Source organism: Macadamia integrifolia, unplaced genomic scaffold (assembly GCF_013358625.1).
Source record: "Macadamia integrifolia cultivar HAES 741 unplaced genomic scaffold, SCU_Mint_v3 scaffold2083, whole genome shotgun sequence".
Lineage (NCBI taxonomy): Eukaryota > Viridiplantae > Streptophyta > Magnoliopsida > Proteales > Proteaceae > Macadamia > Macadamia integrifolia.
Window position 1 is genome coordinate 77,138 of NW_024868501.1, and position 62,500 is coordinate 139,637.

The 62,500-nt window shown below is 37.3% G+C and overlaps 4 protein-coding genes and 1 pseudogene across 4 annotated transcripts; 3 read left to right on the forward strand and 2 right to left on the reverse strand.

The window, feature by feature from the left end:
* Positions 1 to 3,958: 3,958 nt before the first annotated feature.
* On the forward strand, positions 3,959 to 5,449 carry LOC122065658 (annotated as a pseudogene).
* Positions 5,450 to 7,483: 2,034 nt separating this feature from the next.
* LOC122065662 (exopolygalacturonase-like) lies at positions 7,484 to 10,955 on the reverse strand. The gene is made up of 5 exons (XM_042629486.1): positions 10,538 to 10,955; positions 9,431 to 9,745; positions 9,012 to 9,301; positions 8,010 to 8,238; positions 7,484 to 7,906 (listed from the first exon to the last, which is right to left on the reverse strand). Exons 1-5 carry the CDS (start codon positions 10,712 to 10,714, stop codon positions 7,673 to 7,675), a joined length of 1,245 nt encoding a protein of 414 aa, XP_042485420.1. The 5' UTR covers positions 10,715 to 10,955; the 3' UTR covers positions 7,484 to 7,672.
* Positions 10,956 to 26,550: 15,595 nt separating this feature from the next.
* On the forward strand, positions 26,551 to 36,035 carry LOC122065659 (sucrose synthase 2-like). Its single transcript, XM_042629483.1, has 15 exons — positions 26,551 to 26,990; positions 27,080 to 27,212; positions 27,302 to 27,453; positions 27,554 to 27,746; positions 28,018 to 28,136; positions 28,297 to 28,513; positions 28,750 to 28,845; positions 28,965 to 29,138; positions 30,383 to 30,499; positions 30,600 to 30,766; positions 32,835 to 33,059; positions 34,548 to 34,869; positions 34,986 to 35,230; positions 35,349 to 35,487; positions 35,761 to 36,035. Exons 1-15 carry the CDS (start codon positions 26,893 to 26,895, stop codon positions 35,791 to 35,793), a joined length of 2,430 nt encoding a protein of 809 aa, XP_042485417.1. The 5' UTR covers positions 26,551 to 26,892; the 3' UTR covers positions 35,794 to 36,035.
* A 1,386-nt stretch (positions 36,036 to 37,421) lies between these two features.
* Positions 37,422 to 40,218, reverse strand: LOC122065660 (endoglucanase 17). The gene is given in 8 exon segments (XM_042629484.1): positions 37,422 to 38,144; positions 38,311 to 38,474; positions 38,564 to 38,675; positions 38,785 to 38,946; positions 39,058 to 39,150; positions 39,240 to 39,440; positions 39,518 to 39,724; positions 39,844 to 40,218. Coding segments are annotated over 8 exon segments (1,533 nt in total). The 5' UTR covers positions 40,105 to 40,218; the 3' UTR covers positions 37,422 to 37,811.
* An 11,097-nt stretch (positions 40,219 to 51,315) lies between these two features.
* On the forward strand, positions 51,316 to 54,417 carry LOC122065661 (putative pectinesterase/pectinesterase inhibitor 22). Its single transcript, XM_042629485.1, has 2 exons — positions 51,316 to 52,336; positions 53,613 to 54,417. The coding sequence occupies exons 1-2, from the start codon at positions 51,391 to 51,393 to the stop codon at positions 54,281 to 54,283; spliced, it is 1,617 nt and encodes a 538-aa protein (XP_042485419.1). The 5' UTR covers positions 51,316 to 51,390; the 3' UTR covers positions 54,284 to 54,417.
* Positions 54,418 to 62,500: the final 8,083 nt, after the last annotated feature.

Consider the following 62,500-nt stretch of genomic DNA (forward strand, 5'->3'; position numbering starts at 1 on the left):
GGGGGGGGGGGCCGTGGGGGTGGGGTGGCTTTGATTTCATGGTGATAATACAATTAAACTCAACAACAGTGGACTAAACCCCATCGTCCGTGACGACGTCGTTGTTCAATAATATTAAAAAAGGCCCGTTTAACATTAAACATGTCCGTGGCCCGGTTAAAGCCCGACAAAAACCCGATAGACTCGATTTTAATAACCTGATTATAATCCGAGACCGACCGACCGAATATAAAGTGTACCATGACCTCACTAACTAAGCTCGATTAGTTAAATGGGCGGACACGGTGCAACCTTTAAAAGTTTTCAAGCCCGATTAAGCCCGACCGAAATCGGACCGACCCGACCGATTGACACCCCTAATGATGGTGACATATATAGACGCAAGTGAAAGGATGGAGTTTTCTTACACCCTTGGTGAAGCGAGAATCACCACATCTAAAGATATTAAGGTATCGTTTGATAACGTTTCTACTGTTTCTGTGTTTAGAAATAACATAAACGACTTTTCATATTTTCAAAAATAAAAACGGTTTTTTTTTGTGTTTGATGAATCTGTTTCTCGAAATGTTTTTTGTAGACATAATGCCACTAAAAAACCTAATAGTATCATCGAAAGCCCAAAAGGGAGAGAGGGTTCGATTGCCTCTTTTAAGTTTAATTAGTTGAGAGATTTATTGGGCATAGCATTCTTTTTTTTTTCTTCTCAAATTTAATTAGTTGAGAGATTTATTGGGCATAGCATTCTTTTTTTTTTCTTCTCAAATTCTTTTCTAGAAACGAAGTCGTTTCTAGAATTATAATTAGGCATAAATTTTGATTTATGTTTCTAGAAACGGGTGAAATGGAATAACTTTATCAAACGCTTTTTAGGTTGTTTTTCCGTTTTTAGGAACAAGAAAACGCAGAAACAAAAGAAACGAAACATTGTCAAACAGTGCCTAAAATTGTTGTGATGCAGAATGACCACTTCTTTTTTTTCCCCTCTTTTTTGGTATCCTCTAATCGTTTCATGGAAAATGTTTTACAAGAATTGTCTTACTCCGTATATGAATAATGAATATAATTTTTTTGGGAAAAGTGTTTCATGTCCAGGATTATAGGCTGCACCGACAACAAAATACTCAACCATTATCCTTGAAAATGTATCATTCTTAAGGGGCAAATAGATCGTTTTAAAAGGACGGAGAGATAGACACAGAAGTCTAAGAGAGTATGTGATATGATATATTCTTGGACAGAAAACATTTTTTTTCATTGAAATGTAATAAAAAAAAGTAAAAATATATTTTCAACCCATGTATTCTATCCCTCTAACTGGATTGGGGAAAGTTATTTTGAATTCATAAAGTAAGAGCTGATAATTAATGATGAATCAAGAGTCTAATCATAACACCACTTCCAAAGGTTCCACTATGATTGCCACATGGTAAAATATTTAAAACTTGATCCAATCAGGCGCTCTCCCATGTTTTCTTTCCTTTCCAGCACTCCTTGCTTTCTTTCCTACTCTGAAGTATTCGGATTGATCAAAACGAAACGATTCAACCTGAGCCAAACTGAGCCCTTATCATTTTGTTTTAAGTGAGCTTCTATGGAATCGATAGAAACCGAATGCACTGGCCAAAATCGAAAACCGACTGAACCCAATAAAAATCCAAATCCAGACCGATAGTAATTTAACCCTCCAATGTTCAAATTGGGTTGGATGTGGGGTTCCATTAAACGCAGAAATGTGGGGAGTTGTTTTCAAACCAACTTATTTTTTTTTGGTAACTACATAAATAAGAGTTTAGCCCAGTTAACAATTGATTAAATTGTATAAACAGTGATCAGCATTGATCATCTAGATAAATAGGGTTGAAATCGTCTGTAATTCCGATCTCGTACAATTTCGTGAAATACAACCTTCAGGGGGTGACACGTGTATTGATACCAATATAATGGTCAAGATCTGGTACAACTAATAAAACCTTAAATCAGTGAAGTTTTTAAATCAGATTTAGACCATTGCATTGGTATCAATACACGTGTCACCCCTTGAAGGTGGTATTTCATAGAATTGTACGAGATCGAAATTGTAGACGATTTTTTTCCGGATAAATAAGAGCTTAGGTCCAATTTGAAGCGAGGCTGGTTCTTCCCGAAATGGGCTACTCGGTCTACTCCTGCGGCCCTGCCTAGGAAATAAGTAGGATTTGTTTTCCAATTTTATATCTGTTTATTTTGAAAATGAGGGGTATTTTTGTCAATTCGTGTATAAAAGAAAGAGCAAAAGAGGGTTCCCAATTCCCCATCCCTCCACTACAGCGATCCGTGTGAAACCCTCACCGTTAAATATGGACGCTCCGATTGTAAGTCATTTTGGCGATTCCCACTAATTGATGTTTCGTTTCTCCCCATATGCATTCTCCTTTTTCTCTCGATGTCATTCCAAAACATTCCTTTTTTAAGTCCCTTCAGAATCCACTCATCTTTCCTATCTGAGTCTCTTTATCACTCTCTGTTATGTTTGTTGTTATGTCAAATGTAATTTGGTGGCGAGAAATCTTGCTCATAGGATCTACGCGGTAGGTGGATGACGTGGCATTAAGTAGAATTTGGTCTCATGACCTAGTGGTGTCAATTCGTGGTCCGACCCGACTAAATCGATCGGGATCAACCGTTTATAGACCGGCCTGGCCCGGACCGTTTATTAAACGTGTCGGGCTTGAGCTCTGCTCGTTTATAAATGGTCGGTCTCAGTTTTGTTACTTGGACCGTCGGGCGCTCGATCGAGACCGACCGAATAATGTCCAACCGAGACCGCCTATTGTGCATCGATTTGGCCCGAACCTTTCATGATTGTAGAATACCTATTTTACCCCCCAAATTAAAGAATAAAAACTAAAAATTAAAAGACATGTTCACATTTTAAATAATGATTATATTTGGTATCATTTATTGATTTATTGTCATTTTTTTGAGCTTGCATGAGTGGGCTAGAATATAAGAGCACATTTTAAAGAGGGTCCGTTTAAAAACCGGTTAAAGCCCGTTTAACATTAAATATGTCCATAGTCCGGTTAAGGCCCGACTAAAGCCCGATTAAGGTAGCCCGATTATAGCCCGAGACCGACCGACCGACCGACCGACTTAATATAAAGTGTACCATGCCCTCAATAACTAAGCCCGATTAGTTAAATGGGCGGACACAGTGTAACCTTTGAAAGTCTTCAAGCCGATTAAGCCTGACCGAAACCGAACCAGCCCAACCGATTGACACCCCTATCATGACCTATGGATTTCGGGGCAAAACCGCCTCCCTTTCAAACCATATTCTCTCCTCTTCGTTTCTGTTTAGCGAGAGAGACCAGAGAGTTGTGAAACCCTCTTCACCATCTCCCTCTTCTTTCTTCCTCCTCTCTCTGTCTCAGTTCAACGGCATTCGAAGCCGAAGTCATCGTCATATGGTATTCACAACTATATTCTTTTCTTCTCTTCCACCTTCTCCCATATTAAGCGATTGAACTGTAAATCTTTGTCAAGATTGCCTCATCCAATGACATTGGAATCAAGAATACGATTGATGAATTGGGTAAATCATCCTCCCTCTTCCCAATAAAACCCACAACAACCACGCCGCTTTCTGAAGACAAAATTAGAAGAGTGATTGAAAAGCAACAATGGTAGGAATTCAATGTTTCAAGTTTGCTATGCCCCTTAGAGTCCATACATAGGGATATCAGCTAAATTGAGGAGTCACTAGGAATGTTTCAACTAAATCCCACTTCAAGCTACTCAAATGTTGGTCTTGGCCTGGGTCTGATTTTCTTAGGAGATATATCTATTATATTATCAACCAGCTATAATATCCTGGTTTTGATCAAACAAGAAAGCAAACCATGAGATCTTAACTTTCTTCTACTGCTTGTTTGTTAGATCTTCTTGTCTATATATTTATTCGAGTTCTTTGTAATTGATGTTGCAGACACAATTGGCATGGAAAGCAAGGCTCCGCAAATGGGGTTATGAACCACTCATTTGTAGTGTAGAGTCCAAACATGGCTTGGATTCTCTTGAATTCATATTGAGAGATCAAACAACTGTCATTGTGGATCCAAGTGGTGTTGGCAAATCCAGCCTGATCAATGCTTTGAGAAGCAATCAACGAGTTTCTTATGTTGCAGAAGCAGATAACTAGTTTGAACATGTGGGTTGTCTATATTTTATGTGGTCTCATCATCTCGTAGTTGTCATGAATTACAAAATTCTTCTCATTCTTTGATCACTGATCTTATCAGCTTGAACGTAGCAAGTGGTTTGAAGATCAGCGAGTTGGTACAGTGTCAACAAGAAGTGGCAGGGGGAAGCATACCACTCGCCATGGGAAAAAAATCGTCTGCAATTCCGATCTCGTATAATTCCGTGAAATACCACCTTCAGGGGGTGACACGTGTATTGATACCAATGCAATGGTCCAGATCTGGTATAACTAATAAAACCTTAAATCAGTGAAGAGTCATTTAAATCAGATATGGACCATTGCATTGGTATCAATACACATGTCACCTCCTGAAGGTGGTATTTCACGGAATTGTACAAGATCGGAATTGCAGACGATTTCAACCCCTCGCCATGTTTCTCTACTTCCTTTATCTGGAAAAGGATATCTAGAAGATACTCTAGGGTTTAATCAGCCTAGTCTGATGAAAGTAACAAAGAAATCTCTTGCACAAGTATTCCCAGAGGTTTATGTTGTTAAAATGATAGGCTACATGTAGTTCATGAGTTCATGGTCAAACAAATCCTGATCTTTCTCTGGCTCCATATATTGATGCCCCTTAATTTTATATCTCCAGATCATCAGGTTGTATGGTGAAGGGAGACTGGGAAAGATATCCATATTATCTTCAACTGCTCCATGAGATCAAAATCAGGGAGGAATTCCAGTTGAGGACATTAGGTACAAAAAGGGAAGGTGATGTGAGGTAACTTCATTGTAACGTCAAAACTTCCATATTTGCTTTCTTTTTGCTTGGAAAATTGTCCATTGTGTCTACTAAAAAACTAAAAGAAAGATTGTCCATTGCATTGATTCACGCAAACATCATTTATTATTAGAAAATTAGAATATTCGAAATTGTATCCACACCCACCAAAGAATTTTCAGGTACAAGGTGGGCAAGATGTGCATCCAACAAGCAGAGCCTAGGCTGGAGATGAAGAAGCACCGGAGACAATCTCGGAAACGGATGAACCAGTCAATACTAGAAGAATTGGATGATCTGGATGATGTGGATGAGGACAACTTGGAGAAAGTTGAAGATGGTAATGTTGTAAGAGCCATGGGGCATGAGAACAAGTAGGAAGCCACCTGCAGCATCTCTCATACACTGTATATAGTGGTTTTCAAGGATGCTACTCCCCCTTCCTTTTTTTCGGGGGGTTTAAAACGTAATCCTTGAGTACGGAAAAATATTTAACTTCTCTCCTGTTGATAGATTGGTAATGTCATGTGTGGTAAGACATAAGCTGTCCAGGATTTTATAGTGAATCCCTTTTCATGGCAAATTGTCATTTTTTGAGGCTGTATATTATTAGGGTTGGTTGGGTGACTTGGTTCAGTTTCTCCTTGATATCACATTAAAGAGTACTGTGTTCTCAAAATTTTGGCATGGTTTCATCAGTTGAGAAATGAAATTCAGTAAACAATGAAAATTGTTTAAGGAATTTCTTCCCGAATCAAGAGCTTTAAGTTGCTGCTGCTGCTGCAGAACTGTAAATGTTCTTCTATGGCCAATGCTCTTGAATTCAGAATCTGGAGGAACAGAAGGGGCCATTAGGGACAAGAGGGGGGGGGTAGCAGTGAAGATGTATGGCCTTGCACCTATCAAATGCCTCATGAATCCATAGCTAAGATCAGCAGGTGATTCAAGAGGCCTCTGGCCTGTTCACCATCCTGGAAACTCTCAAGGAAGAGGTCTAGGATAGAACTAGGACCTGCATATGCTTGGTTAAGGGTGGTCAGGATTACAGTCCTATCTTTCATGGTAGTTCTCTTTAACACATTGGTCAGCTCTATATGTTTTCTATTCTGTAGATCAGTCTTATGAGATGAATTCAGCTGGAGATATGCATGCAGATTCGTTACTTTGGACTGATGAGGGTGAGGAAACCGTTGTTTTTGGATAAACTGGATATGTTAGTTCGGCTTCGGCCCTGTACTAATACATTCATTCCTGAGTTTGACTCATCAAAACATGTCTACATCATTCATGATAATTATTAAGAAAATCTTCCTGGAAATTGTTGTGATGTAGAATCACCCCTTCCCTTTTTTTTCTTTCCTTAAATCGCCATGGAACGGGAGTGCCATTAAACATAGTCTTATATTTTTGATTCTATACAATTTGAGTTTAACAATGACACAAAATTTCAAGTCCTATCGCATAGTCACATCACCAAGAGACGAGATTTTTATACTCCACATGTGAAAGATTTCCAAGTGAAATCATTTTCTAATTAAAGCACAGAGTTAGTAGAAATCTTTAATCCGTTAAGGAAAAAGTTTATATTATTATGACGCAAATGTGCATATTCGTGTGCAGCCTATCTCACATACCCCTTGTGGACTCACATTCTCTCTCCTAATTAAACATACTATTGAACTGGCGTCGTAGTGATCTCCCCCCCCCCCCCTTTTTTCTTAACATAATCAGTGACTAAATGAGTATTTTGTATTGAAAAAAAAAAATCGTTTGTTCATACGTGGTTGCATAAAATTTCCCCCCACCCTGTATGAAATAAAAGTCTTATTTATGTGGATGTCTCAAAGCAAACTCTCATTGGCTCCAAATTGGTGCAGGAGCCATGCGATGAGACAATGATCTCTTGCCTGGCCATTTTTTAAATGGCATAACCTATAGCACATGTAAATTCGAGGATTATAGCCCAGAAGAAATTTGAAGTCTTTTTTCCCCCATTATGATTAGATTATTGAAAGAGATGATCTTTCATCTAATACTTTTTTTTTTTTCTTTAGTAGAGAGCCAAAAATTTATTCATCATTACATGTGCAAACTCATGGTAATAATAGAACAAATCTCCAGAATCCATGGATCTTTTAATTTATTTAACATCTACTTCATTATTTAATTTTTTGGATAATGTTCTCTATTTGGGAGCATAGTACATGCCAGTTTCCTCCTTGTGTTTATCTCTCTTCTCCTTCTATGAAGTGCCATATCTTTCTTCCATTGTTGGAAGAGAGAGATAGACTTAGAGAGTGCTAACAAGGTTTTTGAAAATCGGTGTAAGACTATAACTCTATAACTCCGAGCATTAAAAAAAAGAAAAAATTACAGGTTATAAACGGACAAACATTCAATTAGATCATTCATCCTTGCCCTAATCTTTCCATGGATTCATTAGGATGTGTCCTGATGTCCATTAGTAGATATACTAGATCTTTATAGAGATTATACTTAATATCATAGCAAGATAATTTCCAAAGTGCCAAATGTGGCTCTTTTTCTCTTTCCGAAGTAAAAAATTACTTCTTGCGTACTTCAGGCATATATATTTGATCATTCATCCCTCTACATTGAAGAAGAAGAAGAAGAAGAAGAAGAAGTTCCCCATTAAATCCCCAAATCCTAACAGTGGTAGTGCCCTTAGAACTAGAAGCTAATATCTATCGACAAGGAGGTGGGTTCTGGATGCCGGAGAACCCTAATTTTGCATTTGCACATGAAGACGTAGCAGGTAGATTGCTTGAAGTTGGGCCTTTGTACTTGAGATTGATGTTGTGCAACTCAACATTCTGGCACGGAAACTGTTGACTACAGGCGATGTTCACTGCAACTTTTGTTGCCGAGGTGCCTCTGATATCCCTGAAATGCACATCACTCACCTGCACGCGAGAAGGCTTCTCCACCAAAAAAACATAATGGATAGATGATTAGAACATATATACTCACTCTATCGGCCATGGAAATTCAAAAGAAGATATTAAAGAGTTGTTTAGTTACCGGCTTATTTGAGCATTTACTCCCAGAGCAATATTGTTGATCGATGATGATGGGATTCTTAACATTGTTCATGATAAGGTCCTGGAAAATGAATCCTGTTGCGTGGCTTGGAGGAGATCCAGGCCAAGTTTTGATCCTAACACCATTCTGTGTGTTTGTTAATGTGCAGTTTGTCACTGTGACTTTATTCACATCCTTTTCATCTGGATACTTCCCAAGGCTACCAACACTGCCACAATGTTAATAGTGCATTAGTTTTAGCCCACACCATCCAATTCTAGGACCTTAGATGACTTAGTATACTAGGTGAGCCTTACTACCCAATAGCTCAAATATTTTGGGTTGGGTACTTCAATATGGTATCAAAGCAGGAATTTTGAGTGTTTAATCCTTGAGAAGTGTAACGGGGTTTTTAAGATACATTCTCATCCCGGTGCCACATGATGATGTTTCTGTGTGAGTGTGAATGACGTACTCACATGCAAGGCGGTGTGTGTATAGGCTTACAAGTGTAAGAGATGTGGTATCAAAGCATGAGACTCTATGTTTTCACTCCCAATGGTGGAAGCTATGTGTGGAGAAAACACCCAATGAGTGCACCTTACTGGTTCCATCAATAGGGGACATAGAGGTCATTTCAAGGGGAGGAGAGAGAAAGAGAGAGGCACACCTATACTAACCCAAAAAAGAGACAATACATGAAGGGGAATGTTGGGGAATAATTCCACCTTAACTCTAAAATCTCGAATGACTTCATATATTAGTTGAGCCTCTTCACAAGGACTTGATTATGGAATTATGTCCAGATCCTAATGATGAAATCTACCCTGTTTCCAGATTTTGGAAGGGGATTGGTCGAGTATCTAAATGGTTGGATCTGATTCTTGAATTCATGCATTTTCATCTAATATCTTAAGCTTTTGGATTGGAAACTTCAATGTAATTGTCCATAATACAATACCATTCAGAATGTAGGGTTAGAGATTAGAAAAAAGAAAATACCTAATTCCATGTCCTGGCCCGCATGAGAGTCCATCAATGGTGATATTGGTTGCACCTTGACCGATGGAGATGCAGTCATCCCCTGTTCCAATCATGCTTTTGGATATTGTAACAGAGTTGGACTCACTAATGTGAATCCCATCTGTGTTTGGGCTATCTCCAGGGGCAATGATAGAGAGTCTGCGTGCCCCAATGTTCTGGCAAAAGCTCATTAAAATGTGGAAAGCTTTGCTATTAAGTGAATGGATACGCCTAATCCTTGCATTGCTTACATGATTGAACTTAATGTTCTGCCAAAAAAAAAAAAAGGTTCTTAGGTAACTAAAACAATATGAACAAGAAAAAAGGAATTTCAAAAAATTCAAAAAAAAATTTTGAGTCCAAATTATTTGCAACGAGCAAGTAAAAATTTCTCTTACCGCAGGCATGAGTTGACAGTCACTGTTATGTGAACAATCATTAAATTTCCAAACGGCGGCACCTTGGCCATCGAAAGTTCCACCGCCAGTAAGAATTAGGCCATTTATGTGATCAAACGAGAACCATTCAGGAGTTTCAAAGTCACTAACATCAGTATCAGCTTTAACGGTTCCTGCCACTTGAACAGTAATTGGAGGTGGCCCAGCGCATGGCCCTTGAAAAATTGTTTGACTAGTCAAAAATGTACCCATAGGGATAACAAGCCTAGCTTTCCCTCTCCAATGGCATGCTGCGTTCCATGCCTTCATGAATGCCTGCAACCACTATCAAATATTAAGTTTCTATCTCTCTCTCTCCATTGAAAGGGTAGATTTCAGCCCAAAAGATTATGCTATTAGGTACATGGACTCAAAAGAAACGAAAATTCAAACAAATAATAATAATAAATAAATAAAATAAAATAAAAATGGTTGTTGCCAGATTACTGGCAAGTAGCTACAACCCTTAATTGGTAGTAACCAAGGAAATTAAATTGTAGGATAGGTTTAAAAATACCCACTTAGGGTGAAATTTTTCATGGGTAGCTCCTGAGTTGCCTAGGCAAGTTTCATTTCCTTCTTCCTACACTCCTCTATGATGAATTCCCCTCTCCATTCACTTTCAAATAGGAATAAATAGTTCTACTATGATTGGATGCAAAGAAAATATTTTTTTTTTCTAATTTGAAAAAAACATAGACACATAAATCAACAGTCATTACAATTTTTGTCTTAATATATATATTTTTTTCTTTTCTTTTATCCACTTCCAAACAGAGCTAATGCTTTGTTGTCATCATACAAAATAAAAAACCAACCATGTTCAGTGGAAAAATTCGGTCTTTGTTGAACCTTCAACATTGAATCAGAGCCTATGTAGGTTGTTTTGTTATCCTTCCAAAGTTGTCTGTCTACATATTAGATTAGGTAAGCTGAAACCCTTGATGCATCCATATGCTTGATAGATTCTCTTTATCTAATGCTTTAAGGTTTTGGATTAAACCTTTCAAAAAAAAAAAACCAAAAAATTTGTACAAAACCTAATATAAAGATGAGACTGAGACTTACCTCAGTGCAGTCGAACTTCCCACCAGGCTTAGCACCAAAGTTTAGCACATTAAAAACCTTAACATCACTAGGGACTGGATGGCCGCGGCCGCGGGCGGCAATAGCCGTCCCAACAGGTGCACCATCGGCTACAAATGAGAGCAAAGCCACCAAACAAGAGAGAAGAACAACTGCCATTATCGCAGAAAACAAACAAGAATATAGATACAGATACTCTTCTCTCTTATCTTCTTCTTTTATGTGTTTCTAAATTAATTGGAAAAAACTAAGGGGCCAAGCCCATGCTTGGCTTTGATACGCGGGGAAGGTGGGGAAACTGGGAAGAGTGGGGTTGTCATGTTTCATTCTTTATAACTTGTTTTGAGGTTTTTCAAAAAACCGTCTCCGTTTTCCACTCTTCCTCTAAATAAATCGATTCATAGTTGCTGCAACTAATCCATATATAATTAGTATTACAAAAACTGTTTTCTTGTTTTTGTTGTTTGGTTTATAGGTTGAGAGATCTCTATCTTCACTAGATTTAGCGCTGGTTAGGTGGTTCTCCGCTAAATTTACCGGTGGTAGAGATTCTCCGGCGTAACTAGAAAGAAGAAATAACTTCCAACCTTCCCTATTTCCGCTCCCAAGACTCATAACTACCAACCGGCTTTCTGCACCCACAATACGGATTTTCTTGCGCGCTAAATGCTACTGTTCATACTTCTTTAAACCGAAAAAAGGGCGTAGAGATAGATACGACAAATTGGTTCCCTTTCTCAATTTCTATAACGCCCGTGGGAGGGGTTTGACCTTTTAGATTCCATAAATACCTGATTATAATCCATTTATAGATAAATATGTCATTAACTCGTTTAAAGTCTGATTAAGATGCATTTAATTTTAATGTCTGGTTTTGTTTTTGACATCCTTACAAGAACCGCCCCATTAGGTTTTGAATGGTTATAAAAATCCTCCGCCACACGGCACTGGTGCTCCCAACCACCCAGATCCTCACTGCACCGGTGCAGTGCATAGTTAGCAAATTCGGATTCGAGAATTATTCGGAATAATTCGATTGATTAATTTAAGGATTCGGTGAAAAAAGCGGTCAAAAAAGCTTATTGGTTTTTTTTTTTTTTTTTTTTTTTTTTTTTTTTTTTTTAAATACTGTTTAAGTGGACCGAATAATTCGGTTTAATCCGGTTCGGTCCGAATTATTCGTGTTTTATATTCACTTTTGAAAAAATCACGAATTTTACCGAATTTCATTTTTAATTCGGATTCGGTCAGAATTTTTTATTAAATTCAAAAAAATTCGGTTCGGCCGAATAATTCGCGAATTATTCGGCCGAATTGATAACATTGGTGCAGTGCGATAGAGAATGATTGTTTGTTAATGACGTGGGGAACTACACTCTGCGTTTGGACTCCTTGGAACTTGGAGTCATTGTCATTGGATTTGGATCAGGTAAATATATCCACTTGTGGCCTCATGCCCTCGACCCAAAATTGTTCAATGGGTCTTTGTTATATTTATATATAGGAATGGAAAAAAGAAAGCTTTCTCCTTGCATGCGCCTACGCTTAGATATAGGCAGACATGAAAAGACTATGTTCCCTCCACCCTACATGCTGAAGATGCTTACGTGCAGCTTCTTATTGGTTTGCATATTGACATGGTGCCTAAACAAGCGGTTAATGTTCTCTTGCCCATATAGGAGCTTTAGCAATGGAAGTATCTCGTCTGGCTAGGCGAGGCCACCCCAATTGTCTGACAAGGATGTTTGAGAATGTTATTTTAGAAACCTCTGGTCAGCTACATGTCTGATGTGTTATACATAAGGGTGTCAAAACCTAATTCGAACCAACGAAATTGATCGAAACCAAACCGGTATGAGTTTATTAGATCATGTTTCAAGCTGAGGTTTTGTGAGATCAAAATCAACCTGGATCACATTGAAGCCGAAAATCCGCCGGACTTAACATAAAAATCAGAACTAAACCGATAAGAAATCAATACTAACCTGAAATTTATATAAAAAAAAAAAACATTTTTCTTCATGTTTTTAATATATTGATATCGTAAATAGAAATCAAACTGAGACTAAACTGATAAGAGAAATAGAAACCAAACTGATCCAAAATCAAACCAAAACCGATGCATCTTTATTGGTTCATATTTTGATTTCACTCAGTTTTATATCAAATCGATTAAAATAAACTCCAAACCAGTCCAAATAGACCGACTGACACCCCTAATTATAGGGCAAAATAACTTGCTTTCAACCCAGTCTTGATGATTGATCCTTGACCTCCAAGAGTCCAAGTCAAGAGTCTACTAAACAGACCAATGTGGCTACTGGCTAAAGTGTACGCATACGGTTCATACCCACCCTAACAGCTTGAGATTTTTCATTTTTTCCTTCTGGTAGAACAGCTTGAGATTCAATGTATTGAATGGAAAGATAGAATGGCATGTGAAGCCACGAATATTATGATTTATGAGAACCCAGTCGAGGAATCAAGATGCAAGTGGTGGTGTGTTTGATACCCTTATCCGCAACAGACCATTATGTGGAGGTCTTATCCAAATCTTAAACTTGATGGAGGAATGTTACCATTATATCTCTTTTCTTCTAGCTCTCCAAACCAATCTAGCTAGAATTGGGTTCTGCTCAAACTTGAACGAGGGAAGGAACCCAAATGAGCATCTCTTCATCTCTTTTTCTTTTTCTCTTAGTATATAAAGGGATGAGTGCTCTCTTTCTTTGGTGTAGCCAAGGATAAAGAGCAAGAAGAGCTTGATTTTGTTTTAGTTGTTGAGATATAGAGATTAGATAAGATGGCACGTCTGAGGGATCGTGGTTGGATTGGGGTGGAAGACATAGCTATGCTAGAGGAGTATGCGGGGCGCAAGGGGAGGCCCTTTTGCCAGTACCAACCTCATCATGTTCCTAATCCTCAATTTCCTGCTGCCGCAACACAAATTTCCCCGAGAATTGAAGTAATTGATAGCTTCCAGGCAGCCCAAATGTTTGGTGGAGCTTTGGTGGTTGAACACAGAGCCAAAATGCCACCCGCCCGTAAGCCAGCTTATTATAAGTATTAATAAGCCTACTGTAATTCAACATCCTTTTATGCCTAGCTCCCTCTTGCACATGATCATACTTTGTATTTCATCACTATTACACTAATGAAGTACACAGTTGTAACCACTCTCTCTCTCTCTCTCTCTCCTTATTGCGAGTGATTCTGTGTGTGGGGTATGTAGACCCTCAAACCCTCATGTGTAGGTAGAATGAAACGATAATGTAATTCTCATACATGTGGAAAGATAAATGAGGCTCTGATACCATGTTAAAAGTATTCAATTGCTTAAAAGCTTAAGCTATTAGGTGGAGGACTCGATTAAGATTATAAGCACTATGTGAAGATATAGATGACTATTTTTCGAGTCTCTTACCTTTCACACCTACTTGGTTGTCCATATCTTTCGAAGATCTGCTTGATGCACCTTTTTAATTGTTGAGTATGATGTCTTATATTTTTTCACTAGCATAAGAGGGCTGATTCTGAAGGGCCGTTAAGAGGAATCAGCCCACCTCACGCATTCATTTTCATCACTAGTGGTTCCGATGAATTAAGGGTTCCATGCAGGGATTTGGGGCCTGCTGTCTCACTGCGTTGTGAAAACTTTTTATGGCCCTATGGGATTTCAATTAATTCCTTGTATATGGTTTTGCTGTGTTTGTGGCGAGGTTCTTTCTCTGTAAAAAATTGGAGAAGTCTTGAACAGAACCCAATTCTTGATTGATGAGGAGAGAAGAACAAAATCATGGGAACATCAATCCTTCAAGCTTGAGATTTGGTTAAAGATCTCCACAAGATCCTTAGTTGTGGATCAGGTTATCGAACACATCAGCCCTTGGATGCACATATTGATCTGTTCTCATTATATTATGAACCGATTTTTCTATCATACACAGTGAACTAATAATCTCCTCACTCACAACTTTTATGGCAGTTAGATGGGACTCTTAGGGAGACTTGAGGACATTGACTCTATTAATGAGGGATTAATTTTGACCTCAATTCTTGGAGAATCTCTTTACCGTGAGTAAAGAGAAAAACTCTCTTCATATCATTGGAGGGTGCCTCAGTGTATGTTCACTTGCACGTACATGTAAAGATCCAACACCTGTCTCACTTCCTACCATTTATAAGGTGAAAGGAGTATATATGTGGAAATAAAAGAGATAACTATTGGATCCTCACAACTACATGCAAGAGAATCCATTCTCGATTTGAAATTATTGAAGGATTTTAATTGTACTCTCAATTTTCAAGATCTTCTTTGGTCATACTTTTTTCTTTTAATCATGTACTAACAAACTTGGCGGATGCCCTGTACGGAGAAGTGATCTGATCTAGATCTAAAAGAACTAGGAGTAACAAAAAATAATCATAGGAGAGGTTGTAAAGAAAGATATGCTCAGTTTAAATCGGTTCCCTAATAAAACTAATTGGAGGGCTAGGATCCATGTGGTAGAACTTATCTAGTTGTGTTCTTCTTCGTTAATGTTTTTTATCTTTTGCTTCATGTATCCTTCTCCTTTTATCTTTTTTGTCCTTGTTTGGATCCATGTAGTTGGCCCTATTAAGTTGAGATAAGGCTTTGTTATTGTTGTTGTTGTAAATACTAGCAAACTTGCACGTGCAACTGCATCTATAGGCATTTTTTTGGTGAAGATCAAGAGAGAGAGAGAGAGAGAGAGAGAGAGAGAGAGAGATTCTCTAATAATCATAAGTTATGTTCGTTAAAAAAAATATTAAAAATAGTTCATCACAGGCCATAAGATGATTCATTACTGAAGACAAAGGTTCCCTAATTTAACTGGAACACCATATGTTTCACCAACCCCTTGGGTAATTAAAGATGAACCTTTCTAATCCTCCATCATATGTGATTTATGATTTACCACCCCATCATTATATCAGGATTAACTCAAAATATAACTGTCTTTATCATAGATAAGCCAGGATTAATAATCGAACAAAGAAAAGAGGGGAGAAATTAAGAGAGATGATTTAGTAGGCATTTTAATGGCGGAATCCTATTCTTGATATGTTCACATTTAACCCATCTCTTTACTCTGTTGAGGTTCTCTTCTAACGACTTACTTGGGGCCATGGAGATAGCTAGCAGTCATCTATAAAAGCTAGTCAAAGTGATTCCCACAGTATAAAAGGCTTCGATCGGTCCCTCTATAATTGGAGAGGGCATCTGATACTCTCCCACAAATGTAAGAGGTCCCATGACTTTTACATTAACTTACAAAAAATTAAAACAAACAAGCCCCAACAATTGAGCTGAATCATGCACGTCGTGCTGATCTTAAAGCCATTTGATTTGAAGAAATAGAGATTGAAAGGGAGATTAATGTAGAAAACGAGTACCTAAATTGATGTAAAAAAGAATAAAAATTATAAATAATTATAGAAACGAACACAAGGATTTACATGGTTTGAAAAGATTAACTATGTTAACGATGAGATGAGACCTAATGTATCTCGAAGGCTGCTTTTAAGATGCAAGACAAAGAAGCTGAAGCTATGGGGCAAGATTCATTAAAATTATTGGATAGGAATGGATCACTGATCTGGAGAGATATTTTCACTTTTGAAGGAGACACAAAAAAATCTGTTTGAGAGATAAAGGTGGAGACTCATAAAGCCATCCAAAAGTGGACCACCAAAAGCAAGCCCAGTTGAGCATCTCTTTGCTTTTTTCCTTTCTTATCTATCTTGGGTCTTTGAGGGACTACATCATATTAGTTACTATATAAATGGATGCAGCCTCTCTGGCTTTGGTGTGGCCAAGGATAGAGTTAACAAAGCTTCATTTTTGTTTTAGTTGTTGAGGTGATATATAGAATAGATAGATAAGATGGCACGGCAGGGCGATCGAGGTTGGGTTGGGATGGAAGACATAGCTTTGTTAGAAGAGTATGCAGGGCGCAAGGGGAGGCCCTTTTGCCAGTACCAACCTCATGTTTCTAATCCTCAATTTCCAGCCGCAGCGCAGATGCCCCCAAGGATTGAAGCAATTGATAGTTACCAGGCAGCACAAATGTTTGGTGGAACTTTGGTTAATGGCAACCTAGACAAAATGGCAGCCCGGAAGCCACCTTACAAGTATTAGCCTATTGTACTAAGATCCTTACATGCTTCCCTCTTGTATATTATACTTCGTATTAAGTTGTGATAATAAGCAAATAAATCTCTCTCTCTCTCTCTCTCTCTCTCTCTCTCTCTCTCTCTCTCTCTCTCTCCTCTTCCTATGAGTGTGTACAGGATCTTAGTGACCTAATCCTTCTGAGAGGTTAAGCATCGGATGAGGTTTTCCTTCACTGGTTGAGAAGGAAAAATCTCTTTGCCGCTGGTGATTTGACCTTGTGATGAACTCTTATGTCATCATAAACTCTCTTACCTATTGTATGGGATCGAAAAACATCTCCTTCTAATCAAATCAGACAGGAACAATAGTAATGGTAAAGGGATTTTCCAATGATGAATATTAAATACAAGTTATATTCCAGAAGTCCCAGTTATATCACTATTTCTGGAAATGTGCTTTATGCAATTCTCTATTGTAACTTCGGTTGATCATATGGCATAAGCAAAGCAAAGCAAAGCAACATGGACTATATGAGTATGTGACAGTTTTATTGAGAAAAAAAATGCACACCATAAGAAACTTAGGAGTTAGGACATAGCTTGATGGAAAATAATAAAGGCCCTGTATGCAATACGGGGAATCCATATACATAATTTCTGGCGTCATATTCCATTTTTATATAGGCGGAGGTTAGGTATGTCACTAGTTTTCTTGGAGGTAGTAGTTCAATCAATGGGAAGCAAGAATGGAAAAGGTATAGAGGATTTTTCTGAGAGAAGGAGAGAGATAGACATATATCTAGATATACCGACGACATACCCAGCCTTTTTTCTTTTTATATATATCCATATTTTCCAATAATTTACATTATGATTATTCAAACGGTCATATTGAATATTGAAATATCATATTGAAGGGTTTGGATTGTTATGTGTTCAAAGGAGAAAGTGCAAAGCAGAGGGATTATTGCCATAAAGTTGGTTGTCTTTAAAGAACAATTTTTTGGTCTTTGCACAGTGCTATTCGAAGCTGAATAGGACTATTCTTCATTTTTGGTGTGTTTTGGAATCTTCGTTAAAGGCATATCTCACAACATTTCTTGCTTTAGCTATTCTTTGTATTTTTGGCTTGTCTCCTTAAATAAAGCTTGTTCTTGTGTGAGAATTTTATTCCATTAAAAAGTTTTCAAAAAATTTGAAAGTGAGTCATTATTAATAAATAATACATATTTTTCGAATAGGTATGCAAAATGATAGAATTCATCCTCGTTAGAAAAAAAATATATCATATTACATATATAGGCTCCTCTGTTATCTATTAATATTCCGAGGGGATGATAAGTGTTAGATTCCAACATAAAATCTCGAACTAGTAGGGGGAATATATGAAGACACTCAAGGTCCTAAACTTGATATGGGATTATTCCCAACACCGCGGCCTAATGTTTGGCTATAATGATGATGTGTATGCTAAACGACCTTACATATGGAAAAATATATGAGGCTCGGATGCCATATTAGAAGTTTTCAATCTAAAATCTTAAACTATTAAGTGGAAAAAGTAATTGGTATAATTTTACTCAACTAAGGACTGTGTGAAAATCGTTGTAGTTGATGCACCGGTGCAGTGAACATCGGGTGGCTGGGAACCCCCTAGGACATGAACCCAGATGCTTTCAACCATCCGATACTTGTGGACCCCTGTGGACTAGCTTGTTTGGTTCAACTTTTTTTGCAAACTAGGTAAAAGCATTTTATATTAGTGGGATAGTATCAAATGCCCTCTACAATTATAGTGGTCCTTTTATACTGTGGAAACCATTTCTTTTAGCGATGACTACTTATCCAAGGGCCCCAAGGAAGTTGCTAGTTTCCCTAGAAGAGATCCTCTACAATGGTAAAGAGATGGGTTAAAAGGTGAACATGTCAAGAATAGGATTCCTCACCAATGAGGTTGGTAGCCTAGTGGTGAAAATGCTCTCAACCCACCACCGCTCGAGTTGGTTGATTGTGGGTTCAAGTCTTGGTATGCCCATTATCACCCATTAATCCTGCGGTAGTGTTGCTTACCATACGGGGGCTTGTCTTAAAAACTATGATCACAACATGACTTGTCTCTTATAAAATCCATTAGATTTCGAATTAATCCACATCTAGGCCAATAATTGTATAAGTTATTTAAGATAATGATGATGGGTGGTAAATCATATATAATGGAAGAATAAAGAGCTTCATCTTTAATTACTATCTGGCCTTCAATTCTACTTATTCTATCTGGTTTTGTCTTTAAAAATATTTTTAGGTAAATAAAAAATTAATTAAGTGAAAAAGCAGAATCAAAAGCCAAAGCCCAAAAACTAGACAAACGAGGGCTTGTATCCACTAAGAAAATAAAAGATGACACATAAAAAAAGGTCAGGGGGAATAATTTTTATAATCTTTGAATCATTCTTCTAGACCCCTGTAAAATCTATAAGTGTCAAGCGTGGCTTGCTTCACTCAGAAAATAAAAGATGGTGCATAAAAATCTAGGGGGAAATATTTTTAGAATCTTTGAATCATTCTTTTAGACTTACATAAAATCTATTGTTTTTTTTTTTTTTTTTGGTAAAAACTTGCATGAAATCTATTGACGAAGCGTCAAGCGTGACTTGCTTCACTGAAAATAAAAGATGATACAAAAAAAATCAGGAGGAAATATTTTTTATAATCTATGAATCATTCTTTTGGACTTAAGTAAAATCTATTGGCGAAAGCATCAAACCTGGCCTGCTTCCTTGTTGACGTCATGGACATCTTGTGTTTGATGCTCTCATGGCCTCATCCACTGCACATCTAAGGACCATGTGAAGGTCTTCATTAAATCTCAAGCTGGCTTGAAGGATCGATGTTCCTATAATATCTTTTGTCCTTCCCTCCCACAAATCTAGAATTGGGTTCTGTTCAATGTACTATAATATCTTTTGTTTTTCCCTCCCACAAATCTAGAATTGGGTTCTGTTCAATGTAGGAAATTATTATTTAATTTGATTATTATATCAAATGCCCAATCAAAGTGTTAATCAAAGTAAATCTCAAGTATACTTCTATCTGAAAAATTACAAGTAAATAAAAGATCATATCATATCATCTCTCTCTCTCTCTCGTGTGTACTGGATCTCAAGAAGGGGGAAAAAAAGGCAGAATGAGAATCCATCTTTGCCCATATCAAGCAGATCTCTCTCTCTCTTCATAAAATCCGCGAGTTGGGCCATTTTAATTTCTATTTCTAATCATTTTTAACCAAATTAACAAGCACATCTAATGCAATAATTCAACTCAGTTGGGCTTCTCTTGTTTCAACTTTTGAAAGTTAATTATGTAAAAGCAATTATGCATGGATCCCTTTATATTTGTTAGTATCATATGCCCTCTCCAATTATAAAGGTCCTTCTATACTGTGGAAATCAACTTGACTAGCTTTTAGTGGATTCCGCCATTAAAGAAGACTGTTAGATCATTCTCTCTTTCTCTCCTGTTTTGTGTCTTCTTCCTGCTAATCCTTCCTCGTTAAGGTATTCTAAACCCAGTCCGCACTTCCCATACAAAAGCTTATATATACTCTATTCGACTTACGTAATACCCATTGACGAAAGCCTCAAGCGTGGCTTGCTCCCCTGCTGTCGTCATGCACAAATTGGTCATTGCTACTCTAGTGCAAATGAGACTCAAAAAGCATGAAGAACCAGCTAGGTACTGATGGTGATGGCCCCCCGGTATTTTATTTTTTGGTGATTTAGTGGTGGGTCCTCGTATTTCATCAAATACTTTTGAAGGGGAGAGGGTTCTCTAAAAGGCAACATGGCTCTGTACAAGCATGGGGATCAATGGAAGTACATGTAGAAACATCAATAATAGTGAGATTTTTATCTTCCATGGGGTGGGTGGTCATTTCATCCCTTTCTGTGTCTAGGTGCAGAGGCCACGCTGCCGTTTAGGTTTTCTTTTCCCTACTTCTCATATTAGACCTGGTTGAGTTGAGTTCCTTTGTACGTGTACATTCACCTGCATATACAGGTTAGGTGTCAACATCTGTTCCACTCAAGGATTTAGTTCTCGGTATCGACTCAATATGGATTGGTATCGGTAAGGATCGGTGAGTATCGATCAAATTGCCCTTATTTAAAAAAAAAAAAAAAATGTACATTTTTTTCTTTTGTTTTATCCTTGAAACGATACGAGCAATCGTTCTAGATTGATATTGATCTCAGCCGATACCAACATGATATGGTTGATGCAGTCAATAGGATACCAATACTTGAAACCATGTTCTCACTTGTTTCCCATTTAAAGAGTGAAGAGGGGTATTTACAAAAACAAAAGGGACACATGTTGGCACCTGACCCGTACATGCTGAGGAACTGATCAACTTGGCCAGGTCCGGTCTGGTCCGGCCAAACCTAGACTTTGGACTAGCTATTCAGGCAGTGGTTATGTCCATATGCCGGCCGTAAGTATGGGTCTTGAGTCTAGATCTTCAATCCATGAGTGTATGGTAAGTGGTATGTTTGATACCCTTAATCCACAACGAAGGACCATGTGGAGGTCTTATTCTCAAGCATGAAGGATGTTCCCAGGATATATATCTCTTGGCCACCCATCTAAGGTAGATTTGGGATTTATTCTAGACTTGAAGGAAGGGATCAACCGACCGATGCAACCACTGTACAAGATGATCAGCTCAAGCTCCAAAAGATGAAGAAGAAGAATATACGTATAAGGACTATTTAGTAGAACTTGGACCACCGAAAGCAAGCACAATTGAGCATCTCTACTTCACCTTTTTTCCTTCCTTGCTTAGTATATAAAGGGTTGAGGCCTCTCTGGCTTTGATGTGGCCAAGGATAAAGAGTAAAGAGAGCTTCATTTTGTTTTAGTTGTTGAGGAATTAATTAGATAAGATAAGATGGCACATCTGAGCGACCGTCGTTGTATTGGGGTGGAAGACATAGCTTTGTTAGACGAGTATGCGCGCCGCCGCAAGGGGAGGCCCTTTTGCCAGTACCAACCTTATGTCCTTTATCCTCAATTTCCCTCTGCAACTCAAATTCCCCCAAGAATTGAAGCAATCGATAGCTCCCAGGCAGCTCAAACGTTTGGTGGAGCTTTGGTTGTTGACTACCGAGCCAAAATGCCAACTCGTAAGCCAGCAATTTACTATTAGTATTAGTCATGTACTTCTATGATCCTTAATATATGCCTTCCTCTTGTATATGATACTTTGTATTTCATCAATACATTGCAGGTAATCATAGTAACAAGTAAACAAAGAAACACCTCTCTCTCTCTCTCTCTCTCTCTCTCTCTCTCTCTCTCTCTCTCTCTCTCTTTCCTAATTCTAAAATAAATAAGCAAGATTTTTTTTTGTCTTTCTAGAGAAAGGGGTAAAAAAGAGAAGAAAATAATTAATGGGTACATTTTGTTGTCATCAAAATGGTGGAGTGAGAAATATTAATATTTTTTAGATTGCGCCTTATCTTATTTTCAAATGTTATTTGATGTGCATGTAAATTAGGATTTTCAAAATAATTTGAAATTGATTTGTCATTATACCATTATTAAAAATTGCACATGTTTCGAATCAGCATATGAAATCGCAAGATATGCCCGCATTAAAAAAATATATATGAAGTCACAAGTTTTTTCTCACAAATTTTGGTTATGACCAGATTTTCCCATAACTGAAAGGCTAAATTTGCTTCAATTGCACACTACATATTATTGTCATCAAACTACATGAGTACACATAGGGTTGTCTATCCCAAGCCCGCACCGGTTAGATTAATCGGGCCCAATCATTTAAAGACTAGCCCGACCTACACTGATTATTAAACATGTCGGGCCTAAGCCCCGCCCTTTATAAACAGGTAGTACACGGTGCAAAGGGGTAAGCACGATGGGCCTCCTGATCGATCATGTTCATTTACAAGCCTGACTCAGACCAACACATTTAGCCTGACCGTTTATATGTATATTTTGATTTTTTTTGAAAGGGGGATAGGGTAGGGTATAAAATGATATTTTTATCAATTAATGAAATGTAATTAAATATAATATCTTTTCAAAATTGTTGATGATTTAATGAAATATATTAAATTATTTTAAATCTAAGAAAAGTAAAGATCATTTAAGGTCCATTTAAGGCTTTACTGGTACATTACTCCATTTAAGACCCGATTAGCCCGATTAGGAGAAGCCCAATTAAAGCCTAGAACCCTATTGAGCCCAACACGAGATCGACTCATTCCTCAAATAGGTAGATCATGGTACGAAGACAGAGGCCTGCCAGGCTTTATCAAGACCGACTCAGCCCGACTGATTGACACCCCTACTGGACACATAAACACGTGATGAAGACAAACAAAAGTAGAGAGGTACAACAAAGAACTAGCGGATAACGAATATATGGAGTAATTAATGGCTCATGATATATGTCCTCAGGAAAGTTTGAAAATGAACACCCGCTTATACATATAGGTTATTGCTTTGCTATCCATTATGATAAGTGTTAGATTCGAACTGAAAAGTTAAAAGTATTAGGTGGAAGGTTTAATTGGTATATGAAAACACTCACAATCCTAAAGTTAGAGCTGATGTAGGGATTAATCCCAATACCCCCTCACACGTAGGTGGAATGACACAACACTATATGAAAAGAAAGTTAGAGACATGTATGCAAAAATGTCATACATGTGAAAAGACAAACGATGCTCTCGAATACCATATTAGAAGTGTCCAATTACATGAAAACTTAAGCTATTAGGTGAATGACTCAATTGGAATATAAAAACATCCAAGGTTCCAAACTGAATAGATATGAGGATTATTAGCACTACTTGGGCATCATGATGAGCTCAGGCTCCGAGAGTCTACCCTTTCTGACCTCTGACCAACTTATTGCTTGTCCAGGACTTCAAAGGCTTGTCTCTCAGTCTTCACAAGATCCGCACGATATGCCATTTTAATTTATAGTTATAACCAAACATACATAGGGCTAATGCAATGATTCAATTCAATTGGGCTTCTTTGTTTCAATTTTTGCAAGTCATGTGAAAGCCATGGGACCCTTTATTTCTGTGGGAGACCATAAGATGCCCTCTCTAATTAAAGAGAACCTTTTTATACTGTGGAAATCACTTTAATTAGCTTTTAAAGACGAGTGCTTATCTCCGAGCACGGTTTCTCTTTTCTTATTAATCTATGGACTACAGCCCACCCCTTTCCATTGGCAACTAACCATTTCCCATTGGTAAGCAATCTATAGCCCATGATGTTTTCATATACCCTAAGCACTGGACAAATTATGGATCGAGTTTTTCTTTATCCATAGTAAAGGAAGAATCCTTACACCATGGAGATTAATATCGTCAGATGGGCATAGGAGAGCTACTTTCAAACCCAAATAATAAGGGATGGTAGTTTGTGATGGAACAAGAATGTCATAGCACAGATGAATTCTTCCCACCACTCCAAGAAAAACCTTCACACTAAATTATTATATGGTAGAAAAACTTCCTTGGGAGTAAATAAAGGGTTAAGCCTTGAAACCGACTCCCCAAAACCCAATAATAATAGCCTTGATAACTATTAGTCTGATTTGTTTTGAATCCTCATCGGTCTTTTATTAGTCTTATCTCATATTTTTATATTTAAAAAAAAATTGTGTTTTGTGTGGTAGAGTGCAGCTTCTACGTGTGGACGAGGATAAATGAAAGTATACAAGTAAACATCCACGTAACAATCATTTTTTCCCCCTGTCATGGGATAGGCCAGTCATTTCGTCTCCCATGTGTTTGGGTGTAGGCCACACTTGCCCATAGAAAACTCCTCATAAAAATGGACAAAAGGACCTTGGTAATCTAATGCAAGAAACACTAGAGGCATATAGGTCAATAAGAATGCAAACAGAAGCATTCTTTTATCCACATGTGTCCAGACATTTCCTACATTAGATCGACATGAGTATTTTTTCCATAAAAAAATTCCAGAAAAATATGAAGTCAAGACTCAAAAGAATGATGGTAGAATTCTGACCATTGAATTCTTACAAAAAAAAAAAAAATAAAAAATAAAAAAATTCTAACCATCGATAGTTAGGAAATTATCTAGATTGAGATTAAATTTTGACTCAATACATTTCAATATTACTCTAGAATATTGCTACTATTTTGAAAAAGGTTCCATGGTTCCAAGTCTACAAATTGCAGCTTCATCTAAGCACACAAGTGGGAAAAAAGAAATTTGACCATTGGTGATGTCACCCTATGCTCCCAATCCTTATTAATCAAGTTAAAAAATGTCCAACTAATTCAATGAAGAATTAAAAAATTTTGAACCAATGGATAAAGTATAATGGATGAAGGCAAAGCTGAGTCATAGTTTGCCATTCTCGTTGACAACAATTGGAACACAGGTACCTATATCGATCTTTTCTCACTATGGGCATTACCGGGGTACACCTCACCTTGGAAATTATTAGTTGAATCTTCACCAAAGAACCTTCTAAAAAGGGGAGGCAAATAGTCAATTTCAACGTTCTATTGTTCTGTCTAGAACTCCAGATTTGGCGGTGACGATTACAAGGCCAGAACATGGGATGGAATCATAGGAGTCTGTTATTGGGGTTGACCTCTCCACGTTAGACTTCATCATTTTATTTTCCGTATTTTTTAAAATGGAGAATTCTCACTTATACGTTTGGTAATCATTGAGAAAAATGTTTCTGATATTTTTTTCTTTTGTGAAAATAAAAAAAATGAAATAGAGCGTTTGATGTTAATTTGGTGTTTTTCAATTTTTTTACCATGGAAAGGGAAAAAATCGCTAGAAACATAAAATGATAGAATGATGAGACCTTGTTTCATTATTTTGGTTTCGTTTCAAATTTAAAAAAAAAAAGGTGAATGATTAAGATAATCATTCTTGAAACAAGTTCATGAAAGACTTTTTTTATTATTATTATTTTAAACGGTATTTTGACATCGGAATTGAAAATTCCGTTTTTGATACAAAATGTTGTTTCTAGAACTGAATGACTACCAAATACAACCTTAGAGTAAAATTGTATTTGATAGTCATCCAAAAAAAATATTTTTGGATTTTTTTTTCGTTTAACGGGAACAAGAAAAAGAATCTTCCGTTTGATATCTACAATTCATTTTTTTATTTTTTCGAAACGAACAAGATGAAAAAAGTCAGAAACGAGAAATGCTGGAATATAACTAATATGATAACTATATTATAATATTTGAGTTTCGTTTCAAAACGGAATTTTGTCATAGAAATGAAAAATTCTGATTTTAACATAAAACATCGTTTCTAAAACAAAATGATTACCGCAGCCTTAACTCTTCTCCCTAAGTGGGGAGTTCATTTAGATTACGATTGGTAATTATCTGGAAAAAAAAAAAACCTTTCTACTATTTTATTGTTTTATGGGATCTTCTGTTGGATGTTGACAATTTCTTTTCTTTTTCCCCCCCTTTTTTTTTTTTTCAATAAATCAGATAAAAAAATGTCAGAAATGTAACGGTATTCCAATATTTAAGTTTTGTTTCGAAATGAAATTTAACACACAAAAAAATGACTACCAGGAGCATTATAGAAGAGATCCCAATTTCCAACTCCCAATCTCCGAAATCGAACACAAAACGCATGTTCACTGTTCCACACGTCATGAGACTCACGACTTCAGGACTTTAGTATATGTAGAAATACCAGGATACCTCTGCACACAGATATTAATGGCGGTTTTGCTTTATCTTCTTCTTGGGCCCCACTCTATAGACTATTCTTCCATACCGAGTTCGACTATAGTAGTCTCCTCTGATCCATCTAATATTTATACTTCTCATAACTCCTTCGATCCTTCAAACATTGACCCTTTAGAACCGGTATACTTTAAACGATTCTTTCCTCCATTTCCCCAATAAGAACTGCTAAATTCTTACCAATTTGGATGAACCTTCATCCTTTCTTTTAGTCTTCTTCTCTGAGCGACACTTGGAGTTTGATTATTTACTTTGATCAGTTGATCCGCCACTACCACCACCTTCTCTGCTACTCCTGAATCGTTTACGCAGAGGACGAAAGGATTTAAGATTTGCTTTGGTGTTTGTTACTGGGTTACTACTTTCTGATAGTGAAAGGATCACAAGACCATGCCGAGTTGTAAACTTGTACGGCTTCCCAGTCTCCGAGAGAAGGTCGAGGACACCCTCTCTGCTCACCGTAACCAACTCGTTTCACTCCTTTCCAGGTTCGAATTTCATTTCTTCACGATTTCTCTTTCTTTTCTTTTGTTCATTCATTCTTGTTCTATAAATATCTGTGTTGGCATTTGAAAAGGTACGTCGCTGAGGGGAAAGGGATTCTGCAACCCCATCATCTTCAAGACGCGTTAAACAACGTTGCTGGAGAAGATAAAGGAGAGGAGAAGCTTGCTGATAGCCCCTTAATCGAAGCCTTAGAAGCCGCGCAGGTGTCTTTACACTTCTGCTCTTACTGAATGAATTACATCTGGGTTTTGTTATTTCTGTTTCACTGGAATCTCCATTGCGTTTGTTTTAGGAAGCAATAGTTCTTCCGCCGTTCGTCGCTATAGCAATTCGTCCAGCGCCCGGCGTTTGGGAATTTGTTCGTGTTAATGTTGATGAACTCAGTGTTGAACAATTGAGTGTCTCTGAATATCTTCGCTTCAAGGAGGAACTTGTTGATGGCGAGTAAGCACTTGTTATCTTCTCTTCTCAATCCTTCTCTGAATTGTCTGTCTCTTATTAAACTCCCTAATTGAAATTTTTGATGTTTAAAATTTTGTTTCAGACAAAATGATTCTTTCGTGCTTGAACTCGATTTTGAACCCTTCAACGCGTCGTTTCCTCGCCCAAGCCGGCCTTCGTATATCGGCAACGGCGTTCAATTCCTCAACCGTCACCTCTCTTCGGTTATGTTCCGTGACAAAGACTGTTTGGAGCCTTTGGTTGATTTTCTCCGAGACCACAAATACAAGGGACAAGTAAGTCTGCAATCGCATTGCTCTGTTTCTCCTGGTTCCCTAATTTCTCTGCCTTTCCTCTTTAAGTTGAGTTTTCTGCACCCATCTTCTAGTTCACTGTCATGGCTTAACAGTTCCAAGCCTAGCTTCCCAACCAGAAGATATCAAATACAACGGAGAGGGGAAAAGATAGAATCAACTGGAAAGGACGGGCAAACTCTGGTGTTGAACAGCTTTGTTGCCTTGTAAACTTAGAGCTGACTAATGTAACTTAAATTAATACTGTTTGCAGGCAATGATGCTGAATAATCGCATTACCAGTGTATCCAGACTCCAGTCTGCCTTGGCAAAGGCAGAGGACTATCTTTCAAAACTCCCGCAAGAGACGCCTTATTCTGATTTTGAGCATAGGTAAGCCGTTTAATCCATGTTTATGTGCCCCTGCCTCTTTGGTTATTCCTGTTGTATTGTCTGTCATTTGTTTGTAAGGGTTTCTATTGCCTAACTGATTCATGATTCAATTGCTTAGAGTAGTTTGTTTCTCATTTATGGTTCATTCCCTCATGAGCAGATTCCAGGAATTGGGTTTTGAAAGGGGTTGGGGTGATAATGCAGAACATGTTTCAGAGACAGTACATCTACTCTCTGACATCCTTCAAGCTCCTGATGCGTCTGTTTTGGAGACCTTCCTTGGGAGGATTCCGATGGTGTTCAATGTTGTCGTTCTATCCCCACATGGATACTTTGGCCAAGCAAAAGTCTTGGGTTTGCCTGACACTGGTGGGCAGGTATTATCATCAATGCTTATGTTTCTGGACCATATACGGACTGCAAAATGAAATTCCTTGTTGCATCTTTTTTTTTTTTCGGTTTAGCGTGCAATCTATATTCAGTTGTTTGTTATATATCTGATTATTTATCTCCACTTATGTGTATTAAATTGACATTTATCTGTCTGCCGGTCATTGTAATGTTCATGAACATCAGAATGACATTATGCTCGGATTTTGTAATTATTGCACAGGTTGTTTATATACTGGATCAAGTGCGTGCCTTGGAGAGTGAAATGATTTTGAGAATAAAGAAGCAAGGCTTGGATATTACTCCCAAGATCCTCGTGGTATGTATATTTCCATTGTTTCTCACAAGATACGCCTGATAATTAGTATCCTCTACTTTGTTTCCTATAGGCTGTCTTCATGGTTTTCCATCTAATACTTCACTAATGGTCGGTGTAAGGTGACGCGACTAATACCTGATGCAAAAGGGACTACATGCAACCAACGTCTTGAGAGAATTGGTGGAACAGAAAATACATACATTTTGCGGGTGCCATTTAGAAGTGAGAAAGGGATTCTTCGTAAATGGATATCAAGATTCGATGTATGGCCTTACCTGGAAAGGTTTGCCGAGGTATAATCTTTTTAACAATGACAGGTTGGACTGTTCCTTCACTCCATTTAGTAATGCTTCAGAAGTTGACACTTTTTGTTGGATGTGGGTTTCTCTGTATCCAAGTTTTTTGCTTGTGAACTGCATTTTATGGCTTGATGAAACAGGCTGAAACTGCTAGAAACTTTGGATCATATTGAAGATGTGGAATTTAAAAAAAATACATATCCTTAATCTTAATTCAAAAGCAATTGGTTAGCCTTTTGCATATCAAGCATGAACAATTTGCAACTCCCAATACACAGTCAAAAAACAGTATTAAAATTTAACATATTTGTTAAATAAACATGTTGCCCTTGGCAGATTTGGGTATTTTGGAACTGAGGATGCTTACCTTCCAACTGCTTTGTTGCTAGGAGTGTTTATGATTGATTGTTCTCCCCTGCCCCCTATGTGAAGGTCTACTGTCCAACTATTTTATTTCTTTAATTAATTGTTATTTTTTGTAAGATTCACTGCTGCTGATATTACATGTTCTTTGGCTCAAATATTAGAAACAATAATGTTAAGAAACACCAGGGAGAGATGTATGTAGTCCCTACCCCTGCTTTCTCTAATGAATTGAAGAGACATCTGCTCTTAGGTATACTGAAGATAAAATGGAAATTTGTTTTCTTTTCATACCATACCAAAAGGTTTCATCGCAATTTTAAATGCTTACTTCATCAGTAATTAGGCAATAAGGTACTCTGCATTGAGTCATGTAAGAATGTGTAAATTTATACATGCAGATAATGAGGTTTCCATATTTATTTCCAGTAGTTTCTCTTAGATTCTACATAGAGTTTATGATTTTCTTTTTGTTGCTTCATTATAGAAGAAAATAATTTCTGAGAACTAGCTGCAGCACATATCAAATAGAATTTTAGGGAAAAACTTTCCCACGACAACAGTGCAATTCCCTCTCACATAGTTCTCTCTCTCTCTCTCTCTCTCTCTCTCTCCTGCTCTGGATATGTGGGCCTCATGTGGATGAAGCTTTTTTCAGTACAACCATTGGTGTGGTGTGCAGATTCCTCCACACTCTGGCATCGTGGGGAATCCTCTCCATCATTTTAATATTCTGCAATTTGATTGAAGTAAAATAAACTGAAAAGCTATTATCTGTTTGCAGAAGTACTCTGTTTGGTATGAGTGTGTGTGGGTGGGGGGGTGTTTGATTTCATGTTTATGGGGTATCTCTAACAGTTGAATGTTGTGATTAGGATGCGGCAAGTGAAATTTCTGCCGAGTTACAGGCTATTCCAGATCTGATTATTGGCAATTATAGTGATGGGAATCTCGTTGCATCATTGTTGGCTTATAAGCTTGGAGTCACACAGGTCTTTTATAATTATCTGATTGCATGTTTATGCTTACCATTGTTAGTTAATCTATCAAGAACCAAATTTTACATTGGAATTTTGAATGGTTTGTGTGCAGTGTACAATTGCACATGCACTGGAGAAAACAAAATATCCAGATTCAGATATATATTGGAAAAAATATGAGGACAAGTACCATTTCTCATGCCAATTTACTGCTGATCTACTTGCCATGAACCATACGGACTTTATAATCACCAGTACATACCAAGAGATTGCAGGAACGTAAGTCCATTATTTAGTTTGTTAGATATCCTAATGAATTCTCGTGCATGCATATTTATTTGTCTTACCTTCTGTTGGCATATACTGTTATTTCGATATGCAAATCCTTATGCTATACTGTGGACTGACAAAAGAACAATTATAAATCCTCTAATTATTTAATTCATGCTCACTTTTTACTGTCCTTTGACGTAGTACTCCCAAATTCACATGTATGTAATCTAATCTTCTCCTGAATTATGCTATGTATTTGACTGTTCTTACTGGTTACTTCAGTAACCCTTGTGTGGTTGAAAATGGATTCAATTTTTATTCCTGGAATGGGGACTTTATTTAATAGTTTTCCATGTGAACCTCTAGTTGTTGTTGTTGTGGTTTTTTTTTTCCCCCATAATTGTCATTCTTTACAACCAGTATTTGTATGTGGATTGCTTCCAGTATTAGGGCTTAAATAGCCTACTTTTTGATTGATTAATTGATTACAATTTTTATTGATTATTATTTTAGTTGTCCAAGACATTATACAATTTGTAGTGTTGTATGGCTAGAGCTTCAGTAGTCCCAATGACTTAGCAAAACCTCTGTTTCATGATGTGCTGAACACTAGGAGACTCGTAAGACTGGTTAGTTCACAAGTTCTTATATGTTAACTTTCTCAAACCACATTAACCTGAAACTTTGATTAGGAGTTATTCATGATGACCATCAGACATATGAAACAATGTTCTCAGACCAATCATGTTGCCTTCCAGTTCAGACATAGAAGCTACAATCTACAAGTCAGGAAAGTAGTCAACCCCGAAAGCTCTACTGAATTCAATTCCATGATGAACCCAGTGAAGTCATCAATTTCTACCAAGTCCACCATTAGTTGTAATTATGGCTCATAGATGTACATTCTACTGAGACATCCTTGGATGTTGATCAAGATAACTCTGTTTTGTTGGTATAATTGCTGTCAAACATGGAAGGACCACTGGTTTATCTCTCCATCGAATCAAATTAGCCAAAGATATGCTTTCATGAGCCTATTCCAGAGTTTCAATCAGATCCTGCCTGTATCCAGGCCAGGAAATTAAAAACATAAATCCAGTAGCCCAAACAAGATGTCAAATAGGAACATCCATGCATACCCCCATCGCCATAGCCATAGATGTAGGGGTTTTGAGAATATGCTTCAAGGATCCATGCATACCCCCATCGCCACAGCCATAGATATAGGGTTTTTGAGAATATGCTTCAAGGACCAATAGTTAACATGGTGCTCTTGGGTGGTTTCACACTTTCACAAGAATGAGGAGCAATGGGTGATCTAGAACGATCTCTTGTTCTTATTATAATATCATGATTGGATTTGCATATGCTTGGTAAAATGAATTATCTTCTCCTTTGAAAATAATAAAAAAGGGTAAGTGCTCAATAGGAACATGAGAAAAGTGACTGAATTGGCCCTAGTTACTCTTTGGAACCAGAGTAGAACGAGCAGGTTCTCAAATGAGAAACAAGGATCCTATGTCTTCGAAGGAGTTGACTGATCCTTATCATTTAATATAGTAGTAATAATTTCATTTAATATAGTAGTCATTATTTCTGTATCTTTATATCGATGCCCATACTCGGTACATATTTTTTTATAGCCCCATGCTTTCTGTATAATATGTGGAATTTATCTGCAGTTATAAAAAAATTTACCTCAAATTAATCCTTTCATGTTCTATCTTCCCCCTGTTTCCCTTTGCCCCTCGGTATGTTACTTCATGGTTTGCTTATGTATTTTTTCTTTGCTATTCTAGTATTCTTGTTGGGTAGATTCATGAAACTGGTTATCTTCACACATCGGTATCCTTTGTTATATTTTTTAACTGAGTTTTTTAAGTCCATAAATTGTAAAGATATTAGTACTGGATGCATCACAACATTGTTTTCCATGATTGTGCCTTGCTGTGATGTTGCCTAATTGCATAATGGCATATTGGTAGTTGGAGGTGCTTACATGTTAGTGCAATAGTGGTTCAGTGGTTCTGCTTCTCTCAAAGATTTCTTATCTTGTATCCTCCTTTTTTTCCAGCAAGAATACTGTTGGGCAGTATGAGAGCCACTTGTCTTTCACTCTTCCAGGGCTCTACCGAGTTGTTCATGGTATTGATGTTTTCGATCCAAAGTTCAATATAGTTTCCCCTGGGGCAGATATGGCCATTTACTTTCCATACTCAGAGAAGGAACAGAGACTTTATGCATTACATGATTCAATTGAAAAGCTTTTATATGATCCTGAGCAAAATGATGAGCACATGTGAGTATGTTTTGACTTTACCTTCTCTAATATCAGAAGTATATTTAATTTCATTACCCACTACTCCTGGAAGAAATGAATAGAATGATTCCACGACTGCTCTTCCACATTGATGTTCTAAAATCAAATAAATAAATTTTGAAAAATGATATTTGCTTTTTGGTTTTGATTGCTCAAGACTTTTCGTTGTTCGTGTAGCATTCAGTTATAGCCAATTCTAAAACCACTCACATTTAATAAAGGTGAATCCTGTCCTGGTATTGAAGTGCAACCACTAAATGGAATGGCATCCCAACCATGTCTAGCTTGCTCTTGTGCACATACTAGTAGCATCTTCCCTTTCAATTACTATTAAACCTCACATCTTTTAGCTGAGTCAGTTCAGTAACTCTGCCTGTTTAATGTTATAGAGTTCAGGAACATTTTGAGTGTGGCCACAGTATTCTATATGGTCTAGTGTACCAAACATGAATAATTGGTGGTTGGGTCTGACCTAAAAGAATCAGGCCGACTGGATGTTTCTTTACCATCTGGATCTATACAAGTTTTCTGAGCCTTTATTGAAAAATTTTTTGGGTGAATAATATAATTCATTACCAAGAAGAAGAAGAATATACAAGACCCCTATGAAGGGGGAAAAAGAAGGGGAACAAGAGCCGCCCTCAGGGGAGAGAGGTGCCCCGAATCAAGGATGGGGAGAGGCCCCAAGATGCAACAATGTGGCTATTCCTAGGGGAGGCAATACAACTTTTGGAAACCTTAGAGGCCTTAGCTTTAACATCAAAGGAGATGGAATCCCAAATCCAATTGAGAGTATGAGAAAGCCTTTATTGAAATTGCTTGTTCAGTTTTGGAAATTTTATGAGTCGGATATGCTAATGTGTGCTGTATTATGCACATAATAATCATGTATTGTCGGGTTTACATGGCTTTGTTTAATAGAGATGGAATGTCTGAGTCTGATGTTCAGCTCCCACTCAATTCCTGGAGAATTAGGATCATTTAAAAAATTCTGTACTCAGTGAATCAACATGATCAGATGATTTCTAACCACCCGATCTATGAGTCACTTTTGGAAGTCCCAAGAGGCTGCCTCGAAAATTTTCAAATTTAAAAAAAACAATGCAGTGGGACTTTTTTGTTAAATCTGAATTCTAGCAATCTCTTGGGTTCGACCATTCTAACATTCCTCTATCATGAGACAGAAAGCAAGTGTCCCAGACCTTAACAGATTGGGGCCTCATACCAAGATATTGCCGGGATTGAAATCAAATCTGCAGATAATACATTGAATAATCTTAAATGAGAAAGAATGCAACATGGGAACTATATTTAAATTTGATCCACTCCTATCCTTATTGAGAAGAATGTAAGTTATCGGATGTAGCTGTCCTAAGTTACTACCAGTTGATCTCACTAATATTTTAATTTCCTGTTACAATCAATTATTAATATTTTCAGTTATTAATCTGAATTTCTATGATACAGTGGAATATTGAGTGATCGATCGAAGCCCATCATCTTTTCCATGGCTAGACTTGACAGAGTGAAAAATATGACTGGCCTGGTTGAGTTCTATGGTAAGAACGCCAAATTAAGGGAACTTGTAAACCTGGTTGTGATTGGTGGTTTTATTGATGTGAAGAAGTCCAGTGACCGCGAAGAAATTGAAGAGATTGGGAAGATGCATTACCTCATAAAGAAATACAAGTTGGATAACCAGTTCCGTTGGATATCTATCCAAATGAATCGAGCGCGCAATGGTGAGTTTTATCGCTACATTGCTGACACAAGAGGTGCCTTTGTTCAGGTAAGTAGTGTTGGTTTTCTTCTTTAACCATTTTCTCTCCACACACCCCTCACACAGAAAAAGTGGCATTTTTTTTTCTTTACCCCTTTTGACTTTGCTCTTTTGCTTCATTACAGCCTGCTTTCTATGAAGCTTTTGGGCTTACTGTTGTTGAGGCCATGACTTCAGGCCTTCCAACATTTGCAACTTTTAATGGAGGTCCTGCTGAGATAATTGAGCACGGTATCTCAGGCTTCCATATTGATCCATATCACCCTGATCAAGCAGCTGAACTTATGGCTGGATTCTTTGAACAGAGCAAGAAGGATCCCAGCACCTGGGACAAGATCTCTGAGGGAGGACTGAAGCGAATTTATGAAAGGTCTATCCTTTCCTGCCTGATTCAGTTGCTACTTAAAAACACTTTGCCTATTTTTGTATGGGATTGCTGGTGCAATCTTGATATCCCTTAGTTACCGTGTCATCTTACAATTTTGCAGGTACACATGGAAGAAATATTCTGACAGGCTATTGACATTAGCTGGAGTGTATGGCTTCTGGAAGTATGTGTCAAAGCTTGAAAGGCGAGAGACCCGGCGCTATCTGGAGATGTTCTACATTTTAAAGTTCCGGAATCTGGTGAGAGAATTTTCCTTTGAATACTAACAGTGACCAAGGTGTACCGAAATGACGATAAAATTTAAAGAATGCTGCTTGCTTTATGCCCCATTGTGAGAGCTTAGAGTGGCATGAGAAGCAACAATTGCATACTTTGGCTGTTGTCCGCATCAACAATAACTCAGAAAAACAAATTGAAATGGATGCTTAAGAGTAAATAGTTATGCTTTACCATGATATATTGATTAATTTACACGGAGAACTGTTTCACCTTACTTGAATTTCTTTTTTCAGGCAAAATCTGTTCCACTGGCAGTTGATATCTAGACCAGGAGCAGTTTCGCATGGTTATTACAGAATTTGAATAAAGTTCTTTGTGAATGTTCCTTGAGGATACTTTTAAGCTCCCAAGTAATTTTGTGTGTAACAAGAACATGTTGTATTTCTCAAATGATTCCTTGTGAATCCGCGGCTACAGTTCATCTTCAAGCTACTTGCCTTGAAGAATGTATGTACATTTTCTTGTAGGTGTTGAATAGATTGTGCTGAGTACCATGATATTGATATCACTCATCATAATCATTTTTTGGGTCTTTATAACTAATGTATGTTGGCTGCAAGAGTCTTTCCCCCATTGTAGTCTTTCTTTAGCACCAACAGTCGACAAATCTCCAAGTATTGGTTCTAGGAAAAAAAAAATATTTTTGGATGATCCATTTTTAGGTTGTGAACAACATTTCTGTTAAGATACATTTGTGATTTGTGTTGAATTGCTCCATTGATCACATAAAAAAAAAAATTCTGGTTGTGTGATTACTGTGACTTCAGCATCAAGTGTTTGCGGCAGTTCCTCTTCTTGTATATTTTGATCATTTACGGCATTCATTACCAACCATTAGGGTTTCAAGAAACCCTTTTCATGGTATAATTAGAACCCTTATTTGGAGGATGGGCCAGGCTGGATTGGGAAGAATCCAAGTAGCCTCTTGACAGATCAGGGCTGGTTTGAAACCGGTTCTGATTTCTGTGGTGGGAGGCAAGTAAAGCTTCACAATCTCATTTGGCAATGTACTGGACTGACATGTGTCAGGTGTATATGCCTCGATAGTGGGAAACAAACCCGACCCAATTGCCCTCAAAGCCTCCCCTAATCCCATTTACACAGGAAAGTCGTTCCCGTCATGCGACAATTTGCCAGAGAACAGTGATAAAGTAATCGATCAATGGGTTCTCTGGGGCTTCTAGGAGAGCTGAAAACTTGAAACAGATGAGTTGAGAGGCTGTGGAATGTCTTCTGGTCGCTTCAGTTTGCTTTATCAGATATACTTTAAACCCTTTTGGGAGTTTTTTTTGGGCTTCACAAAACTGAGCTCTTCTTCTCCTCCTTTATTTTAACTTTGGGTTATGGTGGTGATTCATGGTTGGTGATCTGATATAAATATAGGGTTAGCCGTCCAAGTTGTGACTTGTGAGTCTTCTTGCTCCTGCTGCCATGGCAGAGAGGAGATGAGGAGTTCTGACACCACCTCCCAATATGATGTTCTCTCCGGAAGATATGAGTGAAGAGAGAGAGAGATGATGGGTGCTGGTCGTCTCCTTCTGGGCCCTCATAGCACATGGGCAACTCTTTATTTCCTTTGTCTCGATTTTCTTCCATATTCTTTCTCTGATTAGTCTCCCACTCTGGTCGCTACTATGAAAAACGGTCAAATATACTCAAAACACACACCAACGGTCAAATATCTTACTAAATTAATGGGTTTTGTTATTCTCTAAAAAGGACACAACTCCCCCAACTCTCCCAGGAAGAAGATGATAACCTTTGACTCATTTAATTGCAATTATGATAAGCTCTGTTACAGCCAATCCACTTATCCCTTCGTCTTCTGTTAATGGTATCAGTTAAAATCTGTCTGTATCAGTCCGATACGAGATCAAAACCACTATTTTCGATATAGAAAAGTAGAACTCTAACTAACATTTGTCAAATGAAGAGGGAACCCCGTTTACATTTAAGACGCCGTTCCCGGCACGAAACGTACACCCCGATGAGGACGACACAACAAAAGCAAATTACAGAAACCCCACTGGCCCTTACCCATGTTCCTCTATCCTATATCCTAATACAATAATATATAAAGTATACATCACCCATAGTCCACTTTTTTTACTAACTCTGACTTAGAAAGACAATACAGAGAGAGACAGAATAGGATCCGGTGCAGATTGGACTAGACCCAGTTGACGATGGGCTCGAGACATTTGGGTCTCTCTGGCCCGAAACCCGATTACCCTAAAATAAGAAAAGGAAACTTGGAAAAGGTAGGCCATGGCTGCAGTTTTCTTCATAGCTGGCCAAATGAGTGAGCAAGATAAGCTAGTGCTCCCACAAGAGGTGCATTGATGTAGGTGGCCGGCTCTGATTGTTCATAATCGGATCTCTGATCCGGGAATCGATCGTGAAGGTCAGGTCCACCCACGATTGCCCCGATTAGTATGTTGGGATTTGGTGATGCAGAGTTCATGACACTAAAGCCAGCGGAGCATGGGATCTTCCTTGGATGTGCAGCAACGGACGGCAGCGATGAGCCCCGATGATGTATCCTTTCTGGGTACCTGGCACCGTACCCCACCATGTAAGACATCCTCAATGGGTTCTGCCCCAGCAAGTAATCCACCTGGCGCCGCAAATTAAACAATTATCACTAAATGTCAATAATAAAATCTGTCGTCGGATCCGCGGTTTTGTTTCATCGAGCGGGAGCGGATCCGCTGTTCATCCGGATCGGAAACAAGCCGATTCCGGACCGCGAATTAACGATGGTTAAAAAACGAAAAACAAACCTGTCTCTTAGCAATGGTGCGGAGCTTCCTTGGAGTGACAATGATTCCACCGCAAGTGGCGAAGGTGTGGGCGGAGGTTAAGTACTTGGCGTATGTTAGCAGGAGGAAAGATGTGGATGTCACATACTGCATGTTGCTGTCACTCATCCTGTACAGAAGCCCCCCTGTTCAAGTGTTCATCAGAGCATACCCTTAAAACTAGCCGTTACAAAAATCACAGAGAGAGAAAGGAATAGAGAGAGAAAGAACCCACCTGGGGTGTATTAAGCTTGGGAGAAAGACTTCCCTGGTATGAGGGAACAAATGAAGTTATCGGCATGTCCTTTGTAATCGCGGAGAGATTGAACCTTTTGGACTAAAAATGACTGAAAACAGAGTTCCGAGACAAGAAAAATGAAAACCAAGTCAGTAACCATAGAGGAAGGGGGTGGGGGAGAGGAAGAAGAAGAAGAAGAAGAAGAAACAAAATGGGACCTTTGAAAGAAGAATCCTCGCTCCAACATGCTTGTTATCCCACCCAAATATATTGTCACCCTCGTCTGCTCCTAAGGTCTGCCCATTGACTTGAATGTAGTTCAAGTAAGAAGGATTTTTGGTGGCTCTATGTAACCACGCAGCTCCCCACAACAGTTCATCCTTCAATAATGGCGAAAATAAAAAAGAGAATGTTCAGGCCAGAGTTCACCAAAAAGGGGTTTTAATGGAGGGGAAAGTGAGTTCAATGTTACAGAGGGAGTAATTGCTAACCTGATAGCCTGAGAAGGAACAGTAATACGGGCAGACATCTTTTCTCAATCCATTACTGTAGGAGCCCCTGTATTTGTCAGCGAATCCAAACACCTGTAAACCCATAAAACAGAATTTCTTTCTAATCCAAGTTTTGTTCTTAAATCAGAGCTGACATTACAAATGAAAAGGCTGTGATTTACCCTAATGGCTCTTGTGATTAGAAGCTTGGAATAATATGGGTCGGATCTTCTGAAGACCAGAGATGCAGCCGCAAGAGCGGCCGCAGTTTCAGCAGCTACTTCAGTTCCAGGAGTGTTTTTGTCGATCTTTAATACATTTCTTGGAGTATCCATATCTTCAGGCCTTTCCCAACAAGCATGGTCCTTGCTAGCATCACCAACCTACAACAAAATCAAAACCCATCTTCACCCCCTCTGTTTATATCTCATTTCCAACACTACAAAAGGGGGAAACAAACCTGAACATAAATAGTGTCTGGATGGGCAGTGGCTTTGAGAAGGTAATCGGTAGCCCAACGAATGGCTTCTCTTGCATTCTGCAACTCTCCCTTCATCAACCCACCAAACTCTATAACACTCCATGAAAGCATTGTCGTCGTGAAAGCCATGGGGAACCCAAACTTCACATTGTCCCCTGCGTCGTAATATCCTCCAACCAAATCAACCTGCATTGTTCCACCGAGATGAGAAGAGCCAGTTAATATTTCACATGTCAACAAAAATGAAAGAAGAGAAAGGAAAAATACAGAAAACAGAGCATGAGAGAGAAGGTTAAGGTTCGCACACGCATAGCCGAGCCATCTGAGAGACCAGAGTCTCTTCTCCATGATAGCCTCTGGTTAGAAGGGAGCTTGCCAGACCTCTGCCCTTCAAAGAAGAGGATGGATTTTGAGAGAGCATCTCTGTAGTTTTGTGTGGCAATGCGACGGTGGTGGGGATGGTTAAGGTAGTGTTGTACTGGTAAGGCATTGCAGAGAAGCAGAGACACTAAGAAACAGAGGAGGATCAGAATAGAGGAGGAAGAAAGGGAAGCAGAAATAGCCATTAGGGCTGCGTAACTAACCCAACTACCCCAACCGCTGTTAGTTCCCCCGAGATTGAGAACTCTGTTATTTATAAGCCAAAACTGAGAACTGCCTCTGCAACTCCTGCTCTTTCTCTCTCCATCAGCTTCTCTTTTTTCCTCCTTTTTTTCTTTCTTTTCTATCTGCTTTTTTTCTCGATTAGAGAACCTACCTATGGAAATACGACACGTGGAATACTTTCCCAGTGTTAATTACAGGTAGGGCATAGCTACTTTTGTATTTACTAGAATACCCTTATTAGTCTTAAAAAAAATATATCCTTTTTTATTTTTGTTTTTTTTTTTCAGCAATACCCCATTAAATTTTCCTGTCCTTCTAATAAGAGAAAATTTCACTTACATTAATGACCCATTAGAAGCAACCCCAACCTTTCTATTTTTTAATGCTTTTTGCTAGCATATTTCATTCATTGTTATCATATTTTTTCAATTAGTTTGTACTGGAACGAATTAACTTCAAAGAAAGGGTAATAAATGCGAGAACTTTTGTGTGAAAAAATTGCCACTTAATGGTTGTAGTTGGTCTTATTTTAGTGGTCCACTTAATTTTACCATGTGGTAAATTAATTTAATAATTCTTACTATTGGATATGAAGTAGATGGTCTAGACATGCTATTTGTAAAATTTAGATACAAATAGCATATCATGTTTTCTGTCATGTATTATTATACATCTTCTATAAGAACAATTATATTTTCCTACATCTGAGTATATATATATATATATATTATTTTTTTTTAGGGATTGTGGGGGTGGGAGGGGGTTTGGGAGGTAGGCCCTGGAGGGTGTTAGAACGTGTTAGATTTGTGAATTGATATATCTAATTTGGCCAACTAGATATATTTTGTTCAATTTGTATAAATTGTATTTATTAGGGTTTTAAAAATGGGGGAGAGTTCTGCGATATTAATTATTAGGGTGGGTGATTATGATACTACTTATATGGAATGGAATCACCCAAGCCAAACCAATGGGAGCATGAGAAGAAATGCCCCATGGATTGTATACAGGGAGTCCTCATGACAAAGGGAAGAGCGTGAGATGGTGCATGAGCTAGTAGATTGGTCATCATTTTACCTAACCATTAACTACTTTTTCTACCAAAAAAAAAAAATCTGTTTCACTGGGGAAGAAAAGGAATTAGAAGGTAATGATGGGCATTACTTATGTGAGACTAACAAGTGGCATAATGGAGTTCAGCAATGAAGTACAACAAAATATCTTATACTATAATGCAACAAGGTCATTTCATGTGGAAAAGAGAGAGAGAGACACATATGTGCTAACAAACCATGCCCCAATAGATTAGAAGTTCCAAGGATTTGGGATTAGATTAATTGAATTGGCTGAGATTGATCCCAAACCAAGCGACTCAAATCGAGATTTTAAAGGGTTTTTTCACCAGTTTTGATAACCCGATGCCAATTCCCCTTACTTGAACCATGTCATTGATTGCTTATACTTTGAGATCTGGATACTACATTATCACCACGCCCAATCTATATGGTTTTTACATAATGCATTCTCCATTTTAAGCTTTTCAAAGGTCAAAAACAATCAAGTGACAGTTGCTGGGCAGCTTGGTTTGGAATTTGGATTGGAGAACTTTTATATTCGTATTGGGAGTAAAAAGAGATCCAAAAGGGAAGGCATATCCAACTGGAACTGATCTCTTTGGGATTGGAGGAATCCCCCAAAAGGGTCCTTTGCTTCTTTCTTTTACTTCTCTTTCATCTTTATCTTCATTTTCATGTTTACTACTATTGAAACATCCCACATCACAAGAGGAAGAGGGTCATAATCACTGGGGATCCTCATGGTTAAATTTCCTAAGAAGTTCCTCAGCAAAACAAACCAAGCCAATGTCTGAGTTGTAACAAAAAAAAGAAAGAAGATGATAAGGGAGTGATGAGATCCCAACTGTCTTTAAGACATTATGTAATCCTCTCTTCAACGACCAAAGTTGCCCACATAGGCATGTGCATTTTGGCATATGTAGACAGGCTTGATAGGGGAAAGGGGATATAAGATAATGGGAAATGGATATCTCTTGTTGGAGATCTTGGAAGGCATGAAGAAGCATAACCCAAATCACAAAAGTTCGATCAGGATCTAGATCTGGGTGACGCAGATAGGGTTGGATTAAATCGGTCGTAATCATTATAGATTTTGTCTAAAAAACCTATTGGAATTGATTAGGATCAAGCAATATAAAAACAAAATGAAACAATCATAAGGACTACTCAGATAATCACAATACGTGGTTCAATAAAGTGCCTAAATACATGAAGAAATTAGAGGAGTTTTTTTAACAATAGAGAAAAGGGTTACATCCAGAAATCTGATCATCTGCTTTGGGAGAGCGACCTAGAAAAAAAGGGTCAGAGAGGTGCTCTGGCCAAGAGGCTCCGATGCTTAAGTCAGTTTTCAGACAACAAATACATTATTAGAGTAGTAGAGAAAAAGTGTGTGAGAGATTGACCTCTTTTCCCTTTTATGTGGTAGATGAAATGAAACCCTAATCCTCATAAGGGGTGAAATATCTTATTTGCCCTTGTGGTTAGGTTTCTTGAATTGTAAAGAGCCCCTTGATCTATGGTTAGATGCCACATGACTTACACTTGTTGGTGAAGTGATATTGTGATGTATCGCAAGCTTTCTTCCTTGCATACATAATTACAAGGAATTCACTTAACCTTTCCCTCACCCTACCAATTCAAAGGAAAAACAAAGATATACAAATCTATGAGATTATCTCTCTAGACCTCAAGCCCTATGGGTTTTTAATGGCCCTTGGGAAGTTAACTGCAATCGAAACTATAGATTTAAAGACTTCGACCCTTAACAGGGCGATTCAAATGGAAGAATATCAGTATTGATCATGGCCGGTTCTAACATGTGTAAGATCAGAATCACTCAAAATTGGTCTTAGTCGCAGCTAATTCCGATTCCAAATTTTTAAAACCTAATTCAAATTTAGGATCTCTTGTTCTTGATGGTTCTTCTTCTGCTCCTGATATTTAGTATCTCTTTAATTTCAAGATCAAGGGCCCGTTTGATAACGTTTCTGTTGTTTCTGTTCAAGAAACGACAGAAACATAAATTTCCGTTTTTAGAAACAGAAACGGAATTGAAGGTGTTTGATAAGTCATGTTTCTGAAAGTCAATAGTAATCAATGAAAGAATGGCCATGAGTCATTTCCAGAAATGACAAAACCAGTAGAACTCGTTTCGCCTGGGTCATTTCTTGAACCATAAATAAGTAAAAATTTATATTTTTATTTCTGAAAATAAGTCAAACAAAACAGTTTTATCAAACGTTTTTTTATTTCATTTCTACCTTTTTTGATACAAAAACAGCATGAACACATTTCTTGAAACATTATGAAACGGACCCCAAGTATGACACATCGCCTTCTTCCCAGTTCCTATTACTCTATTATGTATAGGCACATGGATGGGGTCGACTTCTTCTATTGAGGGTGAGGGTGACAGCCAACTCCTTTCGTGGCCTTTTTCACATGGATATCAACGAGCTCATCAGTAAGCAGAAGTAACCCACATGGGCAACAAATCTCACCTCAATTACTAAACATTACTCTACCAAAAAAAAAAACTAAACATTACATCAACCCCGTCAACATCTTTGCCTTCCCCTACTTGAGTGACTCTAAAGTCCAGAGAGAGATACCTCTTTCGACTTGTTACTCTAAAGACAACCTTACTTGGAATAAAAGATTAAGAGAGAGATTTTGATCAGCAAAATCAATAATGTCAATTTTTTTTTTTAATGGAAATAATGTGTGTAGCTTGGTAGCTTATGTTGTCCGGAAGGCCACTGCGTCTATGAGGTTTTGGATTCAAGGTTTTTTGGTTCACATCTTTGTTCTATAGAATAAAATATAAAAAAAATAAGTGTTTGACTCTTTAACTACCATGGATTTAGGGGATGGTATCGGTATTTGCCAATACTAATTTGATGCCGTGGGTATCGATCAATTTTGTCCCTACTTTTATTAAAAAGTACTGATTTTTTATTATTTTACCCCTAAAATGATACGGATAACCAATCCAAATTGATTAGGGATCAGGGATTGGTCTCATCTGATACCGATACTTGAAACCATGCTAATTGCCATCTTCATGACACCTCACTCAACCAACTCTTCTACATCATCAAGTTGGTACTCTTATATTGACTCCTCTAGCTAGAGTATAGGATTGATTAACTACTATACACTTCGTGGCTATTTTAAGCTTGTAATTCAGAAATCATGTTTAGTACATGTTCTTATGGATAAATCTCTATTGAAAAAAAAAATCCCACTTCCAATGACAAAAATTTCATTATAATAACTTTAAGGGGGTAAAAATGGGATGATAAATGGTTGAATTTCATATAAAGTTAATGTGTTCTTGATAATTACTATAAAGGAGCAAAGATACATTGATTAATAGCATATTTTCTACAAATTTTTGAGCTCTCTTATAATGTGTCCAATTGACAATTTGAAAATTATCTATACACTAATAAAAATGTATCTTGAACTCCCCTATACGTTAATTAATAGTGCAGCGTATCTTGATTAATAATATATGTTCTACAAATAATCTATAATGTATCTAGATTGAAGGACTTCTGCTTAAACAAATGCTACTGCTCACTGTTGCAGCAAAAACTTTAGCATACTCTCCGAAATTCTTTTATAAATGCTTATTCGAGGATTCAAATTAATGTATTGTAATCTCCTTTAAATATGTTCATTAATTTCTTCTTTATTTTGAACGTCGTTTTCATCTGTATTGTGATCATTTCCGATTGGAATTTTAGATGTTTTTAAAATAGCTGATTCAAAATATTATTTTATTTTTAAAATATTTGTTAGATAATTTTGTCTTTTCATATTATGTACCTAAATGACCAATATGTATGATTGTGACTATTGGAAGACATTTTGGAATGCCACATTCATGTCGTATAGGAAAATACTTGGTATTGAGTATGTCTTTTGGTGATAACTCTTACTAGTGTATTTTCCTCTCTTATATAAGAAATAATCATATCTTAGGTTTTCTCTTAACTTTCAATATTTTATTTGTTTTGTGTCCAATTGAAACAACTTTGAAATGTCCTGACATGGCCCAATAAATGAGTGCAACGACTATCGAAGGGGTCCACAAGGCTGTTGTACCTTGGAAGCTCATTCACAAGAATCAATTTGCATCATAAGGGTGTCTATCATCTTAGGCTATGTTTGGTAGTTAGAGAAGAAAAGAAATTCCTTGGGTTAAGAATTTTTCTTCGCGTTTGATATGTCTTCACCCAAGAGAAGATTCCCCTTTTCAAATTCAAAATTTTCCTTGGGAATTGTGAAATTTTCTTTTGCTCCTCCCAAATTTTTTTTGCAAAAAACACAAGAAAACATGAGAAAATATGAAAACATAATAAGACAAAAAATGAATGATTACACAATGATTTTCTGTGTCTATCTTTCTCTTAAAAATTTGAATTTTTTTCTTTTATTTTCTTTTCTTCTCTTGGAAACTAAACATACATACTCTTTTTATTTTCTCATCATTTCTTCTCTTTTCTTTTCTTTTCTTTTCTAGATTCTTTTTTCTTTTCTTTTCTTCTCTCGGCTACGAAACTTAAGGAGAGTAGTGATCAATGGCACATCTGAGTCTGAAGACTCAACCTTTTCCGTGAAAAAACACGAGCACTTGGGAGGCTACCGACAATTCATTGAGCCCGACTTCATCAACACTAGACGGATCGAGACCGATTAATGATAGAGACTATGAATAGAGCATTTCTATCATCTTAAGAAGAGTAGTGATCAATGGCACGTCTGAAGACTCAACCTCATCAATTTCTGAAGTTTCTCCATATTATACAGGTTCGTGAACCTAATTTAAATCCAAGAGTCCAATAAAGTACATTGTTTCTTTCCCAAATATAATAATGTGAATTGTATAAGAGATCCAGCGAGGAGATAGAGCATGCACTCAACACAAAGTGCTATCCTTTTTAGGTATAAAGGTATTTTTTGGGTACTATATATATTAGGTAGAGAGAGAGAGAGAGAGAGAGAGAGAGAGAGAGAGAACATTGACTGAAGTATGCCTTGAACAGGGTGGATGCAAGTTGGGATCCAATGGCGTACTAGCAAGGCTAATGGGATTTAATATCCCAAGAATAGAGCAACAGAGAATAGAGACCATAAAAAAAAGAAAGCAAAAGGAATCCAAGAAAGTGAACGAACTCAGGATCTTGTTTGTTTTTTTTAGATTAAAAAAGGGCAAAAGCAGTACAAAAAAATTCTTTGCTCTGGAAGGAAAAACCCTACTCTGCTATATGCCCTTTTTGGAAGAAAGTGTTGGCTTAAGCTTTGAGTCTGACCCTCTGTTAGTTAAAACGGGAATGGTAAAAAAACATTGTTCGGTACGGGCATGTTTTAAACGGATCAAAACGTGAACGGGACGGTCAAAAATATGGTCAAATACGATAAAAACGGGAAAAAATAAAAAACGGACGATACGTGTTTTAAACGTTTATATTTAAATAATACGGTGTCAAAAAAAGGGCAATATATAGACATAAATTGGCATAATAATTCTCTAAATACCTAGATAACAATAAAAAAAAAATAGCCCCGTTTTAAACGTTTCTATTTTAAAACGTTTCTATTTTTCAAAATCCGTTTTTTTACTGTCAAAAAAACGGGACGGCGTTTAAAACGGCAAAAAAACTTTCAATAGCCCCGTTCCCGTTTTTTACCGAATTTCTGTGAAAAATTCGGCAAACGGCGTTTAAAACGGCAAAAAAACGGGACGCCGTTTTAAACGCGTTTTAAACGCGAATTAACTAACTAGGGTCTGACCGCATGTTTGTTAGAGAGAGAGAGAGAGAGAGAGAGAGAGAGATTTGGTTTTGTTAGGAAGTCTCTTTTCTTAGGTTCCAAATTACCAAAGTATACCGAGTAGTGTTGCACTGTTGTGTGGCGTAGATCGATCCAATCCCTTTTTACTGCACTTCATTGAAAAATAAATCTTTTGGCAGCGTATAGTTGCAAGGAAAATAGAAGTTAAAAACATTTTGATTCAGAAGTTTTCTCTTGTTTTCTAAATTTTTTAATGAAGCTTGAGAGAAAGAACACCACTTGATCGTGTAATCACTCTACTAGCACCTAAGGTAATGGAATGGATAGAGATATCTTTTTACGGTATCCTGTCTCTTGAGATAGAGAGTGCAATCGGATAGACTTCCTCAAATAAAAGAAAAAAAATGACACAAAATAATATAAGAATTTTTAATTATTTAATTAAAGAAAAAATTGATTGTAATCAAGGTTGATTATAGCAAGATTGTAACCTCTTTTTTCTTTTGTCAAAAGAGGACAAACTGTCTAAGAGCATTAAATAACTTTCAAAACCTGAATTAAATACTACATGAAATAATTTGGGGAATGAGACAAGAAGGAACTTTTTTTTTTATTATTCAAGGAAAATAAAATTAAAACCGAATTAGGAGTGTTTATAAATCCTAGCAGAATTATTAATCAAACGTTCCTCAATTGTAGTATCTCTTGCCATTTTCTTTAGCCTAGTAATAAAGTGGTTGTTAGGCTTTATACAAAAACTCAGGTGATTGGAAAGTTTCTTAGTTCACCACTTTGGTGATAATAAGTTCTTCTAGATCGTCGAAAGCTAGTGTGTAATTAATTTTAGGGAGAGGATTCTCAGAGCAAGCAGCATAGAGTGGTGCACCAATGAAGTACGATGAAATAGTTTCATAAATAGGAGGGTGACAAGGTATTTTCAGAGTTTGGATCCTCACGTACATTTACCTAAACATACAATGAGGATCTAACACCTGACCCACTTCTTGCCATTATATAGGGAGGAGGGATATTTATAGAAGCAAAGGGGATAATTATTGGATCCTCACATGTACGTCCAGGTGAACATACATGCAGTAGATTCAATTTCGCTTTTTTTATATGAGGAGGTGGGAGATAGAAAGAGGATGCTAGTGTAACCCTCCCTTAGTGGCTCAGGGAAAATTTTTCCTTATTTTAAAATAAGACGAAAGTTATCTAGTTCACCCACCAAATATCTAACATCGTGGTTTGGACTCTAGAGCACCAACCACAGAAACGGTAATACATGAAAGACACTTGTATAAGGTCCGTGATGCTTGTAATCAGTATTTTAGTTCGCAACAAAGAACTAGGGGTGCAAGTTTGGCTCTGACCACCCAAACCCGCCCTGATCCCGAACGAGTATCGACCCAGAAATTTTAGCCATGAGGGCCGGCCCGACCCTAAAATTTCTGCCCCTAAGTCAGTGTCAAGGCTGGTAAGAGTTGATGTCTTTGGCCCGCCCAGCCCGCCCTGAACCCGGCCCTAATTTTTTTCCTTGAGTTTAAGCCTTGGTTTTGGCCCTACCTGGTCATGGTTTTTGCCCCTGATGTTGACTTTGGATTTTTTGTTTTCTTAGAATGTTCTGATCTTTGTTTAATATGACAAGGGTTTTGAGATCTTTGGATTGTTTGCCTTTATTAGGATGATCTCTTTGTTTATCATGACAAATAATTGAAATTTTTTGAATTATATGCTTTCTTAGGATGATCTTCTCTTTGTTTACCATAATAGTTGGAGTTATTTATATTGTTTGAATGTTTGCTTTAGGATATTTTCCTCATGACAAGTAATTTGTGACTTTGTATTTTTTATCTCCTCTTTGTTATATATATATATATATATATATTTAGTTATTTCATATTTTGCAGGGTCAGGATCAGGGTATACCAAGCCCTTGATTGGCAAACCAAGGTCAATCAGAGTCAAGGTCAGGGCCAATCAGGATCATTCCGGCCCGACCTTAAAAAATCAGGGCCAATCAGGGTGGGTAAGGGTTGGATCTAGTTGAAGTTTTGTGGCCCTGAGTCAGGGACAGAGCGGGTTTGGGCCCAGTTAAAGCGACTCAGGATTGAGTTAGGGTTTTAAGAAACCCAGCCCAACCCGACCCTGTTGCACCTCTACAAAGAACCATATATGCATAATGTGTATTACTATAGATGTCTTTGGGTCGAAATTCTTATATTCTTAGAAAATAATAGAAGCCTTATTTATTACTAAAAGGGCTATATATATATATATATATATATATATGCTCACATCACAAAACTTATGAGATCCTTCACAAGTTTCTCATAAAATAGGGTTTTTTTTTGGGGGGGTGTGTGTTGGTGACGGATGATTTGTTTATATGGTTCAAATAATCCTCACACAGGAATTTTGTTTTAAGAGTGATTTTGATAAATGTAATTAACATGTAAAAATGTTAAAATGGTAAATTTTTTGTCACAAATATAGAGTACTTTTATTTGAGAGACTAGCTACAGAAAATCTTCGTCCAAAAGATATTTACAATGAAAGTAGGTGGATGAGATCTCAAAAAATGAGACAAAAAACTTAGAAGCCCAATAACTAACTGATACATGAAAAATTGGATTTATCATTTGTTAGCTTAGATTGGGTTAAAATTTTATGAATATGTAAAATCAAAAGTCATTTGTTCACACTTCACATGTCAAGTTTCTATTCAATTGAAGTTAACGACATGGCAAAAACAAAGCATAAAAAAATGTAAGAATATCAAGAGGGTACACTGGACAACATGTGAGTGTATGGACCTACACGAGAATTTTTTTTTTCTCTCTCTTTTTGATAGAAACACAAGAGATGTCATGAAAATGGAAATTGAACTTATGACTGAAATATGACATGAACAATGTAGACTGATTCTTAGATACCTAACACAAAAATTGGCACATCACTCTTCGACTTGAAACACTGAAATATATGCACCATCATCCATGTGTATCTGAAAATAAAAACTTTCAACTTTAATTATATTATGAAGGGAAAAAAAAATGCACATGACACCATTGTATTAGTATCCTCTCATATTTTTTAACTATTATTATTATTATTATTATGATCTCCACATTGCCATTAGTGTGTCATGGAAGATTCCCCTCTCCCCTTGTAACACATCGAAATCATTAGAAACCCTTTTCATATTTTTAAATACTCAAGATTGACATTTTACTCCCCACAACGCTGGAAGGGAGATTCATTTTCACAATCTAGCACATAATGAACTACACATTGATGCCTTTTCTTGAGTTTAGGTCCTCTGCAAATACGTTAAAGGGTGAACATCAGTAAACCATTAAGGTTGCTCCATTGTACCCTATGTTAGGAATTCTACTCTATAGAATCATATGAAGAACCCCATAGTGTTTATAATACAAGAATTATAAAAAAGATTAATCATAGGTGTAGTCCCTAAACAAGATCAATGATTTCTAGGATCTTAAGAATACACAAACATTGATTTGTCCCATCTATGATAATCAATGGGTGTAGAGAAATACTTGTATGTAAGTTTAAAATCTTATAAATATTGATTACGAACCTTATGTGTTTGAAGATTACTCCTATGAAGAAGACAATGAAGAACAACTCAGTGGAGTTCCATCTGCTAAAATCTTCTGCAGCCTTTCACCTTTGGAATTCGGACCATTAACTTATATTTATAATAGAATCCTTAAACAATAAATTGGGTTAGGAATTTCCTAATCAGAATAGATCTATAATTGCTTAGACCTAATCGATCAATTTGATATTAATTAAGCAAACATAAAAATCCTAACACCCTAGTGATCGCAGATTTGAATTGAAGCATGGTAAAGCTGCAAGTAATATGACACGTTTTTTCTTTTGCTTTCATAAATATCTCCTTTCCCCCTTTAAATTGGTAAATGAGACAAATGTTGGCATTTGGCAACTCCCACTCGTGCAAGGATCTCAACTCCATTTTCCTTCTTTGAGGTAGCGAAAGTTTCCATACTGACGTGGTGAGATACCTCTGTCATGTGGGTGAACTATTGGCCTTTAAGCGGGCCATGCCCAGCCGAAAGAGTCCAGACGAACACCAAAAGCATATGGAATAACAAACTTTGCCCATTTACCCTTCCAACATAAAAGCATAACTTCATCTATGGCTCCAGGAAGGCATAAAGTTTTCGACCCCTTGCTTGCCATAAGAGCAAAGATAGATATCACATCCACATATATTATATATAAGAGAACCAAAACCCCCCATCCCTCTTGTCTCTTTCCATGGATCATATATCCTAATCACTGTCCATTAATCCTTTCTAATTAACTATAAACATGGCTTCACCCAATTATCTTCCTCTTCTCCTACTTAATCTCCTGTTAATCCTTCCTTCCCTCTATGCCAATGGAGGCATCATCCAAGATTTGATCCTTCAAGCTTGTGCAAACACCACTAACCATGAATCCTGCCTTTCCAACCTCCAAGCTGAACTTGTCCACACAGGCAAAGCTAGCCCAAGTTCTGTCTTCTGTGCTGGAATCAGAGCTACCTTAAACCAAGCAAATCGAGCTATTTCAATGATCACCAAAGGTACTACCTTATCAGTGGATCCCCGTGAACAAATGGCCGTGGAGGACTGCAAAGAGCTGCTTGATTTCTCCGTGACGGAACTGACGTGGTCGTTATCGGAGATGCGCAACATCCGGTCACCATTTCCGGCCAAATATGACCCTCAAGGTAACTTCAAAGCTTGGCTTAGTGCAGCTCTCACTAACCTAGACACATGCCTTGAAGGCTTCGAGGGTACTAATGGTCGCATACGAAGTTACGTGGAAGGGAGCTTACAACAAGTCTCACAACTCATCTCTAACCTTTTGGTTATGTATCATAAGATGCATAGCATACCCCTTACACCACCTAGAGACGAACCTAGTAAGGGGAATGGGGAGGAATTGGTGTCGGGTTTTCCGGCGTGGATGACGGAGGAAGATCGAGAGCTTCTGCTGGCACCAAGGCCACAGAGAAGGCGAATAGACGTAGTAGTAGCTTTGGATGGAAGTGGGCACTTCAGATCGATCACGGAAGCAGTGATGGAAGCTCCTGATCATAGTGGAAGGAGGTTTGTGATCTATGTGAAGAAGGGAATATACAAAGAGAACTTGGATTTGAAGAAGAAGAAGACCAATATCATGCTTCTGGGAGATGGGATTGGAGCTACTGTTATCACTGGAGCTCGTAATTTCATGCAGGGTTTTACAACTTTTCGAACACCTACCATTGGTAAGCGCTTCATTTAAATATCATTTCATGCAAAATTTACCATTTTTAGGGGAAATTTCTCTGCCTGGCAGTGTGGCCCCTGTGCTGGAGGGGTCAATCATACCATACGGCGGTACCTAAGAGCCGGGATTTTTTGCATTCACGGGGTGGGACTGTCATTTTGCCTCTCTTTATGTTCTCTATCTAGGAGTGTGACCTACACCAGCACTTCCTTATGTAATGTGACTCTCTCTCTCTCTCTCTCTCTCTCTCTCTCATCACCCCATGAAATGACATCTCTACTCTCTCTTGAGAGAGGAGAAAATAGACCTAAAAAACCTCTAGCGAAGGCCACGCTTCGGAAAGAAAACTCAACTCCTTAATTTAATATGAGAGAATGTTTCATGCCTAGGGTATAACCTCTGTTAGCACCCACTCTCTCTTTCTCCTCCCGTCCTCCCTCCATGAAATGACTTTTTTTTGCGAGTGTTTCATTGGCTCTTGCCTACCCACATAGCTTTCGCTACCAGGCAAGAAGCACCTTCCTCTTTACTATATAAGGGTTTTTCTCTAGGTTGGTTTTACTAAGACTATAATTATACTGAATTTACCTTCAGATACAGCAAACAAGTTTCTTTATTTTATAGGGACAAATGATAATTACACATGATTAAATGGTAAGATATCCAAAGGCATAATAATACTCAAGGAAAAAGGACTATGTCCGGGAGTGTGGAGCCTATGTTCAAATACAGGATGGGACGAAATGATAGTTCTACTCTCAATAAATTACAGAAATTCCACCCCTATTGATGCTTTTATGTACGTTCTTATTGGCCCTCATACTAGCGTAAGGACCACACTCCTTGGCAGAAAACTCTCCCATTAATAATCTTTTTTTCTTCTTTTTTAATAATACCCTAATACTCATATTGCATGAGCGGAGGGAGGGACTGTTATATTTCTATCATGAGTTTGTGAATTATGAAAAAGGTTAATTCACAAGTAAAAAAAAGTAAAGGACAAAGCTTTTCTTTACCGTAGGAGGAGAATCTAACCTCTCGGGTGTCTTTATTCCCTCTCCTCCTTATTGTAAAAAGTTCAAAATCCTCTCCACACTAATCCTGAAGTTTCTTCCTACAATCATCAGAACTCTAATGGATTAAAAGATTCTCTGAAAAAAAAATTAAAAACTATAGAAGGATGAAAATTTCATCCTCCTGTTAATGGGTAATGCATGTTGAGACTAAAACCCTTGTTTTTTATTTTGTTTCTTGTTCTGGGTTGATTTTTGCAGCGGTTTCTGGACGGGGTTTCATAGCAAAGGACATGACATTCCGTAACACAGCCGGACCAGAGAACCATCAAGCAGTGGCACTCCGAGTTGACTCAGACCTCTCAGCCTTCTACCGGTGTAGCATGGAAGGTTACCAAGACACACTCTACTCCCATTCCCTCCGTCAATTCTACAGAGAGTGCAACATCTACGGAACCATCGACTTCATATTTGGAAATGGCCAAGCAGTCTTTCAGGAGTGCAAGATCTTCACCAGGAAACCCTTACCACTCCAGAAGGTGACCATCACAGCCCAAGGAAGGAAAGACCCACACCAGAGCACAGGATTCTCTATCCAACACAGTGAAGTTCTAGCCACTTATCCAACCTACTTAGGGAGGCCATGGAAGTTGTATTCAAGAACTGTGTATCTGCATACGTTCATGAGTTCTCAGGTGCAGCCACGAGGTTGGCTTGAATGGTTAGGGAATTTCGCTTTGGATAGTTTGTATTATGGAGAATACAACAACTATGGACCAGCTGCGGGGTTGGGTGGACGAGTGAGATGGCCAGGTTTTCATATCATTAAGGATGCAGCTACTGCTAGTTTCTTCACAGTCGAGCGTTTCATCGATGGGTTACGATGGTTGCCCTCCACTGGTATCACATTTACGGTCGGTTTAACCGATTAAATCTCTCTTTTTTATCCTCTCTATGTTAGTTTATACTTAGTTTATAGCGATTTGGTTTCGGTCGGTTTCATCAGTTTGTGTGAAAAATGAGTGAATCCAATAAAGAAAAATCCGGGTTCAATCGGTTTTATTTTCGATTTGATTCTATTTGCCACGTATATATATATATATATATATATACATAATTGGGGAAAAATTTGTGTTTGATTTTTATGATTTTGAGGTTTGTATATGGTTATTACCAATTTTAAATCACTTTGAGTTGGGTTTCAGTTAGGTTTAATTTTGATTTCATAATACCCTAATCTAAAGCTTATCCAATAAGGCTAGATTTGATTTAAGTTGGTTCGAGTTGGTTTTGTACTTTTGGTTTGTATTTTGATACCCAAACTAGTTTTATCACCCTACGAAGGAAGAAGGGAATTTCTGCTATGCCATGTTTCATTCCGGACCATGGCTCTAAAACTCCAATCGGTTAATATCGATCGGATCAGATTGTCATCGGCTTTGATCAATCAAATCCCAATATATGAGTATGGCTTAGGGGTAAAATGTAATAAAAAAAAAAATTTATTATAAAACAAGAGTAAAATTTTCAGATACAATCATATCCGATTTAGGTTGATCCGATCAATACCAACCTTGACTGATCCCAAGTTTCAAAACTTTGCCCCGAATTCCTAGTCGTCCGAATGCACCTCACAGTAGTGGTTGGGCTCGAGCCTAAGGTTTAGCCCATTTATGTTATGCGGATTATGGCATTCCCTAAGGCTCCGTTTGGTTGCAATGAAAATTTAGAAAGAAGGGAAGTGAAATTTTCATACTTTTAAAAATAAATGTTTATAATCATAATCCGATTTGATTGTATAAACTACTTAATATTTTTAATCATATTCAGTAATAATATATTTTACATGTAATATTTATTTTACATATTATAGCAAAGAGTTTTGAATGCAAAGTAAAGCGAAGTTTTATAACCAAATACGGAATGATTTGAAATTAATCTTTAAGTCATATAGGTTATGATTACATATATTTTTTTTTTAAGTATGAAAATTTAACTTCCCTTCCCTCTAATTCTCCTTACAACCAAATTCAGCCTAAATAATAAAACGATCAAAATTAAGTTTTCTTTCTTTGGAATTTAGACTTATGGGAGAGGGATCACATGCTACTCCTAGTATTGGCATCATACACGAGGTATCGGTGACCACATTTTGTTTTTGGGCCTTTGTTGGGCCTTACTAAGGCTAAACTTTTTTAGATGGAATTCGCAATCGGCCCAGGGCTAGTCCATTCTAAGCCAAAGAGTTTCATTTCGTGCACGCCATTCTCACAAACGTTGACTTTTCTTGTCATATGGATAACTGATTAGGCTTCTAATAGAATTCTCAAAAGCCCAAACAGTTTTGGAGAGGATATATAGGAATCAAAGATCAACATATAATACTCATTGTTCTAAGATCAGGCATGGTTTGCCTCTTCTGTGGCTTTTCGATGGAAATGAAATTGGTTCATGTCTTCGTATACTTGAAAAACTATCTCCACTTAATGCTTTAAGTTTTGAATCGAATCCTTCAATAATAACTGTGGAAGTATTGAAATAGTCAAAGTTTTTAAAGGGTAGCTCTATAAGCCACAAATTATTGTGGCAAAAATTAATGAAGCTCATTTTGACTGCAATCGCCATTAGCACACAATGGGAGTACAAAAATGAAATACATGCATGACAACTATTATGGTCAAAGCCGCCTACTGGGACTCTATAAATTTAAACAACAGTGATACTACTTTGTGACTCTTCCTATCTTCCAAGAAGTGAGATGCTGGTTGTTAGAGGTTTAAAAGATCAGATTTTGTGCATTTGCAATTTCTTGGGGCCACTCTCTTCTCTCGTCTCTTTAGAGGCAAAAGCTGTGAGAGAAGATAATGGTTGAATGGGCATTAAGTTGCCCTTCACCAACGGCATGGCATGGCACGACACGACCTCTTAGACTGTCACATCTAACCCTATTGGATTGCGAAAAGATAATTACAACCACATATAATAGGGGATAGGAGTTTAATTATGATAGAAGTCATTGTCTAATCCAAGAGGATCACACCAATTCCTTGAATAAATTGGGTGGCAATTGGGTGGCAAAAAACTCCTGTAAGTATAGGAGAAAATTTTGGTACTATAGATGAACTTTTCATGCACGAATCTACTATCACAATTGTTTTGTCTTTTGTATGTTGAATGTCCCAAACACTTTTTTTACTGTTCTTAGAGTCTTATCCAAGCACATTGCAAGTCATTGGCTAAAGAGATACCTCTTCTTCATCATGGGTGAAAGAAAATTACAATTGAAAGTCAACATCTTTCTTAAAACTGTCCCATTATACAAGTAAGGAGAAAGTTTTTCTATTATTTTAGTGAAAAAAAGTATGTACATCCATCTAAGATCATTACTTTGGTTATTATATGGAGTTTTACCAATGGCCCATGGAATGACACTTAGGCCCATTTGGTTGTAAGATCATTACTTGAATGAATGCCAAAAAACTGTCCATAGTGTAGGAGAAAGTTTTCGGTATTGTAGATGAACTCTTCACACATGAATCTATGGTCACAATTACCTTGTCTTTTGTATGTTGAGCGTCCAAAATGCATTTTTACCGTTCTTAGAGTCTCATTTAAGAACATTGAAAGTCATTGGCTAAGGAGGCATCTCTTCTTCCTCCTGGGTGGGAAAAAAAAACTAGGATTGTATATAAACATCTTTTCTAAAACTTTCCCCTCATGGAAAAGTTAGTGAGGAATTTTTTTTCTTGTCCGTGAATGAAGAAAAGTACACACATCAAAGATCATTATTCTAATTACTACCATACCAGATTTTCGCAATGACCAATTGTATGACACCCAGGCCCATCTGGAAAGGAACTTTCTTTTGCCGTGCCTGAGGGGAATTAGTAAATCATTTATACACTTTAGAAACAGATTAACGCATCAAATTAGTTTGTCACAGCTTGGCAAGTGGCACGTACTGAGACCGTCACCGCGTCCTCCATGAGATACAGCCATGGGCTAGTGGATCGAAGGAATAATTTAGCCCATTGGAGGCCTATAGGAATCTAAGTGGCAGTTTACCTAGCATTTAAATTTAGAGTGTGGGAGCAGGCTCTACCAGCCCTATTCACCAACCAATTTTCAATGAGACAATCTAAATTTTGGCCATCAGAAAGAGGATAAAAAAAAATTATGAATAAGTCAATGATGAAGGATAAAATCGATTGACCATTAAAAATACATGAGAAGAGAAGAGCGATTGAGCAATACAAGGTAGGTCATATGGTTGAGTTAAACCACCCAATTAATATAAAACCTAGTCCATGGATAGACCTACTTATCTAATGGCTAGAGCTTGCCACATCACCTAAACATGGCTTATGCAGATGGAGATATTGTGTCTGTGCCAAGGTGGATTGTTATTGCTATTATTTTGCTTGTATGCTCATAGTTTTAAAAGCTAGACTAGATCTGTCAAGATTGGATCGATATCAATGGTGAGACTAATCCTCAATGTTCATCAATTGGATATTGATCCATTTTTGGCAAGGTATAAGGGTGAAATGGTTCAAAATACCATTTAAAAAAAAGGGTATATCCGTCCAATCCAATCTGATCCCAGTTCATACTGATCTAAGACCGATCATTCTCCCCACAACACCAGTGTACATAATCCTCTCATATGGACCTTTTTTTTATCTTGCCTTATATATGTTGAATGTTCAAAACACTTTTACATTATTCTCAGAGTCTCATCCAAGCATTGGTTAAGGAAACACCTCTTCTTCAATGTGGGTGAAAGAAAACTACTATTGTAAGTGAACATTTTTCCTAAAACTTTCCCCTCATGCATGCTAAGGAGATAATTTTCTCCTCCATGAATAAAGGAAAATACATCTATTTAAGATCATTATCCTACCTACTAGTAAACGAGATGACACCCAGACACATTTAGAAAAGGAATCTTTCTTCGCCGTGCCTAAGGGGAATTAATAAATCATTTATACTTTTTGTTGTCGTTGTTGTTGTTGATAAGTAGGTGCAGTCAACAAGGCTAGAATTTAATTTTTATATGTCCTTTAATATCACCGAGGTAGGTCAAAAAAGTATATTAATGTTTACCCAATTTTAGGCAATTTTAGAAACAGATAAAACGCGTCATATTAGTTTGTCACAGCTTGGCAAGTGGGCCCACGGGCTACTGGATCGAAGGAATAATTTAGCCCACTGCAGGCCCTTAGTAGGGTTTAGGGGCAGGGTCCACCAGCCCTATTTTCACCTACAAAATTTCGATGAGATAATCTAAATTTTGGGCATGAGATGAAAGAGGGAAAGAAAAAGCTATGAATAAATCAACGATTAGAAATAAAATCGATTGATCACTTACATGGTTACATGGAGAGGGAAGAACGACTGAACAATATAAGGTAGGTCATATGATTGAGTTTAACTACCCAACTGATATAAAGCCTAATCCATAGATAGACCTACTTATCTAATGGCTAGAGATTGTCACATCACCTAAACATGGTTCATCCAGATGGGGATATTGTGCCTATGCCAAGGTAAATTGTTATTGCTATTATTTTGCTCGTATGTTCATGGTTTTAAAATTTGAATTGGATATATCAATCAAGATTGGCTAGGATTTTATCAGTCCTAATTGAGACTGATACTCAATCTTAATTGATTTGATACTGATCCACTAGCAAGCTGTAAGGGTGAATGTCCAAAATTCACATAAAAAAAATAAGGGTATATCCACTTAATCTAGTCTGATCCCAATTCATACTAATCTAAGATCGATCATGAATTTTAAAACCTTGTATGTGGTTGTAGCATATCTAAAAAAAGGGAAAATTCTCCCCACGACACTATTGTAGTATCATCCTCTCACATGGATTTTTTTTTTTTATTGGTTTCTCTTTTTCACCATGACCATGACTATTCCCCTTACTACAATTAATGAGGTATGCGAGATTTCTCCTACACTTGTGTTGTGAGCAACCCTTCACTTAAAAAAAATTAAAAAAATGAAAAGAATCTTTAAGCAAATGGTATAAAAATTGAGGTGAGACGAAACAATATCATATATAAAAAGCAACGATATCATTTCATGTGAGAAAGAAAGGGAAAATGACATAGATAATAGCATACCATGCCCCACGGCTGAGAAAACTTTTTCCCAAAAGAAATTAAAGGGTTTGATTCTTGTCTTCCTACTAGAAGATCAACAAATTCCAATTTTTTAGTTTCTGATAAGGTCACGAGAAACTTTTAATCTACACAATTGTACGCTTTGATACAAATGCATATTTAGATTAGATGGAAACGAACACGTAATCAGAGACTGCATGCTTGCATGTGATCTGAGTCAATTCCTTATGAAAAACGCGTTTTAATTATTCGTTGAAACAGCAAAAGCGCAAGACCTTCTAGTGGCTTAGCATTTTTTTTCTTTTATTTTTTTGGCTTAGCATTGGTTGCTTATATTTGACTTCTGCAACTTCATTCCCCACCAACATTAATGTTTATGAAAGCAGCTTTGGGGTTAGAGAAACCCAATTGATTTGATGGGTATCATTCCACGAAGCCCCATACAAATGGTAAATTAAATTAACTCTTTGACGCATTAATTCAAACAGGTGGTGAGCTTCCTCATTTCCCCAGTTAAATCATTCTATACAAGTTAAATTAACTCTTTGACACATTACTTCAAACAGGTGGTGATCTTCCTCACTTCCTCAGTTAAATCATTCCATTATAAATAATACTATATAGTCAAAGAAATTTGCAATTGACAACTCAACTCTCATATATTTGGGGAAATAGAGAGAAGATTTTAATTGGGTTCCATCAGCTACCCACTTGGGAAGTTGGGAAAGGTAGTGTCGGTGCTTATTTTTCAGTCTGGAGACTCTGGAGTCTGGAGTCTCTAGACTACTATAGTAAAGAGTGTGCGACCTCACAGGCTCACACCGATATAAAAATATACAACAAATCTCTTTAAAAGATCCTAATATTTATTAGGAAAAGGAGCTTTGCTCCAAAGTGTTGGTCTACATCGAACTCTCATATGTTTTTCTCTTTTTTTTCTTCTTGTAAAAAATGCAAAAACTTTGCCCCTTGTTTTGTGGAGGGGAGAGAGAGACAGCTGCGCTCAAAAACTATTTCTTTTATTTATTTTCAAGGCCTGACATAGTCTTCATTTCTTGATTCCCCCCCCCCCCAATTATTTGATTTGATTTTGGTCAAATTGATCAAATTTTAGGTTTCTTGAGACTTATAAAGTTTGACTTTTGTTTGATTTTTTTATTTTTATGGAAAGACTTTTCTTTGATAGATTTCTTAATCTTTTGGTTAAAATATTCTCATAAATGTAAAACTCTTTTCTTTTCTAAACCAATGTACTATATACAAAACCTTCTAGATATATATAATATAATAATAGTAATTATATTATGCATAAACCAACTTAACCAAAAATTTTGTATGGTTTCTTAAGAAAAAGTGGTTATTATTTATTTATTTATTTATTTTTAAGAAGTTTAACTTGATCAAGTTGTTTTCACCTGGTGACCCATGTGACGCTATGAATAAACATGGTTCTTCATTAACACACATCTGGTCCCTATGTTTCATTGTATGCAATATTTTTCACCAGTTCAATCAGAGAATCAAATAGGGTGGATGAGGAAATCTCTCTTAACCACAAGTGGAGAGATTGTGGTTCCCACTTACACCATCTAATTTACATAATCTTTTTTATATTATTTTTAATTCAGACAGAAGTTTTCCTCATCGGCACCACTAATGATTTGACTTGTAATTAGATATTTTTGTCATCATTCTCCCATCTCCTATTGTACAAGGATCGAAAGATCCTTTCCTCGTTCAATTAGATAAGATCAATGGCAATGAGAGAAGAAAACTCGATCAATTTAATTAATTCCCTCGTGGCCAGGTGTGGTTCGTTCTAATAATTTTTTCACACCCATTATAATTAACTTAACAGTCAATATTCATTTCTTTTAGGAAAAAAAAAACATACTCATTTCTTAATTTCATCTTTTTAATAAATTAAAAAAAAAAATCAAATATTCTGTCACATTGAGCTCTATGAGATCAAAGATATACCTACCTAGGTTAATTGAGTTTCTATGTTCACTACTACAGTCATACTATCTCTCATGGTGAAGACTCAAACTTCTTGTAATTGGCACCACACCTACATCAAGCAGAGCACAATTAGCTAACTGCAAGCTGGCTTGACCCATTATCCTCCAAGGGGTTAACAAGGGCCTATATGTGATGATGAGGTAAGTCTGAGTTAAAAAAACCAAAAAATAGAAAAGGGTAGGGGGGGATCCATTCAATTATACTTGAACCATTTTCAGTGTTCGTTTCTGAACTCTCTTGTAGTCCCTCATCTTGGTTGGCTTCTTCTTCTTCTTCTTCCTGGTAAGGAACCAATAACTAAAATGAAATTAAATTTGGCTTAGGCAGATAATTAAGCATTTGAGAGTTTAGGTCTTAATAGACTTTGGAACTTGAAACCCATATCCCGTCAATACAAGTAGTTAGCCAAACCATTTTTTGTCAAATATTAACTACACAACTTTCTATTTTGTTCCATTTCTTCTGGGCTCCATGGTTGGCAGAGGAAGACTTGTAGCTTCCGTCTTATATTTCTCAACATTAAGATAATCAAATTACAGATTGGCTCCTGATCTTCTCCGACTTGGCTACAAGAACTATGCAGATTGATCCAAACGACGCGTTTTGAACAAATTTCAAGAAATAATCCAAAGTTGACTCTTCCTTTCTCTATAAATACCCATCTAGAAACACAAACTTAGACCAAACTTACTCTGCCTTAGAAAAATCATGGTGTTGCTGCCAAAAACCCCGCTGGTCCAACCTACACAAACACAGACGACAGAGGCCCGGAGCTTAGTCCGGGGTTAATCCTCCGACGCTCAAATCAGGGTCGGCGGCACAGTTTAATAAGTGGGTAATGGTGAGGGTCTCAGAACTTACCTTCCCCTTTCTTCCGTGCCTTCTTATATAGCTCTTCCGCCTTAGGGTTTTTCCCCTTCTTTCCTCTTAGAGTCCTACTAGGATACGTCCAACCTTCTGGGGGGAATATTCCCCTCATGCAGACG

Excerpts from the sequence above, each read along its gene's own strand:
- LOC122065662 (XM_042629486.1), bottom strand. The coding sequence starts at position 10,714 with ATGGCAGTTGTTCTTCTCTCTTGTTTGGTGGCTTTGCTCTCATTTGTA. Across the intron at positions 9,746-10,537 it reads GGAAGTTCGACTGCACTGAG|GCATTCATGAAGGCATGGAA; the intron begins GTAAGTCTCAGT and ends TAGTGGTTGCAG. Across the intron at positions 9,302-9,430 it reads ACTGTCAACTCATGCCTGCG|AACATTAAGTTCAATCATGT; the intron begins GTAAGAGAAATT and ends TTTTTTTGGCAG.
- LOC122065659 (XM_042629483.1), top strand. The coding sequence starts at position 26,893 with ATGCCGAGTTGTAAACTTGTACGGCTTCCCAGTCTCCGAGAGAAGGTC. Across the intron at positions 26,991-27,079 it reads CTCGTTTCACTCCTTTCCAG|GTACGTCGCTGAGGGGAAAG; the intron begins GTTCGAATTTCA and ends GCATTTGAAAAG. Across the intron at positions 35,488-35,760 it reads TTTTAAAGTTCCGGAATCTG|GCAAAATCTGTTCCACTGGC; the intron begins GTGAGAGAATTT and ends TTCTTTTTTCAG.
- LOC122065661 (XM_042629485.1), top strand. The coding sequence starts at position 51,391 with ATGGCTTCACCCAATTATCTTCCTCTTCTCCTACTTAATCTCCTGTTA. Across the intron at positions 52,337-53,612 it reads TTTTCGAACACCTACCATTG|CGGTTTCTGGACGGGGTTTC; the intron begins GTAAGCGCTTCA and ends TGATTTTTGCAG.